Source organism: Primulina tabacum, chromosome 11 (genome assembly GCF_025594145.1).
Source record: "Primulina tabacum isolate GXHZ01 chromosome 11, ASM2559414v2, whole genome shotgun sequence".
NCBI lineage: Eukaryota > Viridiplantae > Streptophyta > Magnoliopsida > Lamiales > Gesneriaceae > Primulina > Primulina tabacum.
In genome coordinates, this window is record NC_134560.1 from 9,201,367 (window position 1) to 9,273,277 (window position 71,911).

The 71,911-nt window shown below is 36.5% G+C and overlaps 5 protein-coding genes, 1 long non-coding RNA gene and 1 pseudogene across 9 annotated transcripts; 5 read left to right on the forward strand and 2 right to left on the reverse strand.

Annotated features, from left to right (window-relative positions):
* Nucleotides 1-12,381: 12,381 nt before the first annotated feature.
* Nucleotides 12,382-17,190, forward strand: LOC142518517 (uncharacterized). 3 transcript variants are annotated; one of them, XR_012813562.1, is made up of 6 exons: nt 12,383-12,716; nt 14,614-14,810; nt 15,259-15,357; nt 16,192-16,243; nt 16,323-16,466; nt 17,024-17,190. XR_012813562.1 is itself a non-coding variant. In XM_075621301.1 (5 exons), the coding sequence occupies exons 1-5, from the start codon at nt 12,437-12,439 to the stop codon at nt 17,161-17,163; spliced, it is 768 nt and encodes a 255-aa protein (XP_075477416.1). In that variant the 5' UTR covers nt 12,384-12,436; the 3' UTR covers nt 17,164-17,190. The 3 variants fall into 3 exon arrangements, 2 of the variants coding, with proteins under 2 accessions (XP_075477417.1, XP_075477416.1); XM_075621301.1 differs by lacking the exon at nt 16,323-16,466 and having other exon boundaries at nt 12,384-12,716; XM_075621302.1 differs by lacking the exons at nt 15,259-15,357; nt 16,323-16,466 and having other exon boundaries at nt 12,382-12,716.
* LOC142518518 (uncharacterized) lies at nt 17,080-17,515 on the reverse strand. Its single transcript, XR_012813563.1, has 2 exons — nt 17,284-17,515; nt 17,080-17,236 (listed from the first exon to the last, which is right to left on the reverse strand). It is a non-coding gene; the product is annotated as an uncharacterized LOC142518518 (long non-coding RNA).
* Nucleotides 17,516-27,411: 9,896 nt separating this feature from the next.
* On the forward strand, nt 27,412-31,516 carry LOC142519609 (serine hydroxymethyltransferase 7-like; annotated as a pseudogene).
* Nucleotides 31,517-34,309: 2,793 nt separating this feature from the next.
* LOC142518763 (potassium channel AKT2/3-like) lies at nt 34,310-41,519 on the reverse strand. Its single transcript, XM_075621577.1, is given in 12 exon segments — nt 34,310-34,600; nt 34,710-35,276; nt 35,353-35,428; nt 35,680-35,868; nt 36,129-36,449; nt 36,543-36,782; nt 37,009-37,238; nt 37,241-37,325; nt 37,696-37,742; nt 38,378-38,559; nt 38,644-38,862; nt 41,263-41,519. Coding segments are annotated over 12 exon segments (2,484 nt in total). The 5' UTR covers nt 41,460-41,519; the 3' UTR covers nt 34,310-34,469.
* A 3,332-nt stretch (nt 41,520-44,851) lies between these two features.
* Nucleotides 44,852-47,326, forward strand: LOC142519492 (uncharacterized). 2 transcript variants are annotated; one of them, XM_075622526.1, is made up of 3 exons: nt 44,852-45,312; nt 45,630-46,063; nt 46,493-47,326. In XM_075622526.1, the coding sequence occupies exons 1-3, from the start codon at nt 45,127-45,129 to the stop codon at nt 46,935-46,937; spliced, it is 1,065 nt and encodes a 354-aa protein (XP_075478641.1). In that variant the 5' UTR covers nt 44,852-45,126; the 3' UTR covers nt 46,938-47,326. The 2 variants fall into 2 exon arrangements, with proteins under 2 accessions (XP_075478641.1, XP_075478642.1); XM_075622527.1 differs by having other exon boundaries at nt 45,129-45,316.
* A 600-nt stretch (nt 47,327-47,926) lies between these two features.
* LOC142518634 (transcription factor bHLH160-like) lies at nt 47,927-52,090 on the forward strand. The gene is made up of 3 exons (XM_075621427.1): nt 47,927-49,182; nt 49,356-49,718; nt 51,855-52,090. The coding sequence occupies exons 1-3, from the start codon at nt 48,712-48,714 to the stop codon at nt 51,927-51,929; spliced, it is 909 nt and encodes a 302-aa protein (XP_075477542.1). The 5' UTR covers nt 47,927-48,711; the 3' UTR covers nt 51,930-52,090.
* A 9,668-nt stretch (nt 52,091-61,758) lies between these two features.
* On the forward strand, nt 61,759-68,834 carry LOC142518251 (uncharacterized). The gene is made up of 7 exons (XM_075620997.1): nt 61,759-62,049; nt 62,514-62,613; nt 62,723-62,843; nt 62,947-63,068; nt 64,281-64,402; nt 64,479-64,638; nt 68,582-68,834. Exons 1-7 carry the CDS (start codon nt 61,923-61,925, stop codon nt 68,694-68,696), a joined length of 867 nt encoding a protein of 288 aa, XP_075477112.1. The 5' UTR covers nt 61,759-61,922; the 3' UTR covers nt 68,697-68,834.
* The last annotated feature ends 3,077 nt before the right edge of the window (nt 68,835-71,911 follow it).

Consider the following 71,911-nt stretch of genomic DNA (forward strand, 5'->3'; position numbering starts at 1 on the left):
GAACCAAATTTTACATGATAAAATATAATAAAAATGATACTCCATGGATGAGCCCATCAAGATCTGGCCCAAACCCCCGGCCCCTATCTAAGGCCCACAGGTAGCCCACAGGTGAAGGGCCCATGACAAGCCCAGATATTCTCCTATAAATACCAGGTTTGAGCGTACGATATTTCATTCAATATATTGTTTTCAGCAGCACCCTTAGCTGCTCCCCCCATACATCCTCAGTCACTGACTTGAGCGTCGGAGGGGCTACGCCAGGACACCCTCCTGGCCCCCTCCTAACGGTCTTCTTTGTGATTTCAGGCTCAGGGTAATTTCAAAACCTGCGTCTGGACTAGTGACCCTTGCTGGAATCGGACCCTGAATATCCCGTGAGTATCACTTGGCGCCGTCTGTGGGAATCTTTGAGTTAAGACGTAGAGATGGTAGGGAGGACAGGGAGTGGAAGAGCCACCTCAGCATCATCGCGTCCTCGGAGGGGACCCGAACCATCTCGCGCTGAGGCGGGACAGGAACAACCGCATCTTGAGATGAGACAAGAACGACCTCGTCAAGAGGCCAGAACTGAGCAGCCCATCCACGAGACGAGGGTCGAGCAAACCTGTCCCAATGAGAATGTGAGAAACTTGACCCTGGAACAGCTGGGCCAATTTATCACCCGAACAGTGGATGAGGCCATGAAGAGGAATTAAGAGTCTATGTTTGTAGAGGAACAAGCCGCCCATCAGGAGCGGGAGGAAAATGTTGAGGTCCATCATAGCAGGGTTGAAGAGACGCAACCCCTCCAGAGTGGGGAGATTAGTGAGATGGGAGAGATGTGGAAAGAGATAAGGAGGTTGAGGGAGCAAGTGGGAAGCAGGGCGCCGGTACCCAAGAGAGGAAGCCCTTTTTCACTAGCCATCTTGGAGGAAGGGCTTCCTCCGAATTTCCGACAATCAAACGTTGGAGAGTATGACGGACATACAGACCCTGAGGAACACTTGGGGAGATTTGAGAATGCGGCTCTGTTGCACCAATATTCAGACGGAGTCAGGTGCATTGTGTTTCTGGGTACGTTGGTGAGGTCAGCCCAGCAATGGTTTAATACCCTGCAGCCCAACTCCATACAATCGTTCGAGGATTTCTCTGCAGCCTTCTTGCACCGATTTGCCAGCAGCAAGAGGCATCAAAAGAACTATTTGAGTCTGTTTGTGATGAAACAGCAAGAGGCTGAAACGTTACGGGAGTTTGTCCAGCGCTTCAACACTGCAGCGCTAGAAATACCAGCGGTTACCCCTGACATCATGATAAGTGCCTTTACACAAGGACTAAGGGGATGAGAGTTTTTTAAGTCGTTGGTCAAGAAGCCTCCGTCGAGCTATGATGATTTGTTGGCTCGAGCTGAGAAATATGTAAACTTGGAGGATGCTCAACGATACAGGAGGATGGAAAACCGGCCCGGAGGAAGTAGGGTGGAGAGAGCCGAGAGAGGTGGAAAGAAGAGGGATGCAGGGGAAAGAGATGAGGACAGAACCAAAGGTAGAGGACAATTCTCATCACATGTTCCTCTGAATAGGAGTCGGGATAAGGTGATGGAGGTGAGGGAGTCGGGGGAGAGGGGGGAGAAGTCGCAGAGGGTTGAGAGCAGTGCTCGACCTCCGCCACAGGGTAGACAAGAAGGGTTCTCGTCCGGGAGTGAGCTGAGATCTCGCCCGTCTTCTAGGCGGGGTCGAGGCCCTCCATGGATACATCCGAGGATCGAAGAGCCGAGGAGAGAGGGTCGAGGTCAGGATGTCCCTCGGGAGCCCGCTGAACCGAGGAGGAGAACGAATGAGGATAATCACCCGACGAGAGGAATGATTCATATGATCTCGGGGGGTGCTACTGATGGGGATTCCGGGCGAGCGCGGAAGGTGCATGGGAGGAGGTTGGAGAATTTTGAAATATCGAGGAGTGCGAACTTACCCCATGATCCTGTCATCAGTTTTGGGCCAGAGGATCTCCGAGGCATTGTGGCTCCTCATAACGATGCCTTGGTGGTGACGACCACCGTTGCCAATTATGATGTGGCACGAACCTTTATTGATAATGGAAGCTCTGTTAATATCCTGTTCAAGAGTACTCTGGATCAGATGAAGGTGGAAGGATTTGAGTTTGAGCCAATCTCCACTCCTCTATATGGGTTCGCAGGACATGCCATCCCGCCGCTGGGTCAAATTGTCCTTCCTTTATCTTTGGGGCATGAGCCTCGGCGGGTGACCAAGATGACGACATTTACTGTGGTGGACACCCCATCCGCTTACAATGGAATTCTGGGGCGACCAGCCCTAAAGGATTTCAGGGCTGTAGCGTCCACGTATCATCAGAAGTTGAAGTTTCCTGTGGGGAGGGAGGTTGGAGTCTTACGTGGGGACCAGAAAGTCGCTCGTCGGTGTTATGAGGGGATAGTGAAAGAAGAGGGGAAGAGGGCACGTGTGGAGGTCAATATGATTAGAAGGGGCGAAGCGGGTTGCCCGTGGTAAGGAGAGAGGTTCATGAGGTGATGGATGAGAAGCCGGAGATCGTGACATTTGGGCCTGACAAGAAAACTCTAAGAATAGCCCCTGACCTTGACCCAAAGGTAAGGGAAAAACTTATTACTTGTTTACAAGCTAATCTCAACAGGTTCGCTTGGTCAGCCCAAGAGCTCACATGGACGAGTTCAGATGTAGCAGAACATCGGTTAAACATCTTGCCGAATTCTCGTCCCGTGAAGCAGAAGAAAAGACACTTCGGGCCCGAGAAAGATATAGTTATAAAAAAGGAGGTGGGAGAGTTGCTCAGTGCTGGGCACATTCGAGAGGTACAATTTCCTACTTGGCTCTCGAATGTCGTTCTTGTTCCGAAAAGTTCAGGAAAATGGAGGATGTGTGTGGACTTCAAAGATCTCAACAAGGTATGTCCTAAATATTGTTATCCCTTGCCGCGGATAGATCAGCTGGTGGACTCCACAGCCCGACACCAGTATTTGTGCATGCTGGACGCTTATCAGGGGTACCATCAAATCCCCTTGACCGTGGAGGATCAAGATAAAGTAAGTTTCATCACCTCTGAAGGAACTTTCCGTTACGTGGTCATGCCCTTCGGACTAAAAAATGCCGGAGCCACGTATCAGCGGTTGATGGATAAAGTCTTTTCTAAGCAGGTGGGGAGGAATGTGGAAGTGTATATGGATGACATCATGGTAAAGTCTAAGGATTCAGCCCTGCTCATACCTGACTTAGTGGAGAACTTTTCCACCCTTAGGTCCTATGGGCTGAAGTTGAACCCTCAGAAGTGTATATTTGGGGTGAAGAATGGGAAGTTTCTCGGTTATATGGTGACGGAGAGGGGAATTGAGGCTAACCCTGAGAAAGTTCAAGCTATCCAAAATATGGTCTCTCCTCAGGGGCCCAAAGATGTTCAGCAGTTGGCGGGGAGGATTGCTGCGCTGGCACGTTTTATCTCGAGATCCGCCCATAGAAGTTTACCTTTTTTCCAGACCCTGCGAAAGGCGAAAAAATTTGAGTGGGGGCCGGATTGCGAGAAGGCTTTCACAGAACCGAAGGAGTACCTTGTCGAGCTTCCTGTTCTAGCCAAACCAGCAGCAGGGGAGCCTTTGTGGGTATATTTATCTGCCACTGAAGGGGCCGTGAGTTCGGTCCTTGTCAAGCTTGATGGATCAGTTCAACAGCCGGTGTACTATGTTTCGCATGCACTCAAGGGGGCAGAGATCCGATACTCGGGGTTGGAAAAATTGGCTTTGGCGTTGGTAATGACAGCCAGACGCTTGAGGCCTTACTTCTTATCTCATCCGATTGTGGTGCTCACTAACAGTCCATTAGGCAGAATTCTCACTCATTCTGATATGTCCGGCCGCCTGGTTAAGTGGACTACGGAGTTGGGAGAATATGACATCCAGTATGAGCCGAGAACAGCTATTAAAGCACAAGCGTTAGCCGATTTTCTGGCTGAGACTGTACATCAGGAGAATGAGGACCCTTGGAAGGTGTATGTGGATGGTTCCTCGTCGAAGGACGGAAGTGGGGTGGGAGTAGTACTGATTTCACCAGCTGGGGAAGAAGTGAAGTTGGCTGTAAGGTTGGACTTTCGAGCATCCAATAATGAGGCAGAGTATAAGGCTGTGTTGGCAGGACTTCGAGCAGCCATAAATGTGGGAGCTATCCGGGTACTTATTTTTTCTGACTCACAGTTGGTAGCGCAACAGATGAAGGGGATGTATGATGTGAAAGATGAGAAGCTTATGGAGTATGCTCGAGAAGTGGACAGAATTAGAGAGAAATTCACAGAGATTACATTTGAACAGATTCCCAGGAAAGAAAATGAAAAGGCAGACACTCTAGCCAAAATGGCTGGAACGATGGGAAGTTGGAAGACTAGAGATGTGGTATTTCAGGTTGAGCTCACACCTCACACGAGTTCACCTGCAGTTGAGCATGGAGAAGAGGATTGGAGGACTGACATAATTGATTACCTGAAAGAGGGAAAGCTTCCTGATAACCCTCGTGAAGTTCGTAAGTTGAAGATGAAATGCTCGCGTTATGTAATGATTGGGGAAGTGTTGTTTAGAACATCTTTTGCAGGGCCGCTTCTTCGGTGTTTGAGTTACCAAGAGGCTGATTATGTGCTCCGAGAAGTTCATGAGGGATGTTGTGGAAATCACTTGGGGGCATATGCCTTGGCGAGGAAGGTGCTGCTCAGCCGGTTATTCTTGGCCCTCAGTGCTGCATGATGCTCAAAAGTTAGTGATGTCTTGTGATAGTTGTCAACGTCATGCGCGTTTGAATCACCGGCCGGCCGCGATGATGAAAGCTGTCATGGCCGCATGTCCCTTTGACCAGTGGGGAATGGATATTGTGGGACCGTTTCCTATAGCTCCAGCTCAAAAGAAATTCCTACTGGTAGCAGTTGATTATTTTTCAAAGTGGGTGGAAGCAGAGCCTTTGGCCAGAATCACTGAGAACGACGTCCTGAAATTCTTGTGGAAGAGTATAGTATGCAGGTACGGGGTACCTAGGAGGCTGATATCCGATAATGGGAGACAGTTCCAAGGGGCCAAAATCGAAGCTTGGTGTAAAGAGATGAAGATCCAACAAGTCTTTACCTCTGTAGCTTACCCGCAAAGTAATGGCCAGGTGGAGGTGACTAATCGGACGCTGGTACAGGGTCTGAAAGTTCGACTGGGCAAGGCCAAAGGCAATTGGGTGGATGAGCTACCAAGTGTCTTATGGGCATATCAAACCACTCCGAGAGAGGGAACCAAAGAAACTCCTTTCAGTTTGTTCTACGGTAATGAAGCAGTGCTCCCGGCTGAGATCGGGTTGGAATCGGCAAGGGTGATGTTTTATGATGAGGACAATGGGGCGAGACGCGCTACTGACCTTGATCTTTTGGAAGGAAAGAAGGAGGCTGCCAGCATTCAATTGGAAGCTTATAAGAACCGTATTGCACAGTCTTATAATCGGAGAGTCGTGCAAAAAAACTTTCAGGTGGGTGATTTGGTCCTGAGGAAGGTGCCAGAAGAGCAGAGGGGAAAATTGGACCCAAAGTGGGAGGGTCCCTTCAAGGTGGTCGAGAGGTTGAGCTCTGGAGCCTATTACTTAGAGAATGCGCAAGGCAAAGCTTTGAAGAGGCCTTGGAATGCTTATCACCTTAGGAAGTATTATTCTTGATTCTGTCATTGATGTATTTTATTTCCTGAATTTTCTTGTGTAATCCATCGGAATTCAATAAAATCAAGTTCTTCCTTTTAGTTCATGAATGCTGTGGTATCGTGAGAGTGATAACATTATTTTATTTTCCTACTAAGGTATCGCCTAGTAGAGGAGCAGCGTGAAAAATTTTATTTTCCTACGAAGGCATCGCTTAGTAGAGGAGCAACGTGAAAAATTTTATTTTCCTACTAAAGCATCGCCTAGTAGAGGAGCAGAGTGAGGAAGAAAAAATTTCTATTTTCCTACTAAGGCATCGCCTAGTAGAGGAGCAGAGGGTGGAGGTGGTACATTTCTATTTTCCTGCTAAGGTGTCGCCTAGTAGAGGAGCAGAGGGTGGAGGTGGTACATTTCTATTTTCCTGCTAAGGTGTCACCTAGCAGAGGAGTTAGAGGGTGATGGTGTTGATTTCTATTTTCCTGCTAAGGTGTGACCTAGCAGAGGAGTTAGAGGGTGGAGATGGTGTTGATTTTTATTTTCCTGCTAAGGTGTCACCTAGCAGAGGAGTTAGAAGGTGATGGTGTTGATTTCTATTTTCCTGCTAAGGTGTCACCTAGCAGAGGAGTTAGAGGGTGGAGATGGTGAATTTCTATTTTCCTGCTAAGGTGTCACCTAGCAGAGGAGTTAGAGGGGGGAGGTGGTTGATTTTTATTTTCCGGCTAAGGTATGACCTAGCAGAGGAATTAGAGGGTGATGGTGTTGATTTCTATTTTCCTGCTAAGGTGTCACCTAGTAGAGGAGTTAGAGGGTGATGGTGTTGATTTCTATTTTCCTGCTAAGGCATCGCCTAGCAGAGAGGTTAGAGGGTGGAGATGGTGAATTTCTATTTTCCTGTCACCGAGCAGAGGAGTTAGCAGGGAGAAGGTGGTTGATTTTTATTTTCCTGCTAAGGTATGATCTAGCAGAGGAGTTAGAGGGTGATGATTTTATTTGCCCTAACAGGTTAATAGTATCAGAGACAAACTCGTGAGAAGCAGTAAATTCAAATGCAAAATACTCAAGGTTGCATAAATAAAACGAGTTCGTACATGTCAAAAGTGCGCAAAAGGAAATAACCAAATGTAAATGTCCCAAAAGTCGCATAATCCTATGGAAAATAAAACAATGCAGAAAATAACATAAATAAAGGGGCTCAATCTAGGAATCGGGGGGGAGACTCGATATGAAGCCCTCGAAGTCAATAAAGTCAGTAGGGGCGCCTGGCGGAGGATAGCCCTGAGCATGGAAAAGGCCGACTGCACCCTCGAAACCCACCCCCAGGTAATAAAAAGCTTTCGGGCCACAGATCTCGACAAATTCTTCGGATTTGAGAAATTCCTCTTTGAAGGAGGAGGCTTCTGCAACATGTCGTGCCTTGGCGTCTTTAAGCTCAGCCTGTGAGTTCTTTAATTCTTTCTTCAGCTTCTTGATCTCTTTAGCTTGATCCTCTATCAGCCGCTGAGACTCCTGCTTCTGTTTTGAGAGCTCGCCGCACTGGATCTGGGACTCCGACAATTGAGCTTGGGACTCCGACAATTGAGCTTGGGACTCCGAAAGCTCCTTGGCATGCGACACTTTCATCTCATCAATAGTAGCCTGGAGCTGTTCGCGGAGAGCCTGAACCTCGCGTAATTCTTGACAAGAGTCAGATCGAGCGGCGTGAGCGCGCTCAGCCAACTCCCCGACGTACATCATGCCCTGCATAAGTAGACAAGGGTGAAAAGACGATAAGAAGATCAAATGTATATTAAACATCAATCTAAAGGTTATAAGGAGAAGTATACCTCGAAGACACTGCTGCATGTCTGGCGGAGGAGGTCTGACCACCCCAGTGAACCCATGAACGCTGCATCGGCATCGGAAGGAAGCTGATACATTATCTTCTGAGCTAGAGGAGTAGGACCCCGCCCCACGATGGCCGAATCCGAAGTGTATAGAGGATGCACCGCCGATGCGAGGGGAGGCCCCTCATCGGGCTCGGACCCCTCTGGAGAAGAGACCGATACGACAGAAATCTCAGAAATCTTACGCTTGCCATGCTGAGGGGCTGACGGGCTAAGATCAGTGGATGCATTTTGCTTACCAGACGGAGGAGGGGACTTGGCGCGAGGAGGTGGCGAGGAGGCTCGCTCTGAGGCGGAGGAGGAGGAGCCTGCCTTCTTCTTCTTCGCAGCAGTAGGGGAGCTAGGGGAGCTAGCAGGCTTCTTCGCGGTAGTAGAACAGGAACCTGTTTTCTTTTTCTCAGCAGCAGAACAATCTCCCTTTGGGCCCATCATGACTGCCGGGGTAATGGATTTCTGGGAAGCTGATGAAGAACCCCCGGCCTTTGTCTTGGAAAGTTCACGGAGAAATAGGGCGTTCATGACTCTAGTACCTGCAAGCAGAGACAAGGAACCAAATGAGAATGTTATCAAGTAACATAATAAATAAAAGAAAAACAAGAAGTATGGACAGATGAGAATATCTACCAGCATTCTCCTTCAGCTTAATTTTAACGGGACTTAACCCGGCATGACATAGGAGATCCTCATATAGAAGTTTGGGAATGTTAAAGCATCGATCTCCTAGTACACTCATTATCTGTAGGTACTCCTCATCTTTCTTGTAACTCTTGAAAAGTTTGGGTTTAGTGAAGACAGGGTACCCATCGGTAAAGCAAGTCAATTCTTTGGGTGGCTGTACAAAGAAGAAGTATTTTTTCCAGTCCTTCACATGACTGGGGGCCCCATCGAACAGTTTGTGGCTAGACCGGGAGGTTACATAGAAAGGTCCATCTTTTGACCTGGACAAAACTAAGAAGTAGGAAAAAGTGGTGCAATTCAAAAGGAGGCCTAAAGCTCTGAATAACACAGCGAAACAGCTTATCAAACGGAAAGCATTGGGCGTGAGTAAACCTAAATGCACCTGGTAGTACTTGCTTAATTCTTGGAAGAAATCGCACAAAGGGAAACGGAGACCTGCATCAAAGTGATGCTGAAAGAAGGTATAATAGCCCTTAGGGGCTAGATAGGGCCGGTCCTTTGGGCTAGGAATGATAATCTGGTGGGAGGAAGGAATGTGCCATAAAGTTCTAAGTTTTGGCTCGCTACCGGAAGGGATGTGGGATGACAAATGACCATACCACAAGTTGTCTGCGTTAGATATGTTCATCTGTTGGGTCACGTGACGAACTTCCTTACCCGGACGACTATGAGTGGTGACTTCCTCCTCAGGAGGATCAATGGTAAAATCAGGATCGGCTAGGGAAATCTTACTCTGGCTAGACTCGCTGGACCTGCTAGACCTGCTGGACTCGCTAGACTCGCTAAACCCCTCAGAACCACTCGAAGAACTAGAATCGGAATCGGAAGAAGACATAAGTGCTAAGGATAATCAAACAGGAAGAGGAGAGAACTGACCCGGATGAGGCAGGGGAAAATACTCAAAGCAATAGAATCGCAAGAATGGCCGAGCAAGGTGCGTTACGGCGCGTGAGGGCTGGCGTGCAAGGGCGAGGGGCGATCTGGTGCTCGGGTGCGGGGCGAGCTGGTGCTCGGGTGATGGGCGAGCGTGTGATGCTCGGGCGCGCGGCAGGCAGACGCTCGGCTGGAGAGGGCGAGAGCGGCAGGCGAGGGGCGAGCGGGTGCTCGGGTGCTGGGCGAGCGTGGGACGCTCGGCGCTCGAGCGAGCATGGCACGGCGGGGCGAGCTCGGGGCAGGGGCGAGCGTGGCACGGCAGGGCGAGCTCGTGGCAAGAGCGAGCTCGTGGCAGGGGCGAGTGTGGCACGGCGGGGCGAGCGTGGCACGGTGGGGCGAGCTCGTGGCAGGGTATGTGCACGGAAGGGGCGAGGCGCTCGGGCGAGCGTGACAGGAGCGAGCGAGACGCTCGGGCAGCAGGGCGAGCGTGATGCGCGAGGGGGCGAGCACTTCGGTAGGGCACTCAGGCGAGGGATGTGCGCAAGAGCAGATGCACGCCGGGTGAGCGCCTCGGCAGGGCGAGCGTGTAGCTCGACGAGGGGCGAGCTTGGAAGGAGGCGAACTCGGGGCGAGTTTGGAAGGAGGCGAACTCGGGGCTGGGCGTTGGCTAGGCGAGCGTGGCGCTCGGGCGCTCGGGCGGACGGGGTAGAGGCAAGGTGGCGAGGCGAGGCGTTGGCTAGGCAGGGAGTTGGGCGGTGGCCCGAGCGTGAGCCGTCGAAGAGGGTGGGCGCGCGCTGGAGTGATGGGCGTCTGGCCGAGTGTGGTGATGGGTTGCGTGAGCAGGGCGTGAGCGTGATTGAAAAATTATGTAGGGGTGAAGCGAGAATGAAGTGGGGAAGGAGCCTATATTTATAGAGGGAGCACAAATCTTATCAAGATTGTGATTTGATTTGATATCTTTTCCTTTCAGAGCAGGATTATGATTAGATTTGCTTCCAAATCTTTGGAGACTGGAGGACGGCAGACGAAATTAATTTTTTCTGGTACGATACATCCTCATCGCCGATGAACCAAGGACAACACCATTAATCGAACTTTGAACCTACGATTCAGTTCGACTCGGGAGGGGGAGACTGGTGATACCCCATGGATGAGCCCATCAAGATCTGGCCCAAACCCCCGGCCCCTATCTAAGGCCCACAGGTAGCCCACAGGTGAAGGGCCCATGACAAGCCCAGATATTCTCCTATAAATACCAGGTTTGAGCGTACGATATTTCATTCAATATATTGTTTTCAGCAGCACCCTTAGCTGCTCCCCCCATACATCCTCAGTCACTGACTTGAGCGTCGGAGGGGCTACGCCAGGACACTCTCCTGGCCCCCTCCTAACGGTCTTCTTTGTGTGATACTCACGGGAAATTTAGGGTCCGATCCACGCAAGCGTCACTAATCCAGACACGGGCTTCAAAATTACCCTGGGCCTGAAATCACAAATAAGACCGTTAGGAGGGAGCCAGGAGGGTGTCCCGGTGTAGCCCCTCCGACGCTCAAGTCAGAGACTGAGGATATATGGGGGGAGCAGCTAAGGGCGCTGCTGAAAACAATATAGTGAATGAATTATCATACGCTCAAACCTGGTATTTATAGGAGAATACCTGGGCTTGTCATGGGCCAGTCACCTGTGGGCCTCAGAGATGGGCCGGGAGTTTGGGCCGGATCTTGAAAGGTTCATCCCTGGGGTATCATTGTGATTTCAGGCTCAGGGTAATTTCAAAACCTGCGTCTGGACTAGTGACCCTTGCTGGAATCGGACCCTGAATTTCCCGTGAGTATCAAAAAAGAAAAGATATTTACGAACAAGAACATATGAGTTATCGAGGACTGAAAACCACGATATTCACGAACAAATACATATGAGTTATCGAGGACTAAAAACCACAACGTAGAAGAAATTTAGTACCACGAATCGGATTATTGGAATTTTAGAAATAGAATAGCGTACATTGTGAACACATTCAAATATTTATTTAAGAGAATTTAAGGATTGTAGCCCACTATTTTTGAAAAATAGCCTTGTCTATCAAATAGTTTGCAATATAGCCTTCCATAATTTTAAAATCCTAAAATACCCTTTTTAAACAATTTTTCCATCTCAATTTCTATTACAACTTACTTAAAATATTAACGGGGACCCAATAAGCTTTATTCAGAAAAGGGTAAGAAAATACATGAATTGGCTTTATTGAAACCAATTCGTGAAAAGTAGAAAAAGAATTTTTATAATCCTTCCAAGAAAAAAAAAAAACAGAAAGAAAACGAATTTTACAATCATGTGCAATGGCTTGTCAATTTCACGATATTTTGGATTTATTTAGACCAATTCTTGGAAACTAGAAACCAATTCGCTGTATTTTGTGAATGTCATAACTTATACTCAGTTAATTAATTGGCTTTGTTCAGACCGAAACATGATTGATACTCTATGAATGGGTCCATCAAGATCAGGCCAAAATCGGATTTTGGATGATCGACTCATCCCTAGCCAAGGTAAAAGGCTCATGATGGATCTCAGGTATCTTCATATACCAGGTTTGAGATCTAATTAGACATTCACTATATTGACTTTCAGCAGTATCATTAGCTCATCTCTCATATTTTTCTTCAGTATCTGACTTAAGCGTCGGAGAGGCTACGTCGGGATACCTTCACGGCCCCTTTTAATGGTCTCCTTTATGATTTCAGGCTTAGGATAAATTCAAGATCTGCATTCGGGCTAGTTTCACCTAATGGAACTGAACTCTATATTTCTAGTAAGCAGCAATAATTATTCAGAAAACATCTTGTGAAATACAGAAAAATATGTTTATTGAGATAACGTCTTACATATAATATTTTTCTTGGGTCGCATCGGATTGGAGATTTGATTTGATCTATATCTACATTGAAAAATAATATTTTTAGCATGGAAATTAAAAAAGTTAAGAGATACTATGATTTATAAATTCAAAAAAGCCCTTCAATGGTATTCATCCAAAAACACATTTTATGAAGTAAATAAATGTATCATTTGTTTATCCCAACACTTATCACAACTTACTTTAAAAAATCCATGGATAAGGATAAAATTTAATGAAATGTATTAAATAATATCTTCATATATATATATATATATATTATAGTAAGTAAACAAACTCAAAAAGCAGAAGTTGCAAACACATCAGCTTAGCTATTTATTTTAATTAAGGTTTTTAATATAAAAAAATATATAAAGCAATGTTTTTCTCCGCAACGTACGCCAGCTGCACTTCTTTGTCTAGTTTACTGTATGGAATCGTTGACCCGTTTGCTTCGTAGAACACGAAACCCGAACCCGAATGGAGCTGCCGATGGAGGAGAAGGAAAACCGACCGCCGTGGAGACGGCGGCGTCAAGTAGGAGAGAGACGGTTTCTGCGAAAGCAGACGGCGACTGCACGGCGTGTTCTGATGAGGTAGGGAGAAACAAGAGGGCATTGATGGGAAGTCCACCTTCTGATGACGTCTGCCCTATTTGCTTTGGGAGCTTTGATGTTCCTTGCCGCGCTCCTTGTGGCCATTGGTTCTGTGGTGAGGTTCTTTTAGGAAAATGTTTTTACTGAATGCCTTAATTTTTGTGTTTTGACTTGACGATGCGGGGTGGAATTCGGAGATTTATGTTGGGGTTTATGGTGATTCATCTGAAAATTGTATCTTCACGAGATTGGAAACGGAACTTTTGCAATCTTTCACTTTTGTATACGCTTTGGACCATGGTTCGCTGGAACGGCCGTTATGCGGCCGGAACGGAACGGGAACGGTGACAACCGTTCCAAAGTTCCAGGGCAAATCGGTGATTGTGTTGTAGCGCTGTTCTTCGACGTTTTATCGGCGATTTAACGGGAAAGCGGAACGGAACGGGCGGAACGGAACGGTTTTGGTATTTAAAAAATATGGTTATGAGATATTCATGGTTCATTACGGTGTATGGTAATAGAATGGTTATGTTATTAGTATTATATTTCATAGTCGTTGATGATTATGAAAATGAATGTGTAGAATAGAAAGTTGATCTTGAGCCAAATAGGAAATGGAAGTGCATAAACAGTATGAAAAATGTGGCAGTAGTTGTGGTTTATAGTATAATGTCTTGTATATTGATCCAATTGTTGTGAGGCCACTTCCATTAGAAAGATAAGATATAAGGCTATAACTTTCATGTTTTGAGTTTTGTTCAAATCATTAGGGAAGACGAGCCAAAAGTGGCCCGAAGTGTGTCGTGTGTATCATTGTTCTTGCACTGACACATGTTAGGAAAATGAGCATAACTTTTTAATCAGACCTTCAAATGACATGAGATCAATTGGAGATGAAAGAAAACACATAGGGTTACAACTTTCATGTTGACCACTTTTGCTAATTCGGAAGTTAAAAATGAGTTTTACGGCAGAATGTGGCGCGCATATGGACAATCACGTCAATATCCAAATGTTCGAAATCAATTTAATCTACGAGATATTGATGAAGAATATAACAATAATCTCGCTCCTCCGCGTCACTCTTCATGGTATTAGCTTTGGTATGTTATAATTTTTAGTGTGTATTTCTTATTGTGCTATTATTGTAAAATAGTTTTGTATTGAGAGATTAATTTGTAATAACTTCATATATTTTATTTTTTAGTATGATGTAATTTATATTTTAATTTTTTTTACCAATTTTTTGAATTTATTAATTTTTTTATACAACCGTTCCGCAACCGTTCCGCAACATAACATTGGAACTGGAACGGTAGTTGCCGTTCCAAGCACCGCAACCGTTCCGGCGAACCATGCTTTGGACAGCTTCCTTGTTTTGCTCATTGTTGGTCCAATTTTTGAGTTTGGAAAATAAATGATATTATCGTGTAAAACCTTTTATGCACGTGGAAAATACTACTTGTACGAAGTGTTAGGAGAAATGTTATTACACACACGGAAAACCTGCTAGCTTTGTATAGATTTAGTAGTATAATCTCGGGTATTCTTAAGGTGAAGAGCTCTTTTCTGTCGTATATATAATATTTGGGGCACAAACTGTTTCTCCATTTTTCCCTTGTTCTATTTCGGCGACATAGACACCCCATGGACAAGTACAGGAACTTCTGCTGGATTTTTAGCGTTCTTAATTGTTAATAAGGATTTTTTTGGTGATTTTTCACATTTGTGATGTTTCTGATTTATGCCTGAACTTGCAAAGCTCATGGGTTTTAAAATTTGAGGTACTAGCCATCAAATGGTTCATTTAATAAATACCTATTAATCAAAGTTGTGTTATTTATTTTTATGTACTGACGTACTCTCACTTAACCTTTATTGCTGATTAAGAGAACTGTTGTAAAGTGCATCTAAAATGGTTGTTTTGTGCCTTATCAATATTTTTCTTCTGGAATCATTATTTTGCTTCTTTGCCTGGAAATATTTTTTAAATATCTGTTTGTCCTTTGCAGGAGGTTGTATTTTGCAGTATTGGAACTTTAGTTCTGCATTGCTACAATGCAAGTGTCCCATGTGCTCTCAGCATATATCTAAGCTGATGCCTGAGGCCTCATTGTATTGTAGAACTGAAGCAGAAGTCAGAAAGGTTTTGAAGGATGTTGGTGACTATAATCGGTTGTTTGTGGGAGGCATTTCAGGAATTGTTCTGGTGCGTTGATTCTTTTAAAAATTCAGTTACTGAGTGTGGATAAATTTTTTATTAGAATAGTATCATGGGAATCATAAGCAAGGATGTTAACATAGTACAAGAGGTGGAGAATTAAAAAGTATCAACCAACGTTCCTTATCGCTTCCTGGTTTGATTGCTGTAATTTTTAGCATGTCAAGCTCTCTAAGAATAAAATTATGCCATCTGTAAATTTTTCATGCTAGCGACCAAGTATTGAGCTGGAAAGGATTTACTTTACTGGTAAACAAATTGCTGATGTTGAATGACATAATTTTAGAAAGTGATTAGGATGTGTTCTACCAACCAAAATTTGGAGGGATTTTTTCTTTTTGTTATTGAGACAGTCGGAGCTTTTTTTGGGTGTGTTTTACCTTCTCCCATTCCACGAACTTACTGGTTGAAGCATTATTGCTCTCTCTCTCTCCAGAAACTGACTGCTATTCCATTATACATCAAGAGAATGTTCCGTGATTTGTTGAATCCTGACAGACCTGGTCTTCATCTCCATGAATTGCGACTGATTGCAGTTAAGTCACCAAATTACTCAAAGACGAGAGGGCAAAAACTCTGATTTCCATTTATCTAACCGCTTAGTATTTTCTTTAAGTTCTCCACTGTTTTATTGTGTTGAATTGCAATTTTTCATTTGAAATAATTTATTATCTCCTATTGTTCCATTAGTTAGAATTTTTTTTCAATCTGCAAAATTGAATATCTCAAATGCAACTCAAGGCTATTTTTTCGTGAATTTATCTTCCAACATTCTGTTAGCCGTAGCATCATCTAGTTGGAATTTTCTAGAAAGTGAAGTCCATCCTTGGTATTTGTAAGTTTGATTGTGCCTCACGGCTCACACATTGAATGGATTCAAGTATTTATTGTAAGAAATTTAGTTGTGGGGGAACTTATCTCAAATTTTTTGTCAGATTTGGATGATTTTTTTGGCTACTGTGCAACATTAAACTGAAACGACTTGAAAGTACGGAAGCAACTACAATATAATTTTTTCTGCTTTTCTTAAATACTGGCAAATTCGTGAATATGTGAGAGAAAGGTGCATCTTTAACTCTTAAGATAATTTTTTCTGCTTTTCTTAAATACTGGCAGATTCGTGAATATGTGAGAGAGAGGTGCATCTTTAACTCTTAAGGATTTGGGAGGTTTTCTGCCTCATTCTCACAGTTTTCAAGTTGTGGTCATTTAACTCTTTTCATTTTTCTGCTGCTTATGTTTTTGTCATATGATGTCTGCTTCCGTGGACTCAATTGTATGCAACATGTATCTGACAATATTTTATACTTTGCTCTTGATATAGTGGACATGTCATTTTCTTAGAGATACATGGATTTTATGATTGCAGATGTTCCTCGGAATCGTATACTCATTTGGTCCCTTTGATTTCCTACATATAGGTACCTCTATTCTTATTCCATGTCATTTTGTTTTTGAAGGAAAACGATTCATCATACTTTGTTTTACATTGGCTTGTAGCCTGGCAAACTTTTTCAGAATAAAGGTGCGCAGCAGTCAATGTCATATCATAACAAGCATTCTGTCAACATCTCTTAGTATCCAGGCTATAAAAAGTGTTATAGAGTTTTTTAAGATCTCTGACTTGGATGGCCTTGATCGCCAGTAAGTCTAAAAAATTTTAAATACTGTTTGGGTACAAAATAGAACACAGACTGAAACTGAGGGGAGTACCTTGAACATCAAGAATAAACTACATGATTCATCTCTTAGGCTCATTGATGACTGAACCTCCCATACGAATATGTAAAAATACAAAAGCCTTGAGAAAAATACTTACGAAAATTTTGGTTTTAAATTTTCCAATGTTGGTGAATATATCATATCAAATCCCGATTTAAATTAGTGCTTGGGTGATATAGTTTGGTGTCCTCTTGGAAGTTCTGGTGTTGCACCCTGTTCGAGAACTCTTGCCTATGGTGTGATTTTTCTGCATTGTCCGTCTCTTAAAGGATAAAACAGGATGAATTTGATAGAGAACTCCCTCTATAAAACTACGTTCAGCCTTTTGATCTTGGATTTGTTATATGGCCGCATGGAAGAAAGAGTTATCAAAATGCTCACATCCTCCTTTTAGTACTAATTCTTCATGTTATAAAATAATTATATTCAATCAGTTATTTTTCTGTGGCTTCTGAAGTTAAATGGTCTCTCATCTGCAGGCCGTCGACATATCATAGATGTGTTTGACTATTCTGCCTTCACGCTCTCGTTCATCTTTTATCTGGCTGGCCTTTATCTTCGTCGCCAGCGTGTTCGAAATGTAAGAGAGTTGGCTGGCATCCAAGCAAGGCAAGACTAAAAGTTTGTGCGTGCCCGTGCCCTTTTCTCAAATAACAGATACGATACTAGGAATTGAATGTCTAGCAGGTGGTCTTTCAATGTACAATTTGTGTGTGGCATATTGAGAGTTCCTGCAAACATTTTATCCGCGGCAGATTCCGGTTAGGGGCCCCTTGCATCAGTTTTTCACTTCTGAAAAACGAGTTAAAAAAACATGTAAAAACCTAGGGTGCTTGTAATGTAATGTACACTACACAAGCTCGAAATTTCATGTTTGAGTTGTAAATAACTGACTCCATATCAATATCAAATAAGAACCTTGTCATTTCAAATTAGGTCAATCAGTGTGAACTGTGTGAAAATAGGCTTAATGAAACCGGTTGAACAAATGTCTTATAAAGAAGATCAGTTGGGGTTCGTTTGAAATGTAAAAGGGTTGGTAGACTGAAAAGTAAATAAACACAAGATTGTTTTTGGATGTTCACAGATTCCAAAATTCCTACGTCATCCCTTCTTCTTCACGAAAGATTTGCACTAAATTTTTTTTGGTAATTAAAAGTAATTTGAAATCACTCACTTCGGTATGACTTAATACTGCATAACTGAAATTTTTAGTAAAACTTCGATCTAAACACTTTGATCAGTAAGACTTCTTACTATGAATTACATATATTTCACAGAGAAATTCTAAGCGCACATTTGATAATCAAAATGATCAGATAATGATTTATCAACGTGCGCTGACTATTTTAGTTTGGGTCACAGAAAGCTTCTTCAGAAAAGATCAGTTTGTTTTTTTATAATCCAAAATAGATGGTGTAATTGTGTAACCTTCAGAGTTTATTCAATCGATCTATTTATTGCTTTAATATGCAACAATAATCTTTTCAAGATGTATCCATTTCCAAAAGCAGATGTCGTTGTTTCCATATCATCGTCCTTTCTAATATATTCTGATAGTGAATCGAACCTGACATTCTGTTAAGATTCAATGACTGTTGATACGGAAAGATTCATCCGCTATTTCAGCTGAGCTGTGATCCTTAATCAATTATTATACCGATTCTTTAGGGTATGTATATATTTGGACTGACTGATAAACTAAGTAGAGTGAGAGTTGGGCTGCATGTCAACTTTGAATCGGTTTGACATGTCTTTGTAATCGGTTAAGCTTCTTAGAAAACTTATTCTTATAAAAATTCAGTTTTCCTCCTTGAATTTAGGTCGATTATGTTCTGTAATAATCCGTAGAATCAGCAACCCTGTTCAATTACCAAAACTTAAAACGTTCCAATTACTTCTCTTTTTTTTGGTGTTTTACAAAATAATGTCAAAAAAATATTGAATTCATTCATTCTCAACAATATATACAACTTGCTGAGGTGAATTCCAATCGTACTGAGAAGATTGATGGTTTCAATAATCAACTGGATGCAGTGATTACTCACCTTAAACCCCAACCAGTGTTGAAAAAAGGAGGAAGTAAGTGCTAGCCAGAAAAAAGTAGATCTCATAAAAGAGAACCGCCAAATCCGACTGATCTTCCGAGAAGCCGACTAATTCTAGCAGCGATCACTCTGGATCTCACAAAGATTATTATAAAAGATAGTGCCTAGAAAAGCTTCTGTATATTTACCTGCTCAACAATTTGTTTGTAATTATTTATCTATTCAGTCAATTCAGTATTTCTACAACAAGTACGTATTTTTTCAATCCCCAAAATGGAGAAAATTGTTAGAGCATTTATGTTTTGGTAAATTAACAAAGTTATTAATCTAATGGATTGATACAAAGCCTAGAAGAATTGATTTCATGAAGAAAAATGATCATTTATGTGTATATAATCAGAGTCTAACTGATGTCTAAGCATAATTGATAGAATTCTATTCGATGGCAAATGGTGTTCACTGACAAAAGCTAAGCTGATCAAAGGACAACTGATAGAACAGTCTACCTCAGTGAACCTGCCAGTCTAATCAATGGACATTATCTGAACATCTGTTGAACATTCTTTGAATAGCGGAGCCTAGTTGATTATTGGATAAAATCTCGTAACAGCTTGTTCAGTCCATTGAATTTTAGAGTCCAAGTGCACTACCCAAAGTGTACGATTCGTCAGAAAGGACGATGACTTGCCATAACGACGTCTGTATTAAAAAAACGACTATCATATTTTAAAAAGACGATCATTGCAGACAATGACTATAGATAGATCAGTCGAGCAGTTTTTTTTAAAAAAGATCCTCTCTCCGATTCTGTAACATTCTAAACTATCTAAGTAATTTTATGATATCAAGTTTTTCAAAGGCTCAACTGATAAGAGCAACCACACATTTATTTGTTTATTTTGATAATTGGGGTTCAATTTGTACTTAGAAATTTTATTGAGAAATCATTGTAATGGACATTAAGAAGTCTTATTGATCATTTTGTGTTAAATTTGAGAGATACTAAAAGTTTCAGTTAGATAGTAGTAAGTCCCGCTGAAGTGAAAAATTGCAAACCGCTGTAATTGTCAAATGTTTTTTTAGTTAAATCCTTTCGTGAGAAAGAAGGGTGAATTAAGAGTTATTCAAGTCTTCGAATATCCAGAAACAAATTTGTGCAAATTATATTTCAATTACTCTGCATATCCTAATTGTTTCATACTTAAGCCATTTATTGTATTCAAACTGTGTTAGTGAGTTTCATTCCGCGTAATATCCAATTACTAGCTTTTTGATACTCAACTGACGAGAATTATATTTCATTGTTGCTAAGCTCTACATAAATATTTTTAGAATTTGTTGAAATTGTTTATTTACCCTCCTCTAACTAAATATCTGATCCTAACATATCTATTAGATTTGATGAACACCACCTCAATGATAGTGTTCGTTAAATCAAACACACACACATAAATATAAATATATAAATGAACACCATAGATATCTCAATTTGACGTGTATTTGAATTTATTCTACTAAGTGAGTGAATGCAGATTAATTTTGATTAGCCATTATAATTTTTTTGTAAATATTATGGAATTCTATATCTTTACTATTTGACAACAAAAGAAACCTAAGGAAAAAAAATCATTTTAGTAATTAATATTAACGTGGGAGGACTAATATACCCCTATTTTTCTCAATCTCCATTTTTGTACTAGACATATCAATCATACCTATATTCACAATAAAAAGTAATACTTTTTCATGAATGACCCAAATAAGAGATCTATCTCACAAAATACAACTCGTGAGATAGTTTCATACAAGTTTTTGACTTTTGTACAAAGTGGGAAAAATGATTATTTTGTATCACAAACTTCTACCAAGTGTCGTTTTCAGGCCAACATTTCTCAATTTCTCTCATCCATCTTCCCACGTTTACCCTATAATTTCTTCAAAAACCAAAAAATTAGTTATTCGTGTCTTACAATTCGGCGACTAAGATTGTGTTTTGGTGCGTAGAGGGAGGTGAAGTGATGGATGGTTCAGATTCTACAAGAAAGTTTTATCTTTACATGTGAAACAGATTAATTCGATTATAAAAATAATAACTAAAATATAAAACTATTGATATGTATATTATTTTATATAAATAAATTTTGTACAAGCTTAACTCATGTGCGTCCTACAGTGTGTTTGGTTCTTTCATAATATGAATTTTGATTTGGATTTGGCATTGGAAATTCAAATATATGTTTGGTTTAAAATTTAAAAATGATATTTATAAATTTTTTTCTTGTTCTAGAGAAAAAAGTTCAAATTTGGAATTTTAAAATTTTACTAAGCTAACCTTAAAAATCATCTAAACATAAATAAAATTTGATGAGATTTGGATAAAAAAAGTAATTGTATGTTTTTAAAATCCAAATCCCATCAAATCTTATCAAATTTGATAGGATTTGGTTATATTCATTGAAATCCTATAAAATTCTAAACAAATCCGAACTTTTTTTTGAATCACCTTGCCAAACAATAAAATTAGGATTTTGAAATCCAAATCTCATGAAATCTCCTAAATCCTGGTTACCAAACACACTGTTAGGATTTTTTTTGGATCCGCCGCCATCGATCATACTGCAACCAATGGACTAGCTAAAAGAGACGAGAACAACTCCAATGAGAACAATGATATTGAAGACGGTGACGGAGAAGATGTGGTCCATTTGGAGGAGTTTCGAATCTTGGGTCATTCCATGACCTTGAAGCGTAAACGTCATTGCGATTCAGTACCCGCCTCGACGACGCCACCTAGGCTTTTCTCAAATGAGATTGAAACTCTTAGAACTGCGGTAAGAATTGTTGGAATTTTTTTGGGGCCATAAATGTAATTATAAATGTTTATATGCCATCAATTAAATAAGTCGTGAACTTATGTGATCTAATTTAGAATAAGAATTGACTTGAGGACTTAAATGTCATGATATTATTGTGTGGATACCATATATAATATAATATTTCTGGTTTGTTGAGGGTCAAATTAGAAATGATAAAACTTGTTTAATTATAAAATAATAGTTATGTTCCCAATCTGCATATAACGTTTCAAGTTTTGTATCCCATCAACAAAACTCTATGGCTTAAAGGAAATTTGCAGATTGAAGATATCACCGACAATGACTGCAAAATAATGGATTCGGGTACGCTTCCGCAATTATGATTATTATATATGTTGTTTTTGAGAATTGAATAGTATTTGCCAATTTATTTCTTCAATTGGTATCAGAGCCATCTATTTCAAATTCTTGAGAAACTGTTTGACATTTAATTAATTCTTACGAATTCGGGAATGTTTATTTTGTTTTCGAAGTTGAAACGGTGCCGTCGGTCGAATGACAAGTATGGTGGAAATTTTTCAAACATTTTGGGTATATTCATTATTATCGGTTAATGGCATGATTAGTGATAACAAAATTGATTTTTTGTTTTCCTTCAAGATGTTATGTTTGAATCGGTGCTTATCTGGTTTTTTTTTTTTGGAAATGATAACCAGTTTTGTTCCCACAATTTCATGATTTCAAGTTTTGAGTTTTCGGTTCAATCAATCTATTGTTTTGTTCCCACAATTTCATGATTTCAAGTTTTTATTTTTCGGTCCAATCAATCTATTTCGTTAAGAGTATTTCATGTTCTAAATTTTTGCATTAAAGATCTTATCATGATTAATGGGTTTTGGTGAGAACAATAAAAAAAAATATTCCCAAAATTGTTGTGAAAGTGAATCGGTTAATGACAAGATTATGTGATCAAAATTTTGTTTTCCTTCAAAAAGAAATTGAATCGGTGTGTCGGTTGGTGAATCATTGTTTTTTTGGTTTGATTGTTTGACTTCAATTCCAAATTTTCTTATTATGATTTTGTCATAACCGCCCTTATTTGTCACAAATTGGTTAAAATGTATTGTTTAATAATTTGTGTAAATATTTCATGGTATTTGATCCAATTTTGTTCGGTTAAATTTCAATGGCCTTTGATATTTAATATTTCGGATTAAATTAAGTTTCAATTACATGTGACCAAAGTGATTTACTATAATTGTAATTTAATTTTTATTTGAAGTATTAAGATATATATTTTTTAAAAGTTTTTTGTGCAAATGAGTATATTTATGTGAGTGTTGATCGACCCAAAAGAAGATTTATACTTGAAAAAGTGATTTATTTGCTTGTGATAATAAACATGTAACAATTATAAGGTTTTATTAGTTATTTTTCCATGAAAATATTAAAATCTATCCAAAGATAGGTTTCTTATTTGTCATACGTTATTGTTAATATTTGATTATTACAACAAGAGTACCACTTGCATAAAATATTATTGTCCAAAGATTTAATATTGATATTGCACTAGGTATCTTGAGATGGGATTTGCCATTTATTTTAATTTGTTTGTGATGAACATATTATTTATGTTATTATTATTATGTTCTCTTTTCAGCAAAAGTTGCTACTATATCTGCTAATCTAAGTTCAGTGCTGATCCTTATTGGGACAAATTTTAAGGATTGGAAGGAGAACATTCTTATTGTTTTTGGCTGCATGGATCTAGATCTTGCGATTAGGACAAAGCAACCTCCCTCTCTTACGGATTCTAGTTCCTCTGAACAGAGGGCTGTATATGAGAGGTGGGATCGCTCTAACCGCACGAGTCTTATGATCATCAAACACGGCATACCTGAGGCTTTTAGAGGTGCGGTGTCCGACAAAGTCACCAAAGCTAAAAAATATCTCGATGAAATTGAGAAGCGCTTTGCCAAAAGCGATAAGACGGAAACAAGCACGATTCTGAAGAGCTTGATTTCCATGAAGTATAAAGGCAAGGGAAATATCTGAGAATATATTATGGAAATGTCCCACCTTGCATCGCAGTTGAAGGCACTAAGACTTGAATTGTCGGAAGACATGCTTGTTCATCTAGTGCTGATTTCTCTTCCAAACCAATTTAGTCAGTTCAAGATCAGTTATAACTGTCAAAAGGAGAAATGGTCTCTTAATGAGCTCATTTCTTATTGTGTTCAAGAGGAAGAGAGATTGAAGCAAGACAAGACTGAAAGTGCCCATTATGCAAGCACCTCTAAAGATAAGGGTAAGAAAAGAATGAATGAGTCTGCTAAAGGTCCATATGAAAAGAAGAACAAGAAAGATAAGAACAAGAAAAGTTGGTGGTTAGATTCCGGTGCTACTACTAATATAAGTGCTTCAATGCATGGTTGCCTGAGCTGTCGAAAGTCAAATGATGCTGAAAGATGCATTTATGTAGGTGATGACAAGTCAGTCGAAGTGGAAGTAATAGGGCATTTTAGATTGTTGTTAAGTACTGATTATTATTTGGACTTAATAGATACTTTTGTTGTACCGTCGTTTAGACGGAATTTAATTTATGTTTCTAGTTTGGACAAATTAGGATATTGTTATTCATTTGGAAACAATATGTTTAGGTTGTCTATTAATTCTAACGTTGTTGGAATTGGTTCACTTATAATTTATGGCGGTCTATATATGCTTGATACAAACGCTTCTTATATTGAAACCCTAAATGTGGAATCACGTGGTCGGTGGTACTAAACGTAAGTTTAATAATGAAAATTCTAGTGCAATATCGCACAAGCGATTAGGACACATCTTTAGAAATAGAGTTGAACGACTTGTATCAGATGGGGTTTTGAACTCCATTGATTTTACAGATTTAAACAATTGTATTGAATGCATCAAAGCCAAACATACCAAAAGAAAGAAAAAATGTACATATAGAGCCACCAAAAGATTGGAATTGTTACATACTGATATTTGTGGACCATTTCCAACACTTTTTTGGAAAGGTCAACAATATTTTGTATCATTCATTGATGGTTACTCTAGATATGCATACCTCATACTTATTCATGAAAAATCATAGACATTGGACGTTTTCAAGTCATTCAAGACTGAAGTCGAGAAACAACTCGACAAAAGAATTAAGAAAGTCAGATCTGATCGTGGTGGTGAATACTACGGTAGAAATGACGCAGGGGAACAACGTCCAGGACCTTTTGCTCAATACCTAGAGGAATGTGGAATCGTCCCGCAGTACACTATGCCAGACTCTCCAAGCATGAATGGTGTAGCTGAACGACGAAATAGGACTCTTAAGGATATGGTAAGGAGTATGATCAGTCATTCAACCATACCAGAGTCAATTTGGGGAGAAGCATTAAAAACACCAGTTTACATTCTAAATAGAGTACCAACTAAAGCAGCTATTAAAACACCTTATGAGCTTTGGATAGGGCGAAAGCCAAGTCTAAAACATTTTCATATTTGGGGATGTCCAACTGAGGCTAGGCCATACTGACCACATGAAAAGAAACTGGACTCCAGAACAGTCAGTAGCTACTTTATTGGGTATTCTGAGCGATCAAGGGGCTATAAGTTTTATGATCCCAAAGTAAAGAAAATATTTGAGACGAGAACTGCAGTATTTTTTGAGGATATTGAGTTTGGGGGGAAAAATAAAGTAACAGACTTTGTTTTCGAGGAGGAATGTGTTCCAACTACTCTTCAAGAAGAAATAGTTCATATTCCTATGATTGATACTGATAATGTTCAGGATCGTATACCTGTCATCTAGGGTGAGCAATGGTCGATTTGATCCGATTTTACTCTACAACGGTTCGGTTTTGAATATCTCTAGTCCAAAACCAAACCATTTTATTACTGTTCGGTTCGATTTTTTTGTAATACGGTTCGGTTTATACGGCCGGTTATATACGGTTAGCTAAAATTTGTTAAGAAATAAATTTATATGTCACTTTATGCCTTTAAAATCTAAATCATAGTATTTTTCAAACATTTAATTTGTGAGACTTAATCTCATATATATATATATATATATATATTTTGTTGTGTACAAACATGCCATACGAATATAATAACAATATATAACTAATTAACCATGTAAACACGGAAAATGCATGAATTCAATGGAGTATTCAATAATAGAAATGATAACAAGGTGTCAACCAGCTCGAATGGAATATCAATCATCTTACAAAAAAATTAAAGAAATATATACAGAAAATAAAAGAAAAGAAAAGAAAACGTCGACTGGCGTGTGGTAAAAAAGAAGATAAAACGATCGGATTGAAAATTAAGAAGGTTAATGATACTAAGTTCCTAAATCTTAATAGGCCCATTATACATAAAAATTATTATACTTAACAATAATATGGTCCATTATACATAAAAACCCTATACTTAACAAAAATATGGCCGGTTCGGTTATTCGGTTTTTTGGGGGATTAAAACCGAAAACCGAACCGAAAAACCGAATTTCATGAATTTTAAAACCATAACCGACCGAAAAACCGATAAAACCGAACCATTTAAACCGAATTATTCAGTTCGGTCGATTTTTTCGGTTTTTCGGGTTTTATGCCCACCTGCTGTCATTGATCAGGATATGATACAAGAACAACAAGACATTGTCAATCAAGTCCCAATCGAACAAACTCAACAACCTCAAGAACCGGTGTCTAAAAAACAAGTGTATTTACGGAGGTCCACTAGAGAAAGGAAGAGTGCTATTTCACATGATTACATAGTGCTACTCCAAGAACATGAGGAAAATGATGGTATGGTGGAGGATGAACCAATAAACATTCGTCAAGCCATGCAAGATTCAAATTCTCAAAAGTGGGCCGAGGCAATGAGTGAGGAGTATAAGTCAATGCAAGACAATAAAGTTTGGGAACTTGTCCCATTACCAAAAGGTGTGAAACCCATTGGTTGTAAGTGGATTTTCAAAACCAAATGGGATTCAAAAGGTAATGTGGAGAGGTACAAAGCACGTCTTGTAGCTAAAGGCTATACTCAAAAGTATGTGATTGACTTTAAAGAGACAATCTCTCCAGTTTCATCGAAGGACTCTTTTAGGACAATCATGGCACTTGTTGCACACTTTGATATGGAACTTCATCAGATGGATGTCAAGACAGCTTTTCTCAATGGGGACATTGAGGAAACAATCTATATGGTGCAACCAGAACACTTTGTATTGGGAAATCCAAAGAATATGGTTTGCAAACTTAAGAAGTCCATCTATGGGATAAAGCAAGCTTCTCGTCAATGGTACCACAAGTTTCATCAAATAATTATCTCATTTGGTTTTGAGGTAAATGTAGTAGATGATTGTGTGTATCATAAGTTCAGTGGGAGTAAGCATATATTCCTGGTTTTATATGTGGATGACATTTTGCTTGCCACAAACGATATAGGTATATTGAACGATACCAAGAAATTTTTCTTTAGACATTTTGAAATGAAAGATCTTGGTAACACCTCCTTTGTACTAGGAATCCAAATACACCGAGATCGTTCTCGAGGTATTCTTGGATTATCGCAAAAGAACTATATCGATAAAGTGCTTAAAAGATTTGGCATGCAAGGTTGTAAACCAGGTAACACCCCAGTCGCTAGAGGAGACAAGTTTAGTCTTAAACAGTGCCCTAAAGGAAGCCTCGAGATTCAAGAAATGCAAAAGATTCCCTATGCTTCGACTGTAGGAAGTCTTATATGCCCAAGTTTGTACGCGTCCGGATATTGCGTACATTGTTGGAATGTTAAATAGATATTTAAACAACCCAGGAATGGATCACTGGAAAACAGCCAAACGTGTAATGAGATATCTAAAGAGAACTTGTGATTACATGCTCACATATAAGATGTCGAATAACCTTGAGATCATGGGATATTTGGACTCTGATTTTGCGGGATGCCAAGATAGCATAAGATCCACTTCACGCTATGTATCTATTGGCTGGCGGAGCTATCTCTTGGAGAAGTGCCAAACAAGCACTAACAGCTTCTTCCATCATGGCGGCTGAATTTATAGCATGTTACGAGGCATCTAATCTTGCAATATGGCTGAAGAATTTTGTCACTGGGCTGCGTATTCTAGAAGAGGTTGAAAGACCACTAAAATTGTTTTGTGACAATAGATCAGCTGAATTGTATTCCAAAAATAATAGGAGCTTGACAAAATCGAAGCACATCGACATCAAGTTCCTTGTTGTGAAAGAAAGAGTACAAAGTGGACAAATTTCGATAGAACACATAGGCACAAACTCCATGATATCATATCCTTTTACGAAAGGTTTGCCACCCATTGTTTTCCATGAGCACACTACTCATATGGGTGTTATTCAGTTTGATGAAGTCTAGATCTAGTGGGAGTTTGTACTATACGTTTTATGTTTGGTTATGTTGTTCAAACTTATGCATTTGGATATGGATATTTTCTGATCAGAAATAAAATTCATTGTTTAATTTACACTTTGTCTAACTGAAGTTAAGGTTTTGATCTCACTTTGGTAAAGAAGGAACAGTTGAAAATTGACATGAATAGATCACTTTGCATGTAGTTTTCATGCCACACATTCATGATCGATCTGTCATTTGATTGTATTGATATGTGTGACCATTGATGATTCAGTTGTGATACATACAACAAAGACTGCATTGATCCTATGTTGATATAATTAATGGACGAGATTGTGTAAGAAGTCTTATGATTGTGATGACAAAAGTTTTGAGCTCGTTAAGTTCAACACATTTATAAGTTTATTCATATGGCCTAGTAGGAGATTGTTGGAATTTTTTTGGGACCATAAATGTAATTATAAATGTTTATATGACATCAATTAAATAAGTCGTAAACTTATGTGGTCTAATTTAGAATAAGAATTGACTTGAGGACTTAAATGTCATGATATTATTTTGTGTATACCATATATAATATAATATTTTTGGTTTGTGGAGGGAGTTCCTATGCTCGAGATTGGGATTACTCGAGGTTTAGACAGATTGCAGATAGTTGTGGTGTTGTTTTGTTATGTGACATGGCTCAGATTAGCGGACGTATTGCTGCTAAGGTGAAAATCCTATGCCTTACGCCCTTATTATGATTTGGAGACTGGAATTTTTATTGTCTCACTTAGATTCTTGAGCTTGGTTTGCATTTAAAATTTCTTGTATCTAAACATTGTTGTCATGCATGTTTATTTGATCAGTGCTTTCGCATTTACCTTGTTTACTGATGCGATTCTTCGACCACGAAAAGCAAACGCGTTCAAAAACAGAGTCATGCCCTCGATTCGATAAAACAAAGAAAAGGTTGTGTTGTCCTGTTCTTTTTGAACAACTAAGGTTGTAATATTCACATCTAAATCACGAAGAATTTAACAACAAATATTAACGAGATAAACAATTGAAATTCAAGCGAACCTTCAAAGAACTCGTCTTTGACAATCCGAGTGAAGAACAAACAACAAATGCCACAAAGTAATAAACTTTGATAAGTTTGATTTGAGAAATACACTAAGGTGTATACAAAGCCAAGCTTTGAAATTAGAGAGAAAACTCACTCAATATTTTAAAACTCAATAATTTATATTTACAATGATGAAAAATCGTGTATATATTGTTATAAAATCAAAAAGATTGCAAAATCTAGTTACCAAAAAAACCTAGAACTCTAAATAGGAAACTAGATTTTCTTCACGCAGGCGCGCTCGCGCGGTAGGATTCTACCGCTCGGATGCCAGGTTTTCTGGACTTGTACAGTATTATGGCGCTCGGGCGGTAAGATGTTATCGCTCGGGTGCCAGGTGCTCTGGACTTCTCGTCTTGGCAGTAAGTATCGAGCTTAATCTTGCAGTAGAATTTTCAATCACCTTCACAGTTCTGCATATTCTTGAAAGTGTTCCTTGTGCAAAGTGACAATCCATGTAGCCGGTAAGAAACATCTTGCTATCATTAACTGTGCAACTGGTATTCCTTCATTGGGTTTGGATAATGTTGACATGAGCACTCTTCCTTTATGCTATTGTCAGCTGCTATAAGAACCTTTTGTTTATTTCATTCACCTCTGATGCACCCTTCCATTTATACTATTTTCAGCTGCTATAGGAACTTGTTTGTTTATTTCATTCACGTCTGATCATAGTATTCTATTATTTTGTTGTTGAGCTTTTTCTCCATCCTACCAACCCTGCCAAGTTTTAATTGCATCGAACTTTAACAAACTATAGTTTGGATTGATGTGGCTTTCTACACATAAGAATCACACGCCGTAATATTTGCTATATAAATTAATTATTTGTTCTTTGTGGACTGGTTTCTTTGTCTTAGATGTGGTGTTGATCGATTCTGTTGATAGAAATTGGCTGCATGGACGGGTTTTTTTTTCTGGCTTTCTCGAGATTGATAGTAGCCTAACCAGCCCATTTGCTATCCTTTCTCCGTGTCAAATCTATTTCTTGCAACTCAACCTCAGTTTTTTATTGGACATAATAACTTGATTTTAGCCAGTGCTATGATTGTAAATACTAAATATGCAGGAGTGTGCTAGTCCATTTGAATATTGTGATATTATCACGTCAACGACCCACAAAAGTCTTCGTGGTCCTAGGGGAGGAATTATTTTCTACTGGAAGGGGCCAAAAATGAGGAAGAAAGGCACACCTTTGAATCAAGTTGATGGCAGTGACAGGTATGATTTTGAGGAAAAGGTGAACTTTGCTATTGTCACAGCTCTACAAGGAGGCCCTCACAATAATCATATTGCCGCCCTTGCAATTGCTTTGAAACAAGTGGCTACTCCTGAGTACAAGATGTACATGCAACAAGTGAAGAAAAATGCCCAGGCTTTAAGGGTGGCTTTATCGAGAAGAAATTGTAGATTGGTCACTGGGGGAACTGATAATCACCTACTGCTTTGGAATCTCAGAAATTTCGGATTGACAGGTATATGTCTTTATGCATGTTTTAATCATAATTCTGCATTTTGCTTTCCGCATCGGGTTGTTATTATGTTCTTGTGTACCATGGATTGGATCATAATTCCTTACTTTTTGTGAAAATTGTAAGTGCTACATTTTTCTTGTTTTTTTTAACGATCTTTTTCGACTAGTTTTCTCATATCTGTATACGTAAACGTTCCTTTGCCATGAATTCGACACACTCTTTTGTGGTGCTATTTAAATGGATGTTGCATTGTTCTTGGTTTGTGGAGCATGTTATTGTTTCTGAATTACTAGTTCTGCTACTGATGCTTTGACTCCACATCGTGTATTGATCTTTTATAAATTGTTTCTTGTAGGCAAAACTTATGAGACGGTGTGTGAGTTATGTCATATTACTCTCAATAAAGTCACAATCTTTGATGACAATGGCAAGATCACCCCTGGAGGCGTAAGAATCGGTATGTCAATAATAGTTACTATCATGCAATACCCCATCCCCCATCCACATTGGATTGTGGAAGAAGTGTGAGCAACACTAAAAACCTGCAATGGACGCTCTTACAACTTCGGTTAATATCTTTGCTAGTTGAGGACGGATTCGAAGCTCTTCCTGGTGCTTATATGGGCACCAAGGCCCACTTCATGACACAAGTTAAACTTCAACTAATGGTGTAATCTGATATTTTTTTCCTGCACTATTGATGGTTTTTTGTGTTTGCTCCTGTAGGCACACCTGCAATGACATCCAGAGGTTGCCTAGAGGCTGATTTTGAAACGATGGCTGAATTCCTTCTAAGAGCTGCACAGATTGCAAGTCTGGTGCACAGAGAAAACAAGCAAAACAACCTAAATATTTTCTGAAGGGGCTTGAGAATAACCAAGAAATCATTGAGCTCCGAGCACGAGTAGAAAGTTTTGCAGCCCAGTTTGCCATGCCAGGATTGGATGCATAATTTTGTTGGAATACATTGGCAAAGGAACACTTTCATGTGCCCAAGCATGTCATCCATTGGACGTACTAACATGACACCGCTGCCTAATTCTTATGAGATATTTTATTTTTTAATCCTGGTCAATTCTATTTTTAATAAAATGAAATACACTTGATGTGGAGACCGGGACGCTAATTCATTTTTTAATCATCTTTGGGAATAATTAACTCAATTAAGATAAACATGGTCTATTTTTTTTTTAAATACAAGTGCGAAAACATAATGGAATCCATTTGATATACATATCAAAAGTAAAAGTACATGTCTTGTACTAAATACATTCCTGTCAAACTAGGGTTCAACTACTATATATCCAGTGGTGAAACTTATTCTACTTCTGGGTCCGAATCTCCACGCTAACTGTATAATCTCTCATCCTCGTCTTGACCCTGATCATGTCCCACCTGTTGTCATGCACACATACAAACACAACAACAGCCAGATAACTCCGGTGAGAAATACATTCCCAGTATAAATCAGGTATACATGCAATCATATAAACAGATATAAAAGCATGAAACAAATATCAATAACATGTATCAAATCTGAAAGACATGAATCGATATAAAACTGTAAATCAAACTCTGACTCATACTCTCTGACTCATACTCTCTGACTCGACTCGTTCCTAATCTAGGGATCCCGATCTGAATAAGAACGTAACAATCTCCCACCTACTCTCCCGATCATGGTGGCGGTACGTTCTTATTTACGGACTTTGGTCCTGTCCATATCGAATCTCGGCGATAGAAGTCGCTCCACTCCTAAGCAACATCGATATGACCAAACGTCCGGTGTCTTGGCACCTCTGCCAAAAACTTGGCCTCTCCGCCAAATATCAGGCACATCAGCCCAAGGATTAGGTACATCCGCTCATGACTCCTCACATAACATATGCTTAATTATAAATCAATAGAATAAGCATATCAATCTCAAACATTGCAACATATCGAGGCAATGACAATTCAGTATGTGATTTTGGGAAACTCAAGTTAAATCAAACTCGAGTTGTGCAATCCCGGATTAACGTTGATTTATACCTTTCTCTTCTCGGTCTCACGAAGTCGAAGTCTCGAATTCAAATCTGTCCATACTCAATCTGGTAATGACAATATCGAGGAGTACAATATCAATACACCACTCAAATCAATACTGAATATAATTAGAACTCAATCTAATTCTGTTTCAACGGCATAACTGCACAATCTCAATATACCCAGCAATACAAATATCAACAGATACAAATCTCAACTCATAATCGATAACAAACTCAATCTGATATCAAATCTGTATAATCTCAAACAATTCAATTGTGAAAATGATAACAAATTCATACGGTATCCGTTCTTCGATCCGGTTTCGATTATATAACGATAACAATTTCAGGAACATATAATAACAGTCATATCATGATTCCTCTCATATCAGATTTTCAACTCATATCAAAACATAAGAAAACTTACGTCCAGTTGAAGCTCTCGTCGATAGAAACTCAATACTGAAGTCGGATTGAGAATCGGACGGATGGATTTTGCACAAATCAAAATTAAACTCTTCGAAGGAATTTGGAAATTCCCTGGCCCTCTCGTTCTTTTTCCCTTGTTTATCAGACTTAAGGAATGAAGGGTTTATATATATCATGCATGGTGTAGACCAAGTGGCTTCTTCTTGGTGCAGCACGTCTCGCGCATATGCGCGACCTCCTTTGGCGCATATGCGCGAGACATTATGTCTCGGCGCGTATCTTCACAGCAACTCGCGCATATGCGCGCCCTCACCCGACGCATATTCGCGAGGTTCTTTGCAACTCTTTGCCATACTCGCGCATATGCGCGGGTCCATGTCGCGTATATGCGCGAGATTCTCTGCCTACCTCGCGCATATGCGCTCGGATGGGTCGCGCATATGCGCGAGGCTCCTTCCTCGCACATAACTTCAATTCTTCTTTTCGGCTTTTCCGGTCCGATCCGTTCAATCTATAATCATCTCAATTATCCACAAATCATTTCCGATTATAATAACAAAATTCTCGGGCATTACACTTGATGACGTCATTTTCTCAAAAAAAGAGTTGACATAGGTTATTTACCAATTTCCCCCTTGGAGGATTATTATATTATAGGCAGAATCTGTTCTGCAATCTAGCTTGCTGCATCCAGACGTACATATAAACAGGTAGCATGACAACAATGTACTGGTGCTGAATTCTTCCAATATCTAATCCAATGGAGGTTTTGGTCGGGTAAATAATACTTGAAAATTTATATGCAATTGTTTACCTAAGGCCAAAATTGTATTTTGAGACGTTTCACTTTGTTTTTGTATTTACAAAGTACAAAATAAACAGAAGAACATTTATTTCCATATAATTCTTGTACTTTTCCACAGAATGAAAATAAATTTCACCTTTGTTTGTGATTATATAATTTTAAGTTTTGCAATTGTTTCCCATCTGTGTTCCCCATTGTTGCAGAATCTGCAAGTGTGTTATTTGACAAGTGATGCATGGGTGGTTTCACTTTGGCACATTCTTTTTAAACATGTAATTAGAAAAAATAAGTGTGTTTTGTTTTAATATTTTAATAGTTTGTTAATGTTAAATCTTTAAAACTATAGTTTATTGGGTTAGAATATAGTAATTGGATTATATTTATATATGAATAGTAACTATAAAGCAATAAATTTTCCAAAACAAAAAAAAAAAACTAAATATATCTGGAAAAATGTAAAATGAGAACATTTGAAACATGAAAAAAAGATCTGTTCTAATTTAAGTGGGAAATATCAAACTTCAAAGACAGTTATGTTACTATATTCTATAAAATGATTCATATAACTTCAGTTATTCTCGTTAAGGGGAAGAAAATATTTCTTTTTTTAGTTGGACACGAACTCGAAATCTCGTTCTAAATTCGGGATTTTTGGCGGGGGAGAGAGTTTTCCACGAGTGCTACCAGTTCCATTCTTGTAAATACAGATTTAAGTTTTCGACAACACTTTCATCTGTTCGATATCTCACGATTATGGGTAAACAAGAAACTTTATACTTATTTTCTGCGTCAGATGCTCACCAAATTATATGCCGACTCTCGACTATAAACACCTTATCATTATCTCTTATCACTTCGATTGAGTCGATCTCAGCGCCTTCTTCATTCCATAATGATGCATTAGTGGCATCAAATCCGAATTTTCGACCTGCCAGAATCGTTGAAATAAAATTCATGGAACACATTTCAACACTCAAATTCTTCAAGTTATTGTTAAACTGCTGAAAAGAATGCACATATTTTGATCATAATAATACCTGCAACAGTCTTGAGCTCAGCCACTGAGCTTGGCAACCTAATCAACCTCCCCGGCTCGGCTGAGCAACTTGTCGTTCTACAGCTTCCCGGATTTCCTCTGTATATAATGATCCTCCAAGAACAATGCGACTCGGATGTTTCAGAATTACATCTCTGCTCGTTTCCTCCTGATGAGACAACAGCTCTTTTCGATGTCTTGGGCATGACTACACGATGTCCTACATCTAACTCTTGAAGAATTCGATTCGAGTTTAATGGATAAAACTTATTTTTAACTATTTCTTCGGCTTCAGCACCATTTATCAGAAGAAATTTCATCATTTCCACATGGTTTTCTATGTTTGCAACCTGAATCGGAGTCGTTCCAGAGCTATTCTTGGAGTCCACATGAAATCCATGTTCAAGCAAATCTTTTATCACTATTACGTTATTTCTTTTTGCTGCTGTACATAAAAGGTCACCGGCCACACAAAGATCGGAGATGGAATCCCAACTGTACAGTATATCGAATATGGAATGTCGCTTTGCTGCTATGGCATCCCATAAAGCTGTGTTTCCTTTCGAATCTGTATTTGTAATCTTTTAGTTTAATACCAAGATTAAGATTCTTTGCAAATTCAGACAAAGGGGCTGTACTTTTACCTTTCAGATATAAGCTACAAGCATGCTTCAGCAGCACCAAAACACAGTCTTTGTGCCCGTTTGAAGTTGCAATATGCTGATGTTTTTTCACAAACACCATCAGCTAGGATCACAGGATTTATAATATTCCAAAGCCAGAGTATATTCTTTTATTTCTGATGGGCACATTTTGCTTTTTTTCCTCTTGAAACCATACATTTCATTAGTACTACTCATATTTGTTTGATCATTGTGCTTTCGATATGATTTATGCCTTACTCATATTTGTTTGCCAACATAAATCATATCAAGCACAATGATTTGCTATCAAGTTTTCGAGAAACATACCAATGGGGTCCTTCCGTTGACGTCTCCAACATCAGGGTCGAATCCTGAATCGAGTAACTCATCAAGAAACAGCGCATTTCCGGTACTTGCTACACTCAGCAAATTAATCGACGCGTTAGAGTCACCATTGTCTTCCACATCTCCAAGAAACGAATCCCGAATATGTAAGTCTTCGAGCATTTTGTGATGCTGAAACAATATCATGTTACAATGTATTTACACATTGGTTTTCAAACAAAAGCTGTTTATTACTGCCACAATATAAAGGCAACATGTCGATCTTTTGAGGAACCGAATGAGCTATATATACTGAGTAGAGACTACGTCTTAGTTACACGGTTGGATAATAGGGAACATATAAAGTCCTAAGTCGATACATTAGATTTTACCAGTTATCTTGTATTTGAGATCAGGTACGATATTTTGGTATTATATACTTATCAACCAACCTGAAGATAGTTTTTAACCATGATTACGTAGTCTTTTTCTCTGGTCTTCACTGCTTCAGTAAGTGAGCTTGTTTTGAGCCTGAGCAGCTGCGAAATCGTCTTTGTTCGGTATGTAAACTTTTGAGGACTAAAACAAAATGCTCCAAATTCTCCAAAAACGTCTCCGGATTTGAAAACCCGGAAAACTTGTTCTTTCTCTGTTTCACATTCTACCATTTCTACTTCTCCAGACACAATAACATAAATATCATCTGATGATGCCTCGTTCTGTACTATAATGTCCTCTCTTGGAGGCACATATTCTGCTTTCATATCCGCAATCTGATCGTTAGAAACAAAATTTAAACGAATCTAAGTGCTTTCCATATTTCAAGAGATGGTAAGAATCGTGCATTTTCATGCAAGTTTGCATACCAGAAAAAGAAGAATCTCCCTAGAAACGCCTCTGAAGAGGTAAACCTTCTCTAGAGTAGGCAAGAACAAGTGCTGCTGGATACTTATACATAATGGTTTTGGGAGCTGTTCAATGAGCTTCTGCTGGTTCAATCTCTCTGCTTTGAATCTCAGGCACATATAAGCCATTATTTTCCCTTTCAATCTTTGTGGCAACCGGTTTCGAGACACGAAACTTGATGTGGCCTCAATGCTGTTTCTCTAACAAAAACCAAAAACAGATAACTCTTAACCTCCCTATTATTGAAATTTCCAAGAAATATGAAACTGACGCTGACAACAGTTCATGTGAGAAGGATGTCACAATCATTCCTTCGTTAAAAACGAAAGATAAAAAAAATCAATTGCTTGATCGAGCTGAGTATGTTCGAATAGACATTGGAGCCTGAGCTCAGGCACAGTTTCTAGCTAAGACAAGAAAACTTACAAACTCCATGGTTCTTCGTGTGCCCTCGACTACCAAGTTAGTCATGTTACCGATGATATAAGACGTCAAGCCGAGATTCAAGAGCATGTAGAGGATGATGAAAACCATTTCTAAAGAGTTGACAGCATGGATATCCCCATAGCCAACTGTGGCCATTGTGGTGACGGACCAATATAGTGCTGAAATGTATCTAATCCGAAGGCTTTCGTTCTTGAAATTTGGATTGGAAATCCAATCCATGTGTTTTCTTTGTCTGGATATCTGTCTGCTATCAAGTAGGCCACACACGCAGCACAATGCACTAACAGAAGTGTTACCTACGACCACATAATCACATGCATAATTTTTTTTGAGGATAAATGATAAATCATTCATTCATACGATAACGCTACCCAAGTCATAGTTTACAAAAGAGCTTAAAAATATATATGGGGCAACAGTCACTAAATTCCTCGGAAAGATTAAGGTGAAAACCATAAGCTCCTAGCTGGTGAATGAGCAACATGATTAGCGGTACAAAGCGGTCTCAGCAATCAGACGCATAACTAAAACAAAGACTTTGTGTGGAAATTATATATATATATATATATATATATATATATATATATATATATATATATATATATATATCTGAATATTAGTTGTCGTTTTTTAATGGATGAAGAACAGTTGTTTTGTGGTACTTACAAACAAGAGTCTAGCACATCTGACCCAAAAATAGCTGAATCTGATATATGTAACATTTAAGAAGTATATAAGCCCTACATAATCTTAACTATATATTGTTGTATTATTATGCAAAAAATTGTATCTGTAGTTTTTGTTGTACATGTTTTTTTTTTTTTTTTTTTGCGATTTTGGTCGTGTGTTTATCAATTTTCAGCTTTAATTGTCTATCTTCCGATTTTAGTCATTTTTTGTATATTAGGAATGTTAATGTGACATTACATACCTTAGCATCACGTCAGCTTCGCATTGTTACCACATCCGTGTTATTTCGGATAATGACTAAAATTGAAAGAAACAAAAATATAATGAACTAAAACTGAAATTCGACGACATATATAGATTACCAAAATTGTAAAGAGACAAACACAAGTGACCAAGAATGTAATTTTCTAAAATGTAGAAAAGTAAAATTTTAGAAAGTAATTTTGATCTCATGGTACATATATCCTTATATGTTTTAGTCGAGAAAATTCTTTCACGATCAAAAATAATACTTTTCAAGCTATTTTTTTTTTAAAATGCTATAGATTTAACCTATTTGTATCGATAGAATATTTTTAAATGTTGTATCTAATATCTTTCATCTGTAAAATTTATTTGTTGAAAAAAAGTTTATATTAGATTTCGGACATTGTATGTACTTTTTGGTCCATGAAAACTAACCTGGTAAAAAATGAGTTGACTCGACGGAGACGCCACAATCGAAGGACTCCTAGGGCGGAGTAAGCGACGGAGAGTTGATGCTCGCCGGAAATCAAGAAAGCTATTGTCTCAAATGGGATTGTTGAGAGAGCATCCATTATAAACCAAGTTGATAGGTACCTATATATATGCTACCAAAGTTTTGCAAACTTTTCACCATGTATCTCATGCAAAGAACACCAAAACAAACAAACAGAGACGAACCTTGTAGCAATTTTTCTCGAATCTGTAACCAAGAATTGTGTATTTGGGTCGATATAGGCGACGAAAAACGTCAAGACGATATCGATCGCAAAAAAAAAGTCCACAACCTTGTCTGCTATGTATAGTGGTGTGCTTGGATCGGGTTTTAGAAATGCGATTTCATAGGGAGATACCCATGCAGAGTATGCCACCAAAAGTACCATTACTGTCTCCCAACACCTACAAAGTAAACACTTTGTGTTATATATATATTTATTTGGTCATTTTGGTCACCAAATGTAATTTACTTAGTTTAACTTTCTTTTTTCCAAATATTTTATTATGTTATTTTCCGACATAAATAAGTTTCCCTTTTCTCTCTCTCTCTCTCTCTATATATATATATATATATATATATATATATAGTTTTGATACCCTGCACACCTATCGTGCACACCTTTGTGAGCACCGATGATGTGTCATTCACCCATTGAATGTGATGAAATATAGAAAAATTGCGCATCCAATGGATGAATGACACATCATCGGTGCTCACAAAGGTGTGCACGGTAGGTGTGCATGTTATCAAAACTGTATATATATATATATACACACACATGAGGTATGATTCTTAACAATAAATAAAAATATCACATTTAAATTTTAAACTTTAAAGGTCAATTACTCTAGAAAATATAAATTTATTTTTTCTATGTAGCAAACAAGTATGTATCTTTTTAATTAGTTTTCCAAAACTTTTGTTTACAGTTTATACAAGTTAATTTAATACGCCAACAAAATGAAGTCATAAGCAGAAAAATGAATTTTCAATTTCGTTTCCAAGTTAAATTAATTTGAATTAGCAGTTTTTGATCCTTCTGACCCTGATCTTGATCCAACGCATGGAGACAGGGTATGTTCGTTATATCCTTCATGACTCGTTTAGGAATAACCAATTCATGGGGAGGTTGGAGTATCACAAGAAGGACTATAACGAATCCGGGGATTTTTCTTAGGAAATCATGCAATAGTTTATGAATATTTATTCATAAAAGTGAAAACTCTTTTGATTGATACTTCATTCACCTTTAGTATTTATGTATGTACTTATTTGTGCATGGCTAAAAAAATATACGTACAAAATTGTATTTTATGATTTAACTTCCTTATATATTCTATAACCAGGGGCGGATATTTTTTAAAAAAAATTTATTGATTTTTGAGTATTTTTTTTAGTTTTACTTTATTTTTGAGTTTTTTTTTTTAGTCATACTTTATTGGTGCAAATATTAGAAATTTTTTAACTACGAGGATTTTTAAAATGGTCTTCTGCAAATATTTATAATCAAATATGACTTTTGTCGTGTTTCACTCAAATGTTAAGTTAAATTTTAAAATTAGATTTAAATTCCAAATATATATTTTAGATCATTTTTACATTAACACAAAAATATATTAAATTGAGTTAATGTGATAATATAATTATATAGTTACAAAATATTTTATTAAATCTTTATTTAATTTATATTAAACTAAAAGTTTTATAGAATTTTAAATTTGTAGTATGAATTTGTGTATATTTATAAGGATTGGTTTTGAGAAAAATAAATTAAATAACCTTTCAAATTTTGCAAAATTTCGATGTGAATTATGGTATATTTGTTGTTATATGATTTATCAATGATTTGAATTTCGAGATTAACTGAATAATGTAACAAGCTTTTTCTTTTAATTAATTTCCATCTTATTCTTTCATGTATTCAATGTCCAAATCTATGCATTAATTTTTTACTGTTAGTTTTAAAAAATGATCTAAAATGCTTTTACCTTTGACATGGATGATTCCTAAGAGTAAAAAAAATTGAAAAATCCATTTTGGGTTCAAGACAAGGGAAAATATCAATTCAATACAGGGGTTGGGAAATATCAGCATCTATGAAAATAACCGACCGAAGTAAATTAAATTGAAAAATCTGTTCGATTTATTTTGAAGTTCGGTTTTAGTTTTTTAAAACATATGTTTGTTTGGCTTAGTTTCAGGTTTTATTATAAAAGTTTGGTTAACCGAACAAACTGAACTTTTATTTAAAAAAATAATATATTATTTTTTAATAAATTTTATGACGTTTATTGTCATATAAATAATAAATATTATAAACTTCTAATAAAATTTTATTAGACAACAAAATTAAAAGTAAATAAAATTTAAATTAATTTAATTCAATTTTTATTACATTTTTTTAATTAAAATGTGATTTTTTTAAAAAAGCTAAAAGTTCAGTTAATTAGGTTATCGACCGAAATAACCTAGTTTTTCAGTTAGATTTGTTCGGGTTTCCTAGTAAAGTTCGATTGGTTCGGTTTGCTTGTCGGAAAAAAATTTCGGTTAATTTGATTTTAGAAAATTCGGTTCGATTTTAACCAAATACACATCCTTATTAGTATCTAAACTCGGACGTAGCCAACCCCAAGTATTTTTGAATCCCGGCTCCGCCCCCGTCTATAACTTGTAACAATACCTGCTTTATCGGAAACTACTTTAATAATATCTATAATTCTTTTTTCATCAAATTTTGCAGAGAAATTAAACTCATTTCATTGACAACAATCAATCTTTCTAACTTCTGAGAATATACATACCTGTATCTTGAATCCATGGGGGAGATAATTCTACCATCAGAATCATTAAACTGTGAAGTATAAGAAGTACCCAATGGGGGGACAATAATCTTGGAAAGATTCTTGAAACCTGTCGAGTTTTTTGATTCATCCTCATTTTGGACTCCCTTTCCCTCTTCATTTTTGTCGGACTCCATTATTTTCATTGCGCAGAACATTACCAAGATACAGCTTTAAGTAGCTAGCTAGAGGGCTGAGATATATACATACATAATGGATATATATATATATATATATATATATATATAATGTGTGCATGTGTGTGTGGGCGCGCGAATATAGTGGCATACATAATGGATGTGATTCTTGGAAGGAGTAGTATTATGTATGCTGTGGGTACGTAGGTATAGTGGCCAAATAGTGGGATCGTATGGGATTGATCGACTGATTCTTAATTTTATGATGATGATAAGGCGTTTAGTGGGAACATTTTTTTGTTTGTTTTTTTGTTTTTACCAACAATATATAATAATATTTGCTAGAATTTATACTTTTGATTTGGACATTAAATATATATATATATCAAAATATCTCCAATAACTTTTGATAATTTCAAAAAAATCAAAAAACTGTACAAGCACGCAACGCATGCGTCAGGATCATAGTATATATATAAACATACAACAATAACTTGTGATGGAATTTTACGGTCTATGGAGATAATGCTACACCACACAATTGTACGACGGGTTAATTTCATACAGGATATGTATATATGCTCGTGATTTGAAAACACGGAGAGTTAATAGATCATTTTTCTTCACGAGTGTTTTCAGCAATCTCGTGATTTCACAGAGGTAGTATATGCAATTATTATTGTGAAAGAAATGATTTATTGAGTATATATATTAATTTATGGGATTTAAGAATTTTAAAACAATATATGCATGGCAAATTTTGATTTTTATTCAATTGGTGAGTCAGTGAGATGAATCTGTTCATTTCTTCCGCTACCTGCCCGGTGACCTGATTGTGTTTTATGTAAAAAAAGAGGGATTCAAATAAAGTTTTGGGATATTGGTAATTATACTAATAAATTCTACACAAATAGGAATTGAAAAAATTATGCCATGAATAAAATTAGGACCATTTTAATTAATACTAAAAAATTTCGGTTAAAACCGATGACTTGTAGCCCACTGACACCAAAATACCGGGTTTGAAACAATATATCGAGTTTGATATTCAATTGTAACAAATCCGGTTCCAAACTTGAGTAAAATATAAAAAAAAAAAACTAAAGAGCAAACAATAACAAACAACGTTGAGCATTTATGTCATTAATTAAATTAAATTATGTACATGTCCATCCACATAAGTTTTTGACAAGGGAATATAATATCCATCCCTTGAAGAATGGACATATACATATTTTAATTTAATTAATGATCACTAGTTTGTTTTCCATCCCTTGAGGAATGGATTTAAAATCAAATCCACATAAATCATTTAATCTAAATACAACCTCGCTGAATGCCTTCAGTTATTTGTATATCCAAATTGTCTGCACTTCTTTATTTTGCATAAGTATGTTTAGTACGTATAATTCCCATGTGTATCTAAAGCGGAAAATTGTTAGGTTGAATTTAAAATCACAAAAACCCTTTTAGACGGATTTCCGACCTGACCCGTGAAAATTATTACTTTTTATCTCCAGATTATTATTTTCACTGCAAAATTAGCGTATTTTGGTAGTTATGTTATGAAAAATATCGTGTAATATATGTCGATTTGAGTGAGAAGTATTGCTTTCTTTTTTTCTACGCCTCCCCGGAATTCATATTCATAAGCCTTCGAGCGTCTAGTTCTTCTGATTTTGCTAACATCCTTCGATGACAGACAGGCCGACCGATTATTTTCTTGTCAAAAGTATATTGAGTAACATATATTGATTTTAAGTGAAAAATATCATTTTTTAAATCAAAAATATTATTTTTCACTATATGTATTGATAAGTATAGAAGATAATAAGCAGTGTATAATTGATATTCACTTATCACTTATTTGTTCTTCTTGAAATTTACCTCAAATTTGAGGGGCACAATTTACATTTTCACATATTATCTTCAATCTTTGATCATGTTAGTTTTTAGGTAAGATATTGATTTTTTCTACTATGAAATAAGATAAATTAATCTTGATCCTGCTACCAAATTTTATAGTAATGATTAAGGATTTGGTGGCTTCATAATTATACCTTAGACAATTTTCTAGGTGGATGAAAGCAACAAGACCACAAGCTTTTTGACCATTAAGATAACTTGTTCCATAACAGTAACCATTCCAGTCCCTTTCTATACCTATAAGGTGCGACAATTTTTAGTACAATGCCATTCATGCTATATCAATTTTGGCGATATTAGACATTTCGATTTTACCTAATTAATTCGGGTAACAAATGTAGTCTTCATTAAAGATCATAACGGTTAATATCGTTTCTGCTAGGGACATGACCGGCGATAGAAAAAATGGTAAGATTGATATATAAGAGATATGAAAAAACCAGCAGATAGACATGTAGCATCCCGAACTCAAAGGCCTAACAGCTCGACCCATTATAACTCAAGTAGATGCACTATGCGCTTTCAAAAGTATAAGGAAAAAATTACGATTTGATTAACAACTATATACAGCTCTTGACCTATTATTAAGCGTTTGATCCTAACGCTAGCAAGAGATCACAATTGAATGAGTGAAACTAAAAGTGTGGAATGATTGAGCGAGGAACATCATGATCTCGTAGGAGTGAACAAACCCCAACGTTCCCGAAAATTGTGTTCTCGGTTCGAATTATATAGTTTGCATGCAAAATGAATTTCTAAAATGGATATGGCTATGTAAATGGATTTCAAAATGAATTTCTTTTGAGATGGAGTATGGGATTTAGATGGGTTGAACTAGAAATTCCGATTTTTCGAGTGAAACCTTTATACTTAATATAGCCCAAATGTTTCCAGCCCAACCTTGTTTCCCTAATTTTTAGGGGATAAAGGCTAATCTTTATTGATTGGTGCACCAGAGTTATACTGGTTTTTTTTTTTTTTTTTTTGGGACATAAAATTCAAGAAAAATGGTAATTTTCTTTCTATATGTTTTATCTTTGTAATTGTGGTCTTTATAGTATTAAACTTAAGTTTTATTTACATATATCTCAATTTTTAGTAATTTTATTAATTTTTCATTGAAAATAGTGATATTACACTATGGGCAAAAACTTATGTGACATGGTCTCACATGTCGTAATTTGTGAGACAGATATCTAATTTGGGTCATTAGTGAAAAAACATTACTTTTTATGCTAATAGTACTTTTTATTGTGCATATCGGTAGAGTTTACCCGTCTCACAGATAAAGATTCGTTAGACCGTCTCACAAAAGACCTACTCTACACTACGAGAGTGTCTTCGTGTTAACATCAATTCATTGTCATATTGGTATTATTGAAAAAGAACCAAAATCACAAAAAATACAAAATAAACACTAATTTTATCAGGTCAAAATTGCAAAAAGACATGTATATATATAATAAAATTTGCAATTTTTACTAAAATTTAAAATGGGATTCTAATTATTATATCTATCTATACGAAAAAGAAATAGTGTAAAAATAATGACAATGTATCTCAACGAAACACCGCCCAGTAAAAAGCTCCTAACAAGGCGCTTCATTCTTGGAATATCTTATTTTCCTACGATCACACATTTGTTTGGACAAAATCTCCATTTTCTTGCATTCCTACCATTTCCACTCAATCTCCCCCCCACCTTTGTCTCTCCCTGCAACCCTACTTTTCTTTCTTTTTCCTCCATTTTACCCACCCTTTCATGGGAGATCCCCCGAAGTCACCTACTCCCAACTTTTACGGAATTCTTGGAATTTCAAGAACTGCATCCCTCTCAGATGTTGGCAAAGCATATAAATCACTTGTAATGAAATGGCATCCAGATAGAAATCCATCGAACAAAGCCGAAGCAGAAGCCAAGTTTAGCTCCATCAATGAAGCGTATAGGGTGTGTACGTCCCCATTTCCATGCTATATAAGAATTCGAATGAATGTTATTAGGAATTACATCGATGACATATAGTTATTCTCATTTGACATAACTCGTCTTCGGGGTCCGGCCCTGCATTGTACGACACAAGCTAATGAATCCCTTCTCATGTATCGATATTACAACGGCACACATGAATACCTTTTTTTTTAGTTGAGGAGAAGAATATTATAACCGTATCTCGTCTCAACCTTGAGATCTTGGTGTCAGATGAGCTACAAAGCATTGACACACATGAATACTTTTGTTTATGTTATTTTTTGAATAATTTTCAGGCTATTAGCACCAAGAAAAGAGAAGAAGCAAATGCCTGCAACGGGGACCATCATGAACCACAAACACCAAAGAAAAAGCCATATGATATTCAAGATGGAGAATTTCACATTTCTAGTCCGAAGCTGCTTTCGCGTACCACAAGCCGGATCAGCCCTTTAACAGGAAGCATAACTCCTACATCAGCTGAGTTCTATGCATCATTTACTAAGACTAGTCCAAATGGCACTCCTCCGACTCCTAGCACACCAAAAGAACAAGCGGTTCTATCGAAAGTCACAAGCCGTCGAAGCACAACTCCGATTTTCTTTTCACAATCAGCGGTTCGGAGAAAACCTCAACCAATAGAGAAGAAGCTTGAATGCACGCTTGAAGAGTTGTGTGTTGGAAGTGTTAAAAAGATCAAGATCACAAGGGATGTCATCTCGAATACCGGGTACGAAAGAGTGTAACTTATTCATTTCTCTTCTTTTTAAAGGTTTTTGGCTTTCTCCCTCTACACAGTCGTTCTCCCTTCTAAATTTTGACTTGAAACATCGAGAGAAGAAGTGATTTTGACCTAAATGTAAGATAACCAAGTAAATCTCAATGTAAGGGCAATTTTTATAAAACAGATTACACATGAAAATATGATTTGTTCACATTTGAGGACAGGTAAATGCCCTTTATAGTTTATTCTATCCGGGAAGCAAATTAATGAAAATAGGCTATATATGTCTTCTAACTGCCATGCCAATCACACATGGAGTAGCATAAATGGAACGACAAGTCCAACGGAATATTGGAAATATTAACCAAAAGAAGGGTATAACTAAAAATTTCATTGGCTACGCCTTATATAAGACTCGTCATTTTAAAATGACAGGTTCTTTGTTGAAGAAGAAGAGATACTAATGATCAGAGTGAAGCCAGGGTGGAGAAAAGGAACAAAGATCACATTTGAAGGGAAAGGAGACGAGAGACCGGGCACTCTTCCAGCTGACATAATCTTCGTAATCGATGAGAAAAGACACCCGCTATTCAAACGAGAAGGCGACGATTTGGAACTAGGAGTTGAAGTCCCTTTGGTGCAGGCACTCACAGGATCCACAATTCCTGTCCCTCTTTTAGGAGGAGGGCATATAACCTTGTCAATAGATGATATCATATATCCCGGATACGAAAAGGCCATCCCGGGACAAGGCTTGCCTAAATCCAAAGAAGAAGGGATGAGAGGAGACCTTAGACTCAAGTTTCTGGTTGAATTCCCCGAAGAATTGAGCGACGAAAAACGTTCGGAAGTAGTTAGTATTTTAGAAGAATGTATCTGATTTCTTTCTCGTTCTTTTCCCGGCTATCTCATGGTTATTTCCTCATGTGGGCAGGGAGATTAAAGTGCGTAGATGCATTTAGTTTTAGGTGGTTAGGATTGTAATTATATGTATTCTCGCAATCCCAGAAACGTAACTGTAACACTGTGATCTAGACATGGAGATCAGAAGATGAAGATAAACGGAAAAGGATGAGTTTTTCTTCTTTACCCACAACTACTATCAAGTAAATGGAAAGCAGTGAAGAAGGCGATTCGACTAGGAAGGACGAAGCAAGTTTCGACCCATTTATTCCTCACAACACAAGGGCTTTGCAGAAGAGAAAGATCTTGAATTTCTAAATAAATCAACAGCCGAACTACCACTGAAGTGCAGGGGAAGCTTACGAGACGCCACGGCGAGGTTGAAGGCGGAGACGGCTTCTTCTTCTTCTTCTTCTAATAGCAGCTGAAACATGAAACGCAGCGTTTTGAAGCTACGGATGATCATATAATAATTTATTTTTACATCCTCTAAAAATATATTGAGATAATAAATTATTCTCTCTATTTAATTTCCTAGCTCTCTCCATTTTTCATTAAATTAGAAATAAGTGAATTTTTATTCCATTTTGTACTTCAACATGCATGGCAATGTACTAGCTTGCTATGTATTGTACTGCATAACACAATATACAGTAAACAATCAATTAAGCAAAGCTTTATAATTAAGATAATATTTATATTATCTTCTCTTTTAGAAAGTTTTCTATATTTTTTTTGTAACAAATACAGATTTCATTTTGTTAAATTATTGCCGGATCGTATTTTGTGAAACAGATCTCTTATTTGGGTCATCCATGAAAAAAAAATTACTTTTTATTGTGAATATCGGTAGGGTTGACCTGCCTCACATATAATTATCCATAAGACCGTCTCACAAGAGACCTACTCAATAAAAATTTGCGGGTGAGCCAACTCTTGACAATTAATTAGAGGTTATTACGAAAAAAATATATTTAATATAGATATTTAATTAATTAATTCGTACAAAATATAGCATTATTTTTTTTTAGTCATGAAGGCATAATTTGTCTATGACTTCCATAGTTAAATCTTTTAAATATTCTCTTTAAATACATTTTGTAATTGACTTTCTAATTTTATATGCCAATTAGGATTGGTTTTTTTGGGATTCTTTTACTTTGACTTGATGAAAGGATGTTGAGGCATCTTTCTTCTTTTTCCCTCTTAATTCTTTCTTCCATTTTCTGATCTTGATTCTCCATTCTTGAAACTAGAGATCATCTGTTGCTAACTAATCTTTTGTTTTCGTTTGGTTCCATCTAGATTTTCTTGGTAATTTCGACTTTAATCTCACGTATATATAGTGTGTGTGTGTGTGTGTATATTATATCCCAAAATTTTTCTTGATTTTAGATGATAGTCATCAAGAAAATCATATGTATAAATATATTGATCTTTTCTTGAAATATGTTACAGATGCTACAAAACTGTTCATTTCTCCATTAAAGTCCCAGAGTTCTTACTTTATAATCTCTAAATTGATTACTTTTGATCTCTTACAATATATCCGTGATTGTATATATATATGTACGCATACTTGAGGGATATAATCAGCACACACAAAAATATAAAGTTGGTTTCTCTGAAGATTGTAGTCGTCGTCGCCGTCGCCGCATTTCCAGTGAGTCCAACAAAATTAGGTTTTTCATTACTAGTACTGTTTGAGGGAGATTTTTTTGGGAAAATTTCCCATTTTCATACTCTAAAACATGTCGATTTTACCTCTTACTGATGCTTACGAGATTAGTAACATGGATTCTGAATTCTTGAACCATTTTGATCCATTGGATGATTCATTAACTCAAACATATCAAGAAATATCACGGCCACCGAGCGAGAACGATCAGCCTAGTTACTGTGAGATTAACCTAAATGGAACGAAGATTTCGGAATCTGTTTTTGAAGATGAGCAACAAAATTTGGCGAGAAAACGACAAGGGACGTTGGGTAAGGGCTTGAAAACGAAGAGAATCAGCAACCCTAATTCCAAGAAAACGAAGAGGAATAGTAAAAGTAGTAATTGTAAAGAAACTTCAACATTGGAGCAAATTGATTTGCAGGAAGGGACATCAGTTGCAAAGAAGATGGATCATAATGCTAAGGAGAGAATCAGACGGATGAAGATCAACGCATCCTTCCTCGCTCTACGAGCATTACTTCCCGATTCCAGACGATCAAAGGTTTCTTTTATTTATCATTAGAACTTTGTTTTTGTTATCAGTTATTATTTTACTGTGGAGATATATTGAATTTGAATTTTCGTTGTTTAAATTATTTAAACAAATGAAAATGATTTCAAACTTCACATGCAACCCTCTCAGTCTCTCTAAATTTACTTACGTACATCTCGCAGAAGAAGTGGAGTGCACCGTCAATAGTGGATAGAGCACTGAAATACATCCCAGAGCTGCAAAATCAGGTCCAAGAATTGAAGTCCAAGAAACAAAGTTACCATCAACACGAACCGTCACCAAAAAACAATGAAAATCCCACTTCAAATCTTGATGCAGATCGCTCCATTTCCATCTCTAGAGTCAATCGAAATGAAGCAATCGTCCAAATTTGCATGCCGAGCTTAAATGACGATCACCATCGAAAGGATTCGGCGTTCGCAAATATGTTGCAGAAAGTGGGAGACGAAGGATCGTTTATCATCATCGGTGCTTCGACACTTTGTGTGGGTGAGAGTAGAATCTGCCTCCATCTGCATATCCAGGTATGTAAATTCTTTGTATCTATGTTTTCCTAATTGTCTAGCTCTTTGTTGGTCCCCAGCAACGTTATTTTATAATATTTCCAAGGAATTTTGAACATGGTAAGGACGAATAGGCATGAGGCATCTTTTTTGGAGTACCTAAAAATAATTAACAAATTCATGCTGAAAATGTACTGCAATTGTACTATACAAACACACATTTGTACAATCTACTTTTTTTTTTTTGGAAAATACAATTTGTACAACCTTAATTACAGTATTAAGTTGTAGGGTTCGAGGGTTTGAAGTTTCAAATTAATTGAATAATACTACTCTTTATAGTTGGATATATAAAGTTTTGAGTCTAGATTTGAATTTAATCAAGTTCATTTAAATTTCAGGAAATGAAGTTTTTTAAGCTTAAGTTCGACTCGGTTCGGCTTTGAAGTATATAAAACTATAATCCAAACACGATATTTTTGGTTTTACGTTATAAAACCAAAACAAGAAATTTGGATTATGGTTCGATATGATTTTTGATTTTTCTAGTTTTTGATTTTTGGTTTTTTCCAATTTAGAGTCACAAGTAGAAGAAGCTGCAAAATGGAATGAGTCTGAAAATGAAATGACAATGAAATGACATATATGTTCATTTACGTTGCCTATATCAAAATTAATGGAGTTGGAAATAGAATCATCCTTCTTTGATATCAGCAAGGGATCCATCTATATCTTGAATCACTATTTCAATTTTTTTTTCTTGACGACAAGTTTTCCTTAGGTCAGTTTATGAGCCAACAAAATATTTTTCTCTTCGAAACCCATTGGAAGGAGGCAGCTGATTTTTGATAGATGCCTTAGGATGTGGGCCTATCTAGACTACGATCGGATTTCAACTTGATTGAATATGTTCTTTCACTACTAATATTGGATATATCTGATGGTTGAAGAACATCGTCCGATTCTTGCAAGTGTCTTTGTGAACATGAACAGATGAGATTGAGTTTTCACTTAAAAATCGAAGGGAATGATCCCATGAAATAGAGAATATGTATTCCATAGGAACGAGGATGCTCTCATTCAATGGATATACCAAGAATGAGGTTTGAAATATCCATTACATTCTCATCTCATTTCATTGTACCAAACATGACATTAGTTCAATCACCTTCTCAATCCCCAAATGAGTTGATTACATGTGTGTGTGTGTATTTTAGAGCCCAAATGATTTAAGCTAGGTAATTAGTTATAACACAAGTTTATTGCCAATAACAAACTACTAGAAAAGAGAGAAAGAGCTCAGTTGAAGTTCTAAATACTTTAACATAAGTAATTTTTAAATTAATCATGGATTGAAAATTTCAACAAAAGTAAACTAATATATGAAAAAACTACACTTTTGGTCATGTAAATTTAGTCATTTTGTGATTTTGGTCATCTATATTATCAAATTTCAGTTTTAATCTTATATCTTTATATTTTTGTCAATTTTAACCATTTTATCTGGATTGCTGATGTGACACAACACAAGGCCAGTGCCGCATTGGTGTCACATTAGTACCCTTCAGAAAAAATTTCAATTTAAAAAACAGATTAAAACTAATATTTGACAACATAAAGTACCGAAATGAAAAAAGAGGCAAACATAGATGACCAAAAATTAAGTTTCCCTTGATATATATTGGAAAAATACAATCAATATACATGAGTTTGTTCGATCCTACCCATGCAGACAGTGCCTGCACGAACTAGGATATTGACAAGTGTCTAAAAATGACACATGTGATCAACGTCCTAGCCCGTGCAGGTAGCGCGTGCACGGATGGGATCAAATTTTCCATATATATGAGGGTTTGATCTAACAAAGTTTCATGACTTTATCAGGTTAGCTATTTGGTTAGGGGGATCTCAAATGCATTGTTCCAGCTGGTTCTTATCATAAAGATATCTGAGCTCATAAATTTAGAAATAAAATTAACTAACTGTTAGAAAATTATGGAAATTTTGCATTAATGATTTCACATAATTATCGGATTTACTTCATTTTTGGCACTTCTTCAGTTTAATTATATACGTAAATTTCTAAAACTATAGCAGCTGAAAACTTATAATAATATATTTTATTTTTCTTTTTGTTCTTTGTTTTTTTAAACTCAGGTTAATGGAAACTTGTCCGAAGATGAAGACTACGTGGAAGAACTGAGAGAAAAGCTTCTTTCTTGGCTAAGATGATGGAATCGATTATTCCATTTTTATTTGTATAGAAATATGTTTCTAAAGAGATATTAGAAATAATATATGCATACTGTATGTGTTCGATCAACAATTAAGTTGGTAAATATAGATAGATTATCGTATTAATCTCCAGGCCAGGTCTTATATATGTAACCTATGTGAAATATTTGATTATAATAAAGGAAGAATTGCTTGATTCAAAAATAATTAATGAAAATATGTATAGCACAAAACATATGAAAAATATATTAAAAAAAATATTTTGTTTGGTTTATATCATTAGTCTATGTAGGACCGAGCGCTTGCCGCTTTACCAAAAGCTATAGCTAGTAGTAATGGTGCAACTCAAATCTTTTAAACTGCACAGCAGCTCAAGCATCACGATTCGATCGCCCTACCAAGTAGGGACAATTATTGCACCCAACAGTCTACAAAGATGTACCTTTTCAAATCTAATAATTTTTTTCTATGAGAGTACTAACGTGACACCGAAAAATATTAACATGAAATCGAAAAATGATTATGTGAAATCAGAATATTGCTAAAATGATGCCAATTGCAAACATGTATTTTTTGACGTTCATACTTTTACATCACATGAGAGTACAAGACACAATGGAATGAAAACTGCAAAAATGTAAGTTTCTCACTATTTTGTAATAGCTGTTATGAATCTAAAAAATAAATTACTCTAAGGTGTTCTTTCATTAAATTATGATGATGATTTGAGAAATGTGACTTATTTCTGTCTTGGATTAAATTTTTCTTTTTAAAAAAAAAACAAAACTCTACTTAAAAAAATTGAGTAGATATCTCGTGAGACGGTCTCACGAATCTTTATTTGTGAGACGGATCAACCCTACCGATATTCACAATAAAAAGTAATACTCTTAGCATAAAAGTATTATTTTTCATAGATGACCCAAATAAGATATCCGTCTCACAAAATACGACCCGTGAAACTGTCTCACGCAAATTTTACAAAAAAGATTCAGTTTTACAAAAGATTTTGAGAAAAGTTTTGAGCTCTAAATCCCTAATGCACGCCACCAGTTTTTTTTTATATATAAAATATTAAAAAATATGGTATTTTTTCCATTAAATTTTTTTTTTAAAAGTAGTTCCACCTATATCGTGATGCATGTTTTTTTAAAATAAAAATTTACACCTCCCGATCTTATCATATTTTTAATTATTTTTAAAAACTATAGGAAATCACCCAATTCTTGCAATTAATTTTATTTTTATTTTTATAAAACACTCATTATTATCAACATTAAAATTATTGTTATTACAAACGACCATGACACATGTGTTACGCGTAAAATTATTATTATTATTTCATATAATTTTAAGAAGAATAAAAGTGATAATTTCATTCTGCATGGGTAAAAAGTTAATATTTAATGAGTTTTATAATGAGATGTAACAGAGTCTAATAGCTACGATGACTTGAATCTTTAAAGTGCAAATCATGTGAGCAATGAAATTCAGCTCAAGGAATATCAAATTATCTCAAGAAACTCGAAATTTCAGCTCAAGAAGTTCGAAACTTTGCAAACTCGCAAATCTCGAATTTGCTAATATTCAAACAACCTAAATTGAATACAAAGAACACCATTTTTGAATAATTAAACACATGGTTAATCAAAAATGGTTGTTTTGATTATGTAAACAATTATGTTTTAATTTTTATTTTTTCCCTAAACTTCACCTATAAATATCTATCCATTCTTCATTTCAAAAACACACCAAAACACAAAATCCTCTCATCTAGAATCATAAGTGTAGAATTGAGATAAAAGATTTTGTGTGAGATTTCTTAAGGAGTGTTTATCCTTGGAAGGAATAGGATTAGTGGAGAGAAAGTGAGTGTTAAAATCAGAGTTTTTTGAGTGAAATACTTTGTATTCTCAATTCTCTTGTCTTCTTTGTTATTAATAAAGAAGTGATCTCCTTGAGAGGTTTAGAGTGGATGTAACCCAATCTTGGGATGAACCACTATAAATATTGGTGTTCATCTTATTCATTGTTGATATTACCTATGATGTTCCGCTGCGATGTTATCTCGTTTATTTCCCTGATATCCCAACAGAATTATGTTAACTCATGAACTTGAATTTTTCTGCTCATGAATTCATGATTTCCAGCCAAGAAATTCGAAGATTTCAGCTCCTAAAATTCAAAAGTTAAGCTGCCAATTTCAGCTTGAAGTTAGACACATTTATGATGTAAGAAGGCTTTTTAGGTCATCGATGCGATCCCTAAAACGCATCAACTTTGACCACAATTATCATACAATTTAAGGTGCCTTTGGAGCCAATAAAACGTGTGGGAGGTTTCCCTTTAGACTACCATTTTGTGCTTTATAAATACCATACATAATCTGGAGAAAAAAAAATGAAACACCAAAACCAACACTACATTCTGAAATTTCGAATTTCCACAAGCAATAAGAGGCTGCCATTTCGAGTCACTATTGTGTCAATCTCGAAGTTTTCTAGGTGTAGAACTTCATGTCCAAATTTGGCAAGTCTAGTAGAGAAAACTCGACCAAGTCCTGTCCACAATCGAGCGAAGTTTCGTCCGACGTTTGAGTCTTGTTCGAGCACCTAGAATCAAAGGCTGTTCACATTTTTTATCCAAGAACTGAAAGTGGTGGGCATATGTATGTTTTAAAGAATATGTAACTGTGTTAAAATTCGATCGAATTACTACTACATGTTCTTTTATTCTTCCTTTCTTTTGCTTTTACTCGCTTTGTTCCGATTTGTTCGTGTTGCCGGGAAGTTCTAAAATCTCAATAAGTTGTCCGGAGAACTAAAATTTCAACGAGCTATCCTAAAATCTCAACTAGCTGCCCGAGAATTAAAAACTTTACGAGCTACCCAATTATTGTTCATGCTTCTTGGGCATTGTTCACGCTACCCGATCGACACCACTCACACATGTCGTCCACATACAATAGCAAAATGATATAATCATCACCAGATCTCTTGAAATATGTACAAAGATCTGCACTGCAGTCTATTGTATCCAAGGCTCATGATATAAGAATCAAATCTCTTGTACCAACATCTCGGCGCCTGTTTGAGACCATACAGATATTTGTTCAACCTGCAAACCAAGTTCTCTTTGCCTTTTTCCGCAAAACCTTCTGGCTGGAACATATAGATTTTTTTTTCAAGATCTACATGAAGAAATGCCGGGTCAAACACAACACATAATGACAACACTACTCTGACTGTTGTAAGTCGAACCACATGAGAAAATATCTCATTGAAGTCAATGCCTTCTTTTTTAGCATACCCTTTTAACACCAACCTAGCACGATACTGCTTCATTTAGTTATTGTCATCACGCTTGATCTTATAGACCTATCTATTTCCAATGGCTTTCCTATCTCGTGGTAGTGTAACAAGATCCCAAGTTTTATTCTTGTATAATGCCTCCAATTTTTCTTGCATTTCTATCATCCACAAGGATACATCCGAGCTTTGAGTAGCCTCGTGGAAACTCGATGGTTCACCATCCTCTAATAATAAAAAATATGCAATATTACTTTCAGTGACATTATCTGAAAGCCAAACTGGTGGTCTTCTGTCTCGAGTTGATTGCCTCACACTGAAAACCTTGGACTCAACACTTTCTTGTTCTTCGTGCTCTGGTATTACTTCACAAGAAATTTGACTTTTTTCCGTCTTATTTTCCACCTGAAATGTAGCAGTTTCTGAATTCAGTGTGTCTTTGTCTCCCTTTACTTTATCTTCCTCGAAGATAACATCTCTGCTGATGATAAGGTTGTGAACATTAGGATCCCACAAGCGAAACCCCTTTACTCCATCAGCATAACCCAAGAAGATACATTTTCTAGGATTTCGAATCCAACTTCGATCTTTCTTGTTCATTGTACAGAATGTACACAGGACTTTCAAATGTATGCAAATGAGAGTAATCTGTCGGCTTACCGGTCCATATCTCCATCGGAGTCTTCAGATCAATCGCCACTGAAGGAGAACGATTGATAATATAACAAGCGGTTTTGACTACTTCTGCCCAAAATGACTTGTCTAGACCCGCAGTCCGCAACATAGCTCTTGTTCTGTCCAACAAGGTTCTGTTCATCCGCTCCGTCACTCTATTCTGTTGAGGTGTGTAAGCCATCGTGAACTGTCTTTTGTTGCGTTCATGTTGAAAATACGCATTAAATTCTTCTCTGGTATATTCTCCTCAATTGTCAGTCCTCAGACACTTGATTTTCTTTTCAGAATCAAGTTCAACACGCGCTGTGAAATCTTTGAAGATCTAAAAAACATCTGATTTCTTCTTGATTGGATACACCCAACATCTCCTAGAAAAATCATCAATGAACGAGACAAAATATCTCGGTCCTCCTAGGGATACAACCGGTGCTTGCCAAACATCCGAATGAATCAGCTCCAATATACTTTTGCTTCTGGCAGTAGAAGTGTCAAACTTTAATCTGTGTTGTTTTCTGGTAACACAATGCTCACAAAAAGCTAGTGACACTTTTGTAAGTCCCGGCAGCAGCTTCTGTTCTGAGAGAATTTTCAAATTTGGTTTTAATATATGCCCGAGCTTTCTATGCCATAACACTATTAATTCTTCTCCTGAACCAATTGATGCAACATCTAGTTCTGTCTCTTTGTGTGTTTCTCCCAAAAGTACATACATATTTGCAGTTACTTTTTCCGCCTTCATAACCACAAGCGCAACCTTCACAATTTTCATGATTCCATTCTCGATACGGGTTTTGCACCCGATGTCATCCAATAGCCCCAAGGACAAAAGATTCTTCGTCGGTCCTTTCACATGTCGTATCTCCTGAATGGTGCGAATGGTGCCATCAAACATTTTAATTTTGATAGTACCGACCCCAGCGATTTTCAAGGTATGACCATTTCCCATGAATACAGATTCTCCTGAGACTGGTTCATAATGATCAAACCATTCTCTCCGGGACGTCATGTGCCACGTCGCTCCTGGATCCATAATCCATGTGTCACAAAATTTGTGCCTGCCTTCTGCAACAGTTGCTGCTTCGCTGAATAATATTTCAACACCGCCTGAAGTACTAGCCACATTTCCTTGAAAACTTTTCTAGATACACGTACACTCTTTCTTGAAGTGCCCTTTACCGCCACATTTAAAGCAGTAAATATTTTTCTTCTTACTTCTCGACATTGATCTACCTCGTCTTTGGCTCCCATTGGAGTCACGGTCCATAAATCTTCCTCTTATCATCAGCAAAGCCTCTGTCTGCTTCGAAGTTACCAACCTATCTTCCTTGTTCTTGTGCCGGATTTCTTCTCTAAGAACCACATTTAAGACATCGTCGAATCTTAATAAGCCCATAAGAATATTGTTGGTTATGTTGATGATAAGTTGATCATATGAATCTGGTAGACTTTGAAGTAGAAGCTCTGCACGTTCATTTTTCCTTATTTTATGCCCCATGGAAGTGAGTTGGGCAAATAGAGTATTTAGTGTGTTGATATGGTCGGTCATCGATGAAGATTCCGTCATCCGAAGAGTATAAGCCTTCTCTTTAGGAAAATCATGTTGTGTAACAACTTGACCTCGTACATCTTTGTCAGAGTATCCCAGATAAATTTTGCTGTTTTTATCTCAGAGATGCTTGACAATACTTCATCTGATATAGCCAAGTGTAAATTGGCAACAGTATTATCATTCATCTCATTCCACTTTCCATCATCTGTCATTTCCACCGGTCTATCTCCAATAGCCGCAAGCAATTCTCCTTTCTTAAAACTGTTTGTATCTTTATTTTTCATAGCATAAAATTGATTTCGTTGAATTTTGCTATCTCGTACATGTCCGCTATTATGTCTACAAAAATTTAGTAGACTAGACAAAATAATCCCTCCTTAATAAAAAAATCTCAAAAAATATTTTCTGTTGTGGAAGATTAGTCTAGGCTGCAACCACAGATCATACTCAGAATTTTAAGAAATTTTAAACCAAGGCTCTGATACCACTTGTTGGTCCCACGTGTGGAATTTGAGATAATAAAATCCGAAAATAAAGAATAAACTGGACATCGAGATTTACGTGGAAAACCCCTAAAAATTATTAGGATAAAAACCACAGGCAAGATGAAAAAAATTACACTATAATATTGTGGTGTACAACTCACTCACTGTGTTTCCAAAGAGAACACGCACTCTTTTAATACTGGAGAACAAACATCTTACAAATATTATAGAACTAAGAACTCAAATGTTATAGGATGAGAGAAAACTCGAAGAATAGATGATTTCAGAATGAATAAGGGAGTTTTATTTATAGAGCATCTGTCGGTTTTCATACGTGTTTTCAGCATTGCACTGCCCAACCAATTCCCCTCAACTTCTATTAATAACTTAGCCGACATGCAATAAATGTGGCTGACAACACACCCACATACCTTGCTCCTTCAACTCTTCCATAAAAAAATTATACTAACTTGCACCACAATGACGAATAATTTAACCGACATGCAATAAATGTGGCTGACAACACACCCGCATACCTTGCTCCTTCAACCCTTCCATAAAAAATTATACTAACTTGCACCACAATGAAAAACATAATCAAATTCACCCAAAAATGTTAAAACTTTATAGATCATATATACCATAAAATTTACGATAAGACATTTAATCAAACACATAGATTGCAATAAAAATCATTGTAATATGTTTCAATTGGTTTCAATTGATACGTCAAATAGTGAAGCATCACTTGCCTTGAGTTTTAAAGTGAGTTGGTTCAAACTTTGAAACCCGGGGATCAAAGAACACCAGAAATAAGCTTGTTTTCTTCAATGATTTCAGAAAGTTTGTTGAGTGTGGGGTTTTTTTTTTTTTTTTTTTTTTTTGTGTAACATAAGCCCCACTAGGTTTTTTTTGTATCGGGGAAAGTAAATTAAAAGCTTGAGTCCTAGTATTTTAATTATTCAAGTAGAGGGTGGGTGTACATTTTTAAATTTAATAATTGCTTCCCATTTAAACTTTATTTATGATCCTAGTACATGTATCATTAAAACTTTATACTTTTTTTTTAAAATACTTTGATCGTTTTCTGGCCTCTTTTCTCCAGCAAAGTCTCAAACTCATCCCTGAAAAATTAAAAATTTCTCTCGAATCCAGTTAGTAATAAAACTCATAAACTTTCAAATATTCAAATAACAAGTTAAATAAATTCACAGTTTAAATAAAAAAAGTCATGCGGGTTTTGTGAGTGATTTTGGGTGTTGCATTCTAGCATGATTAGTTTTTTTTTTAATATATGATTTGTGATTGTTAGGATCGAAAATATGTTAAGAGAGAGGTGAATAAATAAACACTTTAACGTTTTCTGGCAAGAACTTGAGCTAGCCCTCAAGCTGGCTCTAATAGTTGTTAGCTACCAAAACCTTTTTCTGGACTTGGCTAGATGTAGCTGGACATTTGAAAATTCTTTTTCAAAATGAGAAAAAGTCCGGCCGGATCTAGTGAATAGTTATATTTACTTGACTTCAATTTTAACAAGATGAGTTGGTAAAGTGCAAATAATAAATAATACAAAGAATTTTATGGATATTCAAAGTTTATTTTTTTTATGTCTCTCATTCTTCCACTTAGGAAGAAATTCACTAAAAGACTTTGTTTTTACAACAACTTGTAACAATCCACTTTGGTCTAGAGTAATTCAATGTCTAACTGAAACTTTTAGTGCAAACTCAACAAATAAAAAATTGTGTTTGTATAAATCCTTCGATTCAACAGCTAATACAACACTCGTGTAGATTGCTTTCAATATACAGCTTGAGTGGTTGTGTGGCACTTGATGATCTGATTGAAGTTTATGCGAGTTCTGAGTGAGCTACTTGAGTATGGGCCAATAAGTGTGCTTGAAAACACTTAGGCAACACTCTCGGGCTTCTATATGTTCCGTGTTCTCCGAATGAATGAAAGTAATTTCTTTTAATAGTTGACTTTCTTCGCAGCGTTCAAATTCTTGTAACGTTAAATTTTTTGCTTTTATTCAAAGTAAAAACATCGTCTCTTGTCTCCCTTCTTTTCCTAGCTAGTACCCAATAATTAATGCTCATTGGCATTATTCCATATGTGGAAAGAGACTGTTCTGAAATGTTGATCTTATGAGAAAGACTGCAGTGAGTCTTCGTCTCGAACACATCCATCTTGACTTCAGAATGGTTGGCTGGTCAAGTAAGCAATTCATCTAGAGATGTATGTCTTAGGTCTAGATAAGTAACTTGTCAGTGGAATAACTAGCTAAACAAGTCCAGCTAGGTCTTGAATGAAAAGGGATATCATCCAGCTTAAGTTGTCCAACTCGAGAGAGTAAATCAACTAGATCTGTAAATACACAAAATAGAAATTGTCCCTGAAACAGTTTGATAATATTTGTTATAGTTCAAAAATTGTTATTTGGAAAACAAATTAACAATGATACCACTATGTTAAACATGTAATTTGTAGAGATAATACGTGAATTTTCTTTTAAGTTGATAAGATATGGTAGTTATGAGTAAAATATAAATTTATTGGTATCACAATGTCGGACTGCTAAAGACCTTAACTTATATATATACACACACCAACTCCTATGAGACCATATCACGAGTAATATAGATCTCCTATATGATCCGACTCATGAAAAATTATTATTTTTTATGTTAAAATTATTAATTTTCAATCTAGATATGAATCGAGTCGACATATATCATTGACATAAATTCGTGAGATTGTCTCACATAAAATCTACTTTGCTAGCTATAATATATTGTTAAATTTTGGTCTAATAGTGAAAAAATAATGTCATTTTTTATTTTTTAGAATACCTAAAATACCTCTATTTCTTATAACAATACCCCAAACATTTCATTCTTTATTCAACACAATCACATGATCACTGCTGAACTAAGATATGTATCTTTGGAATAAAAATCAGAAAAAAAAAATGCATTTGATTTTTAATTTTTCCATATTTAATTTCCATTTTTTTAAAAGATATTTATATGTAAAAAAATAATTGTTAAAATATGCAATGCAATAACTAGTCTTACACTATGTATTAAAGTTGAGTCTAATGGATGCACAATAATATCATAGTCTATTTTGTAAAATTTCTAAAATACCCTTACTCTTATAACAATACCTCAACCACATCATCATTGATTATCTGGGATCTTTATCTTTGGGATAAAAAAATTAATTTATGAAATCATGAAAAAAAAATTAAATTTTTAAATTTTCAATTTTCCAAATTAATTTCTAATTTTTTGACAAGAGTAGTTGTATATATAGATTGTATAAGCTCACAAAACGTACATATGAGTACTAATATATATTAAAATCACTTAAATCTAGGGATCATAATTGATTATTGATACAAATTATAAACAAGATATTTTAAATTTGATTTTTAAAATTTCTAAATTTAATTTCTATTCTTTTAACCAGAGTATTTATATATATATATATATATATATATATATATGTATATATATAAAATAAAATAGATTGTTAATGCAAGTGCAAAATTAATTAAATACAAGGAAGGAAATAGGAAGGGGAGATTGATTAATTAAATTAGTTGCTCTGCACATCCGATGTGTATATATAATTTTTTTTATTATTACAGATAAACTAAAATGAAATTTAACAATTGATATTTGAATTGTTGAAATAAAAAAAATAAAAATACGTGTTGAAATTAAAAAGTTAGTGTCCCATCGGTCTTAATATAATAGGATAGATAAGTGATAAACAAAATGAATAGAAAATAAAATAAATAAATAATTGAAGGGTGAAAGAAAAATTGACTCCAGTCCCGTCTGGCAACAAAAAATGGCAAAGTCCGGCATCATCGATTCCATTTCGCCGATGGATTTTTCCCTTTGATCCTATTTCCTGCCATTGGATTTTCCCCAGGGTTCTCGATTTCTGCAGGCGCGGAGAGATGAGGAAACGGACGGCGTTAGTTTGGGGAGTTGCGGTCCTGTGTTTCGTTGCACTAATGTCAATCACTCCTGCAATTCCTCAGTCTCAAGAGTACCACGATTTCGCTGATCAACGCACATATTTTGGTTGTGTTTTGGTTGATGGATTTTTTTTGCTTCTTCGTTGAATTAGGAATAGTTATTTGTCTTCTATATTCTATCTTCTGTTTAATGTTCGATCGTTGTTTGTGCTTAGCAACAACGTGTTTTGAGACGTCGAAGCTTAATTACTTGGATTAGTTGTGTATTAAATCTTCAAAATCTATTACTTCGGTGTAAGCAAATCGCTCGCACCGGCTGCTCCCCAGTTTGTGCTCTTGCTCTTTTTTTCTTTTTCGATGTGATAGCTGGTAGAGTTAGATTCCACTTTAAAACTTGGTTCTAGTTGTTTCTGATTCTGGAGAAGTCCCTTAATTTGCAGTGCCATACTGGAATTGATTTGGTTTTGTTTGTGTTAGAGTACATAGCCATTGTTTGTATGAATAGTATGAAATATATCAAAACCTTGGATGGGGTTGATGCTTAATTTGATTGTTTAGTTCGATTTTCAGGTATACCGAATACATTGAATGTGATTTCCAATTTCCCCTTCTTCGTTGTTGGTGTAATAGGCCTTGTACTATGCTATTATGGGAATTATTTTAAGTTAAGGTAATGTGAATGTTCTTGCTTTTCATCCCAAATTAGGCCGCATGTGATGATAATTTACATTGAGCTTTAGGGGTGATAAAAATTTGTGTGCGGATGGATGCATCAAAAGTTTGCAGGGTGAACTATGTGGTTGGACATTTTTTTTCATCGGTGTGGCAGCTGTTGCTTTTGGCTCAACTTACTATCACCTCAGGCCTGATGACTCTCGCCTAGTTTGGGACCGTTTACCTGTAAGTTTTTATGTGATGCCAACTGCATGACTTGTATTTGAGCGAATTGATTGTTTTTATGTTGCAAGTTTAGCCTTTGACACTTGAACTACAATTATCACAGATGACTGTGGCATTTACGTCCATTATTGCGATCTTTATTATTGAGAGAGTAGATGCACGCAAGGGAACTTTTTCCATTGTCCCTCTCATCTTGGCAGGTGTGGTCAGCATTTTGTATTGGAGGTAAGCATTGCCTCTCTTTACTCAAAAATAATTTTTTTTCCCTACCTAGTAATCTGTTGAATGGCAGCAATTTCCTACTGTCCCGTGTCATTGCTTGTGAGACAATTGAAACGTCACACTCAAAGTTTCTAATATATATAATTTTCATATGATGCATATGCTCAATCAATGTCACATGTTTGGTTGCCATAAGTTGCAAGTCAGAGCAATTAATGGGAGGAGGAATGTGAAGTAACATTAGTTTACATGTATCCGCTGTGGTTGAATGTGTTATACAGTGGTAAAAAAATTGATTTTTAGTCTGCTATGCAGTTTAAACAAGCTTTCATTTATACTGTAATCAATAGCTAAGGCTTTTTATATAATGATCTAGGCCCGAGGATTGGCGAAGCCATGTTGCCTTTGCACACCCTCAAATTTTGAAATTTTTTGGCTAACTACACATACGTTGATATTTCACAATTCAAAAAGTTTATTAAGGGTTCAATAGTGTAACTTTAACATAATGCCATGAACTTAAATATCTACGATAGCAATATTTCATTTGAAATAATATCATAATTTCAAATTTATAAAAGGAAAAATAGCATATTTCTAATAAAATTATGACTTTATGCTATTAACAACATGTTAAAGTATTTTCCACCATTTTGAGAATGTGCATGTGTTATATTTAGTTGTAGAATTTGTTATTGATTTATTTATCAATATTATGCAATTTAGAAACAATGATTGAAGCTTTAACCTGCAAGAAGATTCATAAAAGTCAATTGCATTAACTAACAGAAAAAATATTTTTGACACTTTATAAAAGACAATATAAATCTTTTATGATATGTGTACACAACAAGAACTTTATAATATATTCTAATAATGAACATTTTTTGTATTTAAGATTTGTAATAATTTCAAGTTTACCCCCTTTACCGTTAGGGTCCTGGTTCCACCACTTTGCCCAGTCCTTTATGTAAATAATTTTACATATAAAGTAAAGATAAAAATCTATCGTCAAGAAGGATTAGGTGTTGGAATGATCTAAAGCTTATCAAAGCTGGACACTGACACAATTTTTTTACACGATATCAGTGTTGCTGAATTTGAAGGTCTTAAATGGTTGTTGTGTCACTGAAGCAGAACTTTTACAGGTTGTTATGTTGTAGAGTTGACTTTTTCTAATATCTTAAGAGTCTCATTGGCGACAACTTTTTGTAGGTTTTTTGATGACCTCCGACCTTATGCTGTTGTACAGTTTGTGCCTTGCATTGCTATCCCACTGATGGCTATATTGATGCCTCCAATGTACACACATTCCACGTATTGGCTTGGGGCAGCAGGTTTCTATCATTAATTGCTACCTTGTGCTATAAGCTGTCTCATAAGATTACAACAATTTCATCGAACAATTTGCAGTATTTTATCTCCTAGCTAAGATCGAAGAAGCAGCTGATAAACCAATCTATAATTTGACTCATCATATTGTGAGTGGACATACGCTCAAGCATTTATGTGCTGCTATGGTCCCGGTTTTCTTGACCCTTATGCTTGCAAAGAGGGAAGTGACAGAAGAAAGGTATTTCAATTTTATCAATGATGCTCTTTATTTCTTCCGGTTATATACAATGAACTTAAGACTTTCTTGTGCATGGAAAGTATTTTATATTTGCCTGAACCATGGGGTTGCGATAATGAGGATTTACTAATTGCCATTATGTGAGGGCCCGTATTTCTAATTAATATTTAATTACCAAACAACAATAATTAATTAGTGTAAACAGTGAAAACGAGTTAAAAATATTTATTAGGGCTTACAGAAATTTCGGCATGATCTCCCCATAAGTAGGACATTCTAAAAATTTCAAAATACAACAACAACAATATACGCTCGAAAATAACATCAAGTTCACAATTAACCAAACAAATATCCTACAGCCGCACTGGCCAGGACTAGACACAACATACCACAAATAAAATCCAAAACAATATAAAAACATCACAATACAGCTACACAAGGCATCTCCCTGGCAAATGTATCAAACTAGTATATATATAGATATCTGAGAACTTTGACACCATCAGACTGATTACTGGGTACCACTGGCTGACGCTCCACCAGACGCGTCAAATCCCCTGGAATGACCTGCTATCACATCAAAAACAACCACAACATAAAAGAAAACAGGGGTCGGACCATAGTACGATAACCCAGTAAAATTACGACGTATATAAAAGACATGTAATAATACCAAGTAAATGCAATGATATGCGATGCAGGAATGGTAACAATGGAATAATGGATACCAAATGGAGTCCAAACGACTAGCATCATCAACAGTAACAATATCCACCTGTTTCAGGAATGCAACATCAAATTGCTGCTCCTCCATGCACGTAGCATCGGGAATGCGAGTAGCTAAGTCGCTCGTCTCCAGCTGTCATCTGGGAATGTGGCTAATCCTATCCCACTTGCCCCTCTGATGAGTCAATATATCTCAACAGAATCAACATAAATCGCCGTCAAAGGAGTCAAGACTCAATATGTTATGCCAATACAATATATGCATGAATGCATCAGAATAAACATTCAAAACACATATTAGCAAACTACATCCATTGAATATTCTTACACGCCAATATAAGCGTCATAATAATATAGGTTTGAGCGTACCTCAACTATAACTTACAATACTACAGTAATTTCTTAAGGACTTTTTGATGAACTCGTCCAACGATATAACCTACAATATAAATTCGCTATATACTTAAATATACTACATTCCAACTGACTAAAACAATTTAAATCGGAGCGGTTAAAAATCGAATTCTAGGCGGCCTATAAACTCATTCAAAAACCTGGAATTTCAAGTTTAATACCTGATGAATCGAGGCTTAAATGCATAACGGTGATCTCGTGAAGGTGGCTCGCCGGAAATACTGTTCATGGTCAGAAACAAGCTGGATAACTGGGAAAAACTTAATACTTAACTTATATAAACTAATTCACCAAGAACAACCAAGAATCGAAGCCAAAACCTTACCTAAAACCTTATCAAAGCTCACACGCAGAGTTGCTGGAAAACAAGCCGATCGAGCTCGCAACCTTCCGACATGGCAGGAAAGAGGCTAATAGACTGGAGGAAGAAGATTGTTGGCTAGTGCGCTACTTCTCCGACCGCTGGCGGTGCTACGCGATGCTGCAGAAACAGGAGGAAAGGCGACAGGGTGCAAGGCAGGGGAAAAGCTTTTCTTTCTGTTGATTGAGCGATCTGCTAAGCCTTTTTATCAAATGGGTTGGGTTTTAATTAATAAAGTGAAATGGGCTGGCCCAAAATGGTTATTGGGCTCTCACACATTATAAGTCGTCGGTGAATACAGTAGTATCTCATTGTGAACTTATGAACTTATATAAACTAAGTTGGATGGCATGCTCTTTATGCAAGTGTGGCATGTTGAAGAACGATGTTGTTGAGCCTCGACCTGAGCTGTCAATTATAGGTGCACACAACCGTTTGAAGCTTGTGAAGCATATTTATCAGAATTGGGAACTTTATTCAGTCTTGACTGTACACCTACGTATCACTGCTAAAGTGACCTTAGAGACCAAGGAAAATTATTATATGAAGGCATTAGAATAGCAGCTTACTGGGCTAGAATAATGCAAATCCAATTCATTTGTTTGTCGCTACCATTCCTTTCCTTAAGATGGATGAAGATTGATGAATGTCGTTAGGGATTGACACAGGAAGGACTATTAAATGTCATATGGTCCAATATACTTGTTATTCAACACTTCTTTCCAGAAGTATGAGTTTGCACCCTAGATTTTTCGAGTTTAGTTTTGACCCCCTCAAAACCGAAAAGCATAGTTTTGAGCTACTTGGCTTCCACCTGAATGATGGGGATACAGCGTTTTGGCATTGAACAAGGTATGTGATGATCGGTTCGGGCACTTTTGAAGGTGCTTCAAACACAATATTCTCAATGAGCTGCAATAGCTCGTGTTCTAAGAATGTAAACACCAATGAATTAGATCGAGTTTGGTTATAAACCAAGCGGAAAATACTCGAAATAATCTTTCGTTAAGAAAGCTAATCAGTTTAAAGCTTTTAACTTGTGTAAACTGAATAACTGAAATAAAGGGGATCAGTTCTTGCATATATCAGTTCAGTTATGGTGATAGCTGAACTGATAACAACTTGAACTGATCAAATCAGTTTGAAAACGAGGATGTTCGGAGACTTCAACTGCTCCTACGTCACCCCTTCTACCACCTCGGGTAGGATCCACTAGAAGACTTTGATTTATGCAACACCTTGTACAAACCCACTCGGCTTAGGACTTACCCTACTGTCTAACTGAATTCCTAGCCTAGACTGAAGGCAACATCTTCCAGCCAACACTTGTTTAACGTCTATGTATCAAAGACTACATACACAAGTTTTCCGTCTTTGTGCAAGACTCACTCAACTTATCAGTACGCTCAATTTTCTGTATGTGTGAGTGATTGTGCGTGTGCGTGTGTATGAACTGATCTACGCTCAATTTTCTGTATGTGTGAGTGATTGTGCAGTGTGCGTGTGTATGAACTGATCTATGAATACAACACGAAAGTGTTCTCACACACTGAGAATTTTGCTACTAGACTAAGCAGTTGGCATGCCCTATTTTTCTCTTCTTTTTTTATCTTCACACACTTGTATATTGATGATCTTGGTCTGGTATTTATAGAGGACGGTGAGACCGCACACCAAGACTCATCAAATATGAACATTACAATTTGAATTCGTTCCTCGAAATGTGTCTGTACTTTCCGACAGCCATTCTGGAATGTTTTGGCTTTAAGCACTGCTGCAACGTCTATTATTGTCCTTTGACTTGACAAAAGCTTTTCCTCAGTGCGCACAGCTGGATTTCATTGAATAAGTTTGTCGTGTTCTGCAAATTAATTGAGTCGTAACTGATGTTCTGAACTGGTCAATTGAACTGATCTTGAACTGGTTCGGTGAAATCAGTTGGCTCGTCAGCTAAACTGATTTCACTGCTTCAGTTGAACTGGTCAGCCGGACTCTTCATCAATTGAGCTCCTCATCAGCTGGCCGGCTTTTTGAATGTCTTCTGCTGAACTGCCTACGAGCTGGACAATGAGTTGAACTGGTCTTTTGACATATCAGTTGAAATGGTTCAATTTGGGCGATCATTTGGCGCTTTCAGTTTGCGTCTCGATAGCTTCAGTTTTGGCTCGATAATTGATCAGGTTCGAATCCTGATCAGTTCCAGTTTCTGCGCACTCAGATAAATTCATTATAAACAAAATAACAAGTTTTGTTAATCATCAAAATCAAGATTACAAACATGAAATATTCCAACAGTATGTCATGTCTTGTGTTGTATCGATATTGGAAGGGTATCCGATTCTTGACTTAGAGCTATGTACTTGTAGCAAAGCAAATAAAGCATGTTCATACTCATTCTATTTATCGCATTAACTTGTGTTTGTTTTCGCCTTTTCATTTCAGGCTCAGTTTGCTGCAATTGTGGAGAATATCATGGACCAAGGCTAAGGAAAACGGCACCAATGTAGAAACCCTTTCGTGTACATATTCTGAGGTACCTATGGATGAATCGCAATAAATGTTGTAAATATCTGTTCCATGAAGTAAAAACATGTAATCTTGTAGCATGTATGTTCACAGGAGAAATCTATTGGGTCATTGTTTCGGTAACTAAATGTAGAATCTGTATTAAGAATGCGGTAGTTTCTTTTCTCCACCTTTTTGCTGCATCTAACATTTGCTACCATATCAAAAGCACAGAACTTTGGTCGTGGTGTCATAAATTTATCTACGGAGATTATTCAGATGCATGAACATCTTAGTCCTAGGATTTGAAAATGAGATGACAACTAAAAAAAAGGCTATTTATACGTCCCTAAAAAAAGGGTTTTGATTCTACGGTGACATTTATGGTTTGAACTTTAGTTCTCAAAATGCTTAACCAGTAGAATTGGAAACAATTGCATATTTTGTAAGTGATGCTAGATTTATTAATAAAAAAACTTTTTGAAAAACAAAGAGAAACAACACCAAAAAAATCCAGAATTATGTTTTGTGTTACAAGCCTCTCGACTCAATGACATCTATGAAGTATAGATCGTGTTGACTGTTTCAAAAAATAGATATGTGAATTTATCAATTATAATGTAAGAAAGAAAAATCTCAAATTCGAGATCTAAAAAACAAGGAATGTAGGAAAATTAAAAAATTCAAAACGCAGATTTGATAAATTTTTAACAAGTAACGCTAGATATAAACCTTGGTGTATAGGTTGGTTTACATTTTCCCATATTTCAGCCCCGCCTTTTCGCCGAATACAGGCTCTTCACTTAATCCCACCATGCTCCCACTGACTAGTGACAACTACCCCGGTTCGCCATTTTACTGCTCTGTCCTGTTCCCGCGCTGCCCATGTATGTAACCTTCCCGAGTAAATCGAATAGTGGTTTTAACCATTCAACTACTTCAGCATCTCCACTTGCAAAGATGGCCAACTTCCCTTCACTGGCGCCGATATCTCATGTGGACTTCCGAATCATAATATCATCATTATATTTTACTTGCAATAGTGGAAACTTTAACAATTTTTGATTTTACAAAAGATTAAAAAAAATATATGAATTCAATGGAAGCGTCACGACCTTGCTAACTAAACACTTCCATTTTCCCAATCTCTTATCATATCTGGAGTCCTGAAATTTACAATAAAACAGAAAAAATGGATATTGAGTCTTTGGGGATTTAATGAAGGAATAAATTGAGTTTATATATAGTTAACACGTCAAACAATAATATGTCAATGCAGTAATTCAATATGAGATGAAATGTACCAGCAGTAATGTATCATTATGAAAATACATTGTCAAGTGACATGCAATGACTGTTCAGGACTCTGAAATGAATAGTGCAAGCTAAAGAGATGGCTACCACCAACATTCGGTGTAGCACTTTTTTTCCAATTACTCAAGTAGAATATGTACAATCGATCATTTATTATCTGAAGTTAACTCATATTCCGGATCGAAGTCATGTTCAAATGAACCATATACCAAGTTTTAAACATGTTCATTGGACTTACATTTCTATGTCGAAGCCACGTGTCTAGGGAACTAGCAATATGTTACATAGAGCGTCCAGACTCAATTCATTCAGTCACTTAGTCATTCAATCAGTAATATTCGATCGATAACCAGTCAAGAAGCAATAAATCCAGATTTTCAAATGTTGTACAATATGAACAATAACTTATGACATGCATAATATGATGTAATATATGAATAAATAATTAGTTTATAAAATTCATTATAAAAATTTCAGGTCAAATTTCAAATCCTATATGAAGAAACTGGTTGGAAATCTCACCTCGGTCACATACTATTCACCTTAGTTGTCGATCTCAAGCCAATATAATTCTTATAATATCATTTGAGAGATTTTTCACTATACAAAATTTGTACCGGAAAGTTTTGATTAATTATTTTAAAAATCATACAATTAAAATCAATTCCCAAAAATAATCAAAATTTTCAAAAATGCCAAAAAATAGTGCAGAATCATTCGGAAGTAGTAAAATTCATGAAACTTGTTGGTGCATGTGTTACATGCACATCCTTTCCAGAACGTGGCCGACCTCCGACCGCCACGTGCAGCCAAAATTTTTACAGGAGATGCGTCTTGTAATTTCTTACAACTTTCATCTTGAACATATTTCACAATTCGGAACGAATCAAATAGCAGAATATGAAAAACTAGAATGACTGTCAAGATCATTTTGGACGACCAAAAACACTATTTCTGATAACTTTCAGGAAAATCACATTTGTGAACTAGAAAATATTTTGAACAGCTTTTATTTTAAAACTGAAGGGAAATTGGTTAAAGAAGAAGGAGTAAATCGAGCTTGAAGTGGCTACCTGAAAAACAAGTTTCTAGAATTTTTTTCCAGAAACCGTTTTTCGTGATTCTTGATTTTATGGGCAAAAACGATCGACGGTATTGTTACATCTCTTATATAATTTGATTTCTAGATAGAATATGAGTGTTGTATAACTATTTCGAAATTTTTGAAAATAGTTTGCTGATTTTACCTTATTTTCTTTCATTTCTCTCTATTTCTCACTCTAATTCTCTCTCATTCTTCCATTCTATTCCTCACAAATTTTCACTCAAAACGGATGAAAATGAATCTATTTATAGGAAGATTTGAGTTATAGAGATTATAAGTGCTTGACACTTAGTTTTAGCCAAGTGTCAAGCCAAAAAATAACTAAGCATCATCCATGAATAAAATGGAAGTGAGTCACATTTCGTTGAAAAATCTTGTTTTAACTTATTGACACCTAAATTTCATTAAATTATTGACACTTATTTTCATATACTTAGTGACATAAATATTCTCTTATTTTAATTATTAATAAAATATTTTGAATTAAGTAATAATTTATTGAGTTTAATCTAATGTTTTATATTGCATATTTTGCTTTTATTTATTTAATTTATAATGAAACAAATTTTGTATGTTTGTAGTTTTCAATTTATTTAAATTTTATTTGTATAATAATAAAATTAACTTATTAATATTATTTAGATGTATTTTATTCTAACTTTGTCGACATTTGAGTGTATTAATGTGTAAGTCATTTATTTATATATGTCAAATATTTTACAAGAATATTTTTATTTATTTATTATTAATGTCAATTAGTCAATTTTAATTAAACACCTCAAAATTTTGTGGTGTTACAATCCCCCCTAAAGGAATATGATCCCCATATTCTCTATTTTGTTTGTCAT

Excerpts from the sequence above, each read along its gene's own strand:
- LOC142518517 (XM_075621301.1), top strand. The coding sequence starts at position 12,437 with ATGGAATCGTTGACCCGTTTGCTTCGTAGAACACGAAACCCGAACCCG. Across the intron at positions 12,717-14,613 it reads TTGTGGCCATTGGTTCTGTG|GAGGTTGTATTTTGCAGTAT; the intron begins GTGAGGTTCTTT and ends TGTCCTTTGCAG. Across the intron at positions 15,358-16,191 it reads ATGAATTGCGACTGATTGCA|ATGTTCCTCGGAATCGTATA; the intron begins GTTAAGTCACCA and ends TTATGATTGCAG.
- LOC142519492 (XM_075622526.1), top strand. The coding sequence starts at position 45,127 with ATGGGAGATCCCCCGAAGTCACCTACTCCCAACTTTTACGGAATTCTT. Across the intron at positions 45,313-45,629 it reads CCATCAATGAAGCGTATAGG|GCTATTAGCACCAAGAAAAG; the intron begins GTGTGTACGTCC and ends AATAATTTTCAG. Across the intron at positions 46,064-46,492 it reads GATGTCATCTCGAATACCGG|GTTCTTTGTTGAAGAAGAAG; the intron begins GTACGAAAGAGT and ends TTAAAATGACAG.
- LOC142518634 (XM_075621427.1), top strand. The coding sequence starts at position 48,712 with ATGTCGATTTTACCTCTTACTGATGCTTACGAGATTAGTAACATGGAT. Across the intron at positions 49,183-49,355 it reads CCGATTCCAGACGATCAAAG|AAGAAGTGGAGTGCACCGTC; the intron begins GTTTCTTTTATT and ends TACATCTCGCAG. Across the intron at positions 49,719-51,854 it reads GCCTCCATCTGCATATCCAG|GTTAATGGAAACTTGTCCGA; the intron begins GTATGTAAATTC and ends TTTTAAACTCAG.
- LOC142518251 (XM_075620997.1), top strand. The coding sequence starts at position 61,923 with ATGAGGAAACGGACGGCGTTAGTTTGGGGAGTTGCGGTCCTGTGTTTC. Across the intron at positions 64,403-64,478 it reads GTATTGGCTTGGGGCAGCAG|TATTTTATCTCCTAGCTAAG; the intron begins GTTTCTATCATT and ends AACAATTTGCAG. Across the intron at positions 64,639-68,581 it reads AGGGAAGTGACAGAAGAAAG|GCTCAGTTTGCTGCAATTGT; the intron begins GTATTTCAATTT and ends TTTTCATTTCAG.